At 44.1% G+C, this 72,089-nt stretch overlaps 2 protein-coding genes across 2 annotated transcripts; both read right to left on the bottom strand.

The window, feature by feature from the left end:
- Nucleotides 1-22,604: 22,604 nt before the first annotated feature.
- Nucleotides 22,605-25,521, bottom strand: LOC141123999 (ret finger protein-like 4A). Its single transcript, XM_073612085.1, has one exon. The coding sequence runs from the start codon at nt 25,510-25,512 to the stop codon at nt 24,478-24,480; it is 1,035 nt and encodes a 344-aa protein (XP_073468186.1). The 5' UTR covers nt 25,513-25,521; the 3' UTR covers nt 22,605-24,477.
- A 26,840-nt stretch (nt 25,522-52,361) lies between these two features.
- On the bottom strand, nt 52,362-55,637 carry LOC141123983 (E3 ubiquitin/ISG15 ligase TRIM25-like). The gene has a single exon (XM_073612084.1). The coding sequence runs from the start codon at nt 55,635-55,637 to the stop codon at nt 54,006-54,008; it is 1,632 nt and encodes a 543-aa protein (XP_073468185.1). The 3' UTR covers nt 52,362-54,005.
- Nucleotides 55,638-72,089: the final 16,452 nt, after the last annotated feature.

The raw sequence follows: 72,089 nt of genomic DNA, 5'->3' as shown, positions 1-72,089 counted from the left end.
CATTAGAAGTGTGGGGTGGTAGCTCCTATGCTTAGGCATATACTTTTTTTCTGGCAGAGATTTCTTTATCCACATCGATCAATGTGAATGGAAGAATCTGCCCTCAGGCTGAACAACAAAGGAACATTATATTTGTGCCCAACATTAGAAGAGTGGGTGGATGTGTGGTGGAAGCTTCTAATGTTGTGCATACACTTTTTCTGGCAGAGATTTCTTCATTCACACTGATCAATGTGAATGGAGGCGGTTAGTTTTTGTTTAAAAAAAAAAAAAAAAAAAAGATTATACAGTATACCCAAAATTAGAAGACTGGGTGTATGTCTGTTGTATGGTATGTTGGGCATACCATACACTTTTTCTGGCAGAGATTCCTTTATCCACATTGATCAATGTGAATAGAGGAACTTGTTAGGTCTCATGTACGCCCAACGTTAGGAGTATGACAGAAACTTCTAATGCTGGCCATTCATGTAATGTTAGAGGCCCCAAAATGCCAAGACAGTCGAAACACCTCCCAAATGATCCATTTTTGGAAAGTAGACAACCCAATGTATTTGCTGGGAGGCATATTGAGTCCAAAGAAGATTTTATTTTTTGCCCAAAAAATTATTATTATTTTTTTTTTTTTTTTACACAAAGTTGTCACTTTAATGAGATGTTTCTCACACATGCCGTGGGTATACATGGAACTGAACCCCAAAATACATTCTGCTGCTTCTCCTGAGTATGGGGATACCTCATGTATTAGACTTTTTCTGTTGCTACCACACCGTAGTGAACTGTTAGTCTAGAGGAGGGCTCTCAAAACTTTCTAAACAAAGGGACAATTTACTGTCCTCCAGAATTAAGGGGGGGATGGACTGTGGCCATTTGGAGTACAAAATGTCCCAGCATCGGTGGGAATAAACAAACCCCATCATTGGTGTCAGTGGGAGGAATTGGGCCCCATTGTTGGTGTTATTGGGAGGAATTGCGCATCATCATTGGTACTATTGGGTCCCATTGTTGGTGTCATTGGGAGGAATTGTGCCCCATCATTTGTGGTATTGGGCCCCATTTTTGGTGTTCTTGTCAGGAAAGGTTCCACTCGCTGATGACACTATCTGACATCTGGCACGCAGTACTAATGTCCACCAGCAGGTATCTCCTGGCAGTTTGGAACTGTCAGGGGAGATTTCCCCTGCTGGTGCTATGTGATCTTTGAGCTGCAGTACTGGCGTCCACCAGCAGGTGGTTCCTGGCAGTATGGAGCCAATATCACCTCCTGCAGTCAGGCATCACCTGAGCCTGATTGCAGGAAATGGTATAAGTACCCAGCAAGCTCACACACACCTTGCCTTGGTGTCGTCCTTGTGCCCTGACCTGAAAGCTCTGAACCTGATCCTGAACCTGTATTTTTACCTGTTCTGTATCCCTGTATCCTTGCCCTGCAGCCTGATCCCTTCCACCTTCTCCCTGTCAGTCTTACTCCTTGTCCCCCATCTGCTGATCTCCTGTTTATGACCCCGGCCTGGCTAAAGATTATGATTCTGGCATTCCCTTTTGCTGTATATACTTGTCTGATTATTGCTATTTGTGGGTCTTCTTTGATATTGATTTGTGCACTGTGTGATATTGGAGGTGGTTGGATTTATATATCGTTCACTTATCTTAATAAATTACTTACTTTTTAACCTACATACATTTGGTTCACTCTGTTACAGTCCACACAGCTCTGGTCACACCTGATATGTGACAGTCCTTGGGAGGAACTGTGCTCCATTGCTGATGTTACTGGTAGGAATTGTGCCCTTCATTGTTGTCAGTGAATAAAATAGCACCTCAAGGGCCACATAAAAACAAGCGAAGGGCCGCATCTGGCCCCCGGGCCACAGTTTGGAGACCACTGGTCTAGAGAATAGCACAGGACAGTCCTGGGTACAGTACACCACACAATTCTGTAAAAAAGGGTCTCTAAAGATGTCAGGCAGTTAGGAAACTGTCTCATATTTTAAGAGACCCTAAAATCAAAGGCTGGCAAGATCATTCTTCTGAAAAGGCAAGTTACACAAGAAGTAAAAAAAAAATTATATGTTATATCATTGCTCTGATATTGTTAGATGTTGTTGTTGTTTGCTTTGCAGAAATGCCAATCAGCTGCAGCACTGATCTGTGTATTCTGACAGCAGCAAGGTGATGCTCTCAAAATACATATGTCAGTGCCTGCAGCGCTGCAGATGAAGATTTATCCATCTGCAATAAAAAAAAAAAGGAATATCCAGCATCAGAAGTGTGGGGTTTTTCAGTGAGTGGTAGCTCCTATGCTTAGGCATATATTTTTCACTTTTTTCTGGCAGAAGTCTCTTTATCCACATCGATCTGGAGGAATCTGTTATGGTAAACAAAAAAAGATAACATTATATGTAAGCCCAACATTAGAAGAGGGGGTGGATGTGTGGCCGAAGTGTCTAATGTTGGGCATACACTTTTTCTGGTATAGATCGCTTTGTCCACATCAATGTGAATGGAGGAATCTTTTAGGTCTCATGCATGCCCAAAATTAGGAGCATTGCAGAAACTCCTAATGCTGGCCATACACATATTTTTAGTGGCCCTAAAATGCCAGGACAGTTGAAACACCTCCCAAATGACCCCTTTTTGGGTACATACCCCAAGGCATTTGTTGAGAGGCATGTTATGACAAAAAATAAAATCTTTTTTGGACTTGAGGGTTTTTGTCACTTTAAGATAATTCTTACACATGCCATGGATATACACCCCAATATACGGCCTCTTCTCCTGAGTATGGGATACCATACTCAGTGTGGGACTTTTTGGAAGACTAGCCATGTATGGGGACCCAAAATCCAATGAGGACCTTCAGGCTTTCAAAGAGCGGAACTTGCACTTTTAATTTCCTGACTATGACCGTTTTGGAGGCCCTAAAATGCCAGGATAGTACAAACACCCCCTAAATGACCCCTTTTTGGAAAGTGGACACTCTAAGGTATTTCCTAAGTGGCATGGTGAGCATTTTGCAGGTCTCATTTGTTGCCACAAGTTTTTGGAAAATAAAGAAAGAAAACGAAAATGTAAAAACGAAAATTATCCATGGACTCAGCATGCCTCTCAGAAAATACCTTGGGGTGTTAACTTTACAAAAAAGGGGTCATTTGGGGGATGTTTGTACTGTCCTGGCATTTTAGCAACAGAAGTAATGTGATAGGCAGTCAGAGCTGTGTAAGTTCCAGTATATATCCCGTAGTTTGTAGACACTATAACTTTCTCACAAACCAATTAGACATGTGCAATTTGTTTTGTTCCAAATTAGTTTAATTCATTTAGACAAATTTGTTAAATTCAGAAAAATATCTGAATTAATGAAAACCCATTTAGCTGATTCTTCCGAATATTTGAAAATTCGTAAAACCCAAAATAGGAACAAAAATTCTAAATCTGAAATAATAACTAATAATACCTTAACTATTAAATTAGAGGTATTGGAATTTCCCTTCAAATTTGGCTGTTATAGAATGTAAAGAATACAAATTTATCCAAAGTTACGAATTATTCAAAATAACGAATGCAGTATCTAAACAAATGGAACGTAACTAATTAATAATAATAAAAATTTATTATTATTAATTCATTACGTTCCATTTGTTTAGATGCGGCATTCGTTATTTAGGATAATTTGTAGCTTCAGATAAATGCGTATTTGTTCCATTGACTAACAGCCAAGTTTGAAAAGAAATTCCAATACCTATAATTTAATAGTTATTTCAAATTTTCTGATTTTCTTTCCTATATTCGAATTTCTGAAGTCATGATAACGAATGACCCGAAAAAAAAAAAAAAAAAATTTTTTTGCACATGTCTAAAACCAATTATACATTATTATTGGGATATTTTTTTTACCACGGACATGTAGCAGAATACATTTTGGACTAAATTTATGAATGAAATTTAATTTTATTGGATAGGTTTTATAATAGAAAGTAGATAATAGTGGCAGTGTTTTTCTAAAATTGTTGGTCTTTTTTAATTTGTATATTAAAAATTAAAAAACCCAGTGGTGATCAAATACCACCAAAAGAAAGCAATATCTGTGTAAAAAAAAAAAAAAAATCTACATTTCATTTATGTACAGTATTGCATGGCTGCGCAATTGCCAGTTAAAGTAGTGCAGTGCTGAATAGCAAAAAATGGCCTGGACCTGGGGGTCAAGTGGGTAAAGGAATTGGGCATTTTTAATTTGTTCCACTTTTAGCATTTAAAAAGTAAATAAATAAATTACTGCTCTTAGCCCAATGGAATTTTTTTAAAATGTTTGCATCGGTACGTGTTCCTCTGGGCAACCTCCGCCCCCTTGCCCAGAAAACGACAGATTTGGCTTATATTGATTTCAATAGGGTTTGGGTTCATCATCCAAACCAATTCACTGATCCCTACATGAACTAAACCCAGAGTAATTCGGCTCATCCCTATTATCCATTGGACCCTTGATGGATTCTGATTCAACAAAGGAAACATCTGCATACCTGGAATTTTACAACAAGGCCACATCTAGCTTTGAGCATTAAAACAACAAAAAAAAACTCTTCTTCCTCCTTAGTGAAAGAACTTTCTCTTCCAGGTTCTGATTTTTTTTTCTCTGGTTCCTTCTACTGATTGAGTATTAGCATACCTCCTAATAGACATGTGCAGAACGAAAACATTTCATTTAATTCGTTTTCCGGGATTCGTTTTGTTTATTCCAATTCAAATTTTCAGAATTCTAATAGTTTTTGAATAAATTTCCAATAGTTTTCAAATTCGAATCGTTTTTCAATTTACAAAGAGACTAAAATAGAATAGAAAATAAAAGGAATGGAATAGAACGTAATATAACAGAAAATAAAAGAATAGAATATAGTAGAGTAAAACAGAATAAAATAGAAAAGCAAATAAAAGAACAGAATAGAAACTAATAGAATTAAAAAAAGAATAAAATAGAATTCAATCATCTTCTGAAATTTGAAAAGAATAGAATAGAAAATAACAGAACAGTCTAGAAAAAAAACATTAGGATAGATAGAATATCATCCTATTCTGATCGATTCTTTTCTATTCAAAACCAATTGATTCTATTTACATTTTGGGAAATGATTATATTCTTTCCATACTATTCTATTGTTTTTTGTTTTTTTTTATTCTATTCTTTGTTTATTCTATTATTTTCTATTCTATCCCTTTCTATTCAAAAATCTAATTTTGGAAGATGGTTATTTCTTCTATTTCATTATATTGTTTTTTTTCTTCTATACTGTTATTTTCTATTCTATTCAAATTGGAATTTATTCTCTTTGAATTTTGGGAAATTTTTATAATCTTTATATACTATTCTATTGGTTTTTTTAAGTTTTAGTTTTTAAGTTTTTCTAGTCTTTGTTGTTCTATTCTTTTCTATCATTTTATTTTCTATTCTATTCTATCCCTTTCTATTCAAAATTTGAAAGATGGTTATATTTTTTTCTATTCTATTCTATTGTTTTTTTTCTATACTATTCTGTTATGTTCTATTCAAATTGGAATTGATTCTATTTGAATTTTGGGAAATGGTTATATTCTTTCTATTCTATTGTTTTTATATTATAGTCTATTCTATTATTATTTTTATTCTTTTCTTATGTTTTCGAATTCAAATTTATTCTAATTGAAATTCAAATTTCAGAAGATGGTTATATTCATTTTTATTTTATCCAATTTTTTTTTTATTCTGTTCTATTCTTTTATTTTCTATTTTCTTCTGTTTTACTTCATTATATTCTATTCATTTATTTTCTGTTATAATAGAAAATAATACATGTTTTTCTGTTCTATTCCTTTATTTTCTATCCTATTTTATTCTCTTTGGAAAACGATTCAAATCGATTCACATTGAAATTCTTTTTCGTTATTTCGGATTCACTGAAATTCGGTACTATTGTAATTTGGAAATTACATCCGAATTTCCAAAAACATAAAATTTGTCAGAATTTCAATTCAGAACGAAACAAACTGCACACGTCTACCTCCCAACTTTTTGAGATGGGAATGAGGGACACCGATTAGAAAAAGTAGGTAGGCCCAGGACACACCCCCTGCCACGCCCCTTAAAAGAGTTATACAAAAAAAATGATTATCTAAACCCACAAGTGTTTTATTATACACATCTGTACAGATCAGACCAAAATGAGGGGCAAACGAGGAGGAAAGAGGGACTTTGTTACAAATCAGGACAATTGGGAGCTATGAATAAGGTCCTTCAAGGATTGATGGGAAGACTCTCCTCTTTTAGTCTTGTAATCATGCAGGACTCTAAGGGCACAATGGAGATAAAAGTTTTGTCCAGTAGGGGTCCTGTTCACACCACAGCACTGGTGTCCTGGGCACACATGTTCCAATTTTTCTACACAGAAAACAAATGCACATGACGCCGGTATCGGGGTGTGAACAGGACACATGAAAAGAAATCGTTTTCTTTATGTCCATGCAGAGATCGTTATTAGACTGGGACAGAAAGATAACCGTCATTTAGACATGTGCAGAACCAAAAAATTGGTTTTGTTTTTTACATAAATTCATTTAGTTAAATTAGTTTCAATCGTTTGAGATTCAATTAGTTTTCGAATCAGTTTGAAAAGTTTTTGCATCAATTTCAAAAAGTTTTTGAATTTGAAAACTATTCAAATATCGTCCATATTTGGATTTGTTTAAATTCGGCACTATTCTAATTCGGATACATCCGAATTTCTGAATAACGAAAATTAGTCCGAATTTCATTTAAAGTTTAAATTCGGAACAAAACGAACCGCACATGTCTAAGGTCGATACACATGAATGTGACGGAACCCATAAAGTACACCCAAAGCAACACCGTGTCCAGAAATCCTTCAATAAAAGGGAGGAGGTAAGTGTTAGTGATGTCATCTCCACGGTGATCAGCGTTTTTAGCAGGATTGCGGCGGACAAATCGGACATCTGACATTTTTTTTGGAAACCAGTGACATTATTATAGTAGACATGAGCAATTTGTTTTGTTCCAAATTCGTTTAAGGAATTTTGAAAAATTCGTTCATTCGGAAATATCCGAATTAACGAAAACCCGTTTAACAATTTTTTCTGAATATTCATCGATTCGTAAATCTGAAATAACTAAAACTAATAATAAAACGTAACTTTTGCCTACCTCATGCCCTTTGCCCTCGTATAAGATATTTGGGATGATGGTACTTGTACTTGTTTATATGTCTTTTTGATGTAAAACGCTCCCTTTTCCCGTAACTTTTGCCAACTATTAAATTATAGATATTGGAATTTCCTTTCAAATTTGGATGTTAGTGAACGGAACGAATTTATCCGAAGTTATGAATTATCCGAAATGACGAATGCCGCATCTAAACGAATGGAACGTAACAAAAAAATAATAATAATAAATAGTAATAATAATAAAAACGCTATTAATAATATCATAATACAAAAATGTTTATTATTTATTAATAATTTGTTCCATTTGTTTAGATGCGGCATTTGTTATTTCGGATAATGCATAACTTCGGATAAATTCGTATTTGTTCATTACTTTCACTGACAGCCAAATTTGAAAGGAAATTCCAATATCTACAATTTAATAGTTAGTTATTATTAGTTAGCAATTTAGAATTTTTTTTAGAATTTTCGAATTGTGATCAGAACGAATGACCCAAAAAATGAAAAAAACAAAACAAAAAACAAACAAATTGTTTGGCAGTGCACATGTCTATTACAGTGCTAAAAAATATGCACTGTTACTATACCAACACTGGCAGGGAAGGGGTTAACATCAGGGGGTGATCAAAGGGTTAAATGTGTGCCTAGCCGGTGTTTGCTAACTGTGGGGGAGGTTCTCTGGCTGGGTGAAGACAGAGATCGGATTAGATTAGCAGGAACACAAATTATCTATCTTCTCCCCTGTCAGAACCACAATCTGCCTTGTTTACATAGGCAGATCACCATTTTGCCTCTACCGGGAACGATCGTGGGTGGCCGGCGGACCCACTGACTGGTACCCCCATGTCCAATCGGCACGTGATCACACCCCCCAGTGGCTATTGCATGAAATGACATACAGGTACGCGATTTTGTACAATAGTGCCGACCCGCCGCAGTAAATATGCGGTAGACAAGTGGGAAAAAAATAGTAAATAAAGAAAATAATAATCTAGTGTATACAATTACCACACAAGTCATATTGTACTTGAAGGCTATTAAAAAAATGACCTTTCCTTTTCAATCTGCAGCTCCGTCATTTTCTGTAAATACAATATGGCCACCTGGAGGGGTTCTGAACACAGAATGTGTAGAGAGCGCCCCCCAGAAACATCATTTCCTGCTCGTGTGATTGGCTCACTGATTTTCCCGGAAGTCTGCACTAAGATACGAGTCAGATTTCCGGCATCCCCTGCAGCAAAAATTTCATTTTTGGTCAGGTACTTTCATTAGGAAATGATGTCTAAAGGGATGCAGACCCTGCAGCTTTCCTCAGAGCCCTGCAGGTGCACAGCTGATTGATAATTATCAAACCACTCCCATTAGACTCACTTTCACACATGGACACAGAGAAACAAACAGGGATTTCTTCAGAATGAATAATAATAATAATAATAATAATAATAAGTAGGAATCTGTAAACAAAGGTTGTTCTAATCCTTGTAATGTCCATAGATCACCCCGAGGGGGAAGGTTTTTTTTTAACAAAAGTGAATTTACGCTTTTAAGGTCTTGTATATGTAAAGTTGCTCTGTCTGTGAAAAGTGAATTGATCATCACAGAGCAGGAATGGGGGATAGCCGACAGACATTCTGGAAGCGATACCGCCACCTCCCGAATGTTGTGGATTTTCATGGACAGTGGAAGAAATCTTCTCGGCGGGATCACGCCACAACGGTGAGCCTAATGTATGCCAGGCAGTTGCAGCACAGCTCTATTCTCTTGAATGGATCCCGTTCAGAGACAGTACTGCTCGCTGAATGCTATGGAGGGCGATCGTTTTTCCCCGTTCCACAAGGCACTATGGCAGGTTTGTGCCCCAATATGGCTGCCTTTGCAGCTTAAGTGGAGTGGTAAAAATGCTGCTCAACCACCTATTTTTAATGCCCCCCTCCCAACCACAGGTGTCCCGGTCTTGGAAATACTTCTAGGAATCTTCTAGAACAGCTTGTGGTGTTGTTGGTGTTCATACATCCCCGTTCAGGAAGTCCCATTGGTGACAATTGGGATGCAGTAGCTGCACGGACACAGCCGCTGCTCCCAGTCTGACACCCGTGTTGGTGAACGGCTCCAAACACAGACCATGTGAGTTTGGGAACATGCGCCCCCATCCACACCAATGTCACATTGGGAGCAGCCTGCATGTGTATGGACCACCTGTGCGGGTAAAACACAGACTTGATGGACTACACCGTATGCCCATACCTATGTGAACGAGGCCAAACTATTGTTTTTAACAATGTTATTTATATTATTTTATACTTTTTTTGTACAACCCTGTTGTGTGGCTTTGATTAGAGATCAGGTCCAAACAGACCCCCAAATATCTCAAGATGGAGAAATGGACCGAGGACATGGTTTTCTCCGCAGCCTCAGCTGCACTGAAGATGAACAAACAAATGGCGCTCTGTACAGAGGCTTCCTGTTCATTCACAAACAAGCATAGTAAGTAATGTTTACTATGCTTCAGTGATGAATGAACACAGTGAGGGATCAGTACTGATTGCTCCTCTGTACATTCAAGATAGGAAGGGGCTAGTAAACATGACAGGTTTACCAGAGCCCTGTTCTAAATCCTGAAACCAATCCCCTGCCATGTGCCCCAGCAGCAGCTGACAGTCGGCGGGGGAGGGTAAACCGGACAGCATAAGTGCAGATAAGTGCTTCAGGGAGGAGAGCTTTCCAGGACAAGGAGGGGGGCAGAGCAGCAGTTGGGAATTTTTTTTTTTTTTATTTTTTTTACAGAGTTCAGTCCCCCTGTGGATCCCCTGCAGCAGCTGAAGCTGGCGAGAGGGAGAGAAGCCGGGAGCAATGGGGACCCCAGGAGACCCGTGTTGTGGGGGGTTGTCTTATGAGTTTATGTGAAATCTCCATTAACCACTTCAGCCCCGGACCATTTCACTGGCCAAAGACCGGAGCACTTTTTGCGATTTGGCACTGCGTCGCTTTAACTCACAATTGTGCGGTCGTGCGACGTGGCTCCCAAACAAATTTGACGTCCTTTTTTCCCACAAATAGAGATTTCTTTTGGTGGTATTTGATCACCTCTGTGGTTTTTATTTTTTGAGCTATAAACAAAAAAAAGCAACAATTTTGAAAAAACGCATTTTTTACTTTTTGCTATAAATAAATATCCCCCAAAAATATATAAAAAAAAACATTTTTTTCCTCAGTTTAGGCCGACATGTATTCTTCTACATTTTTTTTTTTTTTTACAAAAATATCGCAATAAGCGTTTGATTGGTTTGCACAAAAGTTATCGAGTTTACAAAATATGGAATAGTTTTATGGCATTTTTGTTAATTTTTTTTTTTTTTTTTTTTTTTTTTTTTTTACTAGTAATGGTGGCGATCTGCGATTTTTATTGTGACTGCGACATTATTGCGGACACATCGGACAATTTAGACACATTTTTGGGACCATTGTCATTTTTACAGCGATCAGTGCTATAAAATTGCACTGATTACTGTAAAAATGACACTGGCAGTGAAGGGGTTAACCACTAGGGGGCTAGTAAAGGGATAAGTGTGTCCTAGGGAGTGATTCTAACTGTTAGGGGGCGTGGCTACGAGTAACACGTCACTGATCACCGCTCCCGATCACAGGGAGCAGAGATCAGTGTCACTAGGCAGAACGGGTAGATGCTCGTTTACATTAGCATCTCCCCGTTCTTCCTCTCCAAGAGACTATCGCGGGTATCCCCACAGACATAGAGTCCACGGGACCCGCGACCCGACTCACGGAGCTCCCAGAGGGTGCCCGCAAGCCGCAGCTTAAAGGGCAACGTACAGGTACATGATTCTGCCTGTATGTGCCCTTCTGCCACAGTATATCTGCATGAGGCGGTCAGGAAGCGGTTAAATAGCTGAAAGTGTGTGTGATATATATATATTACAATCGGGATAAGAAACAAGGATTGGTTTGTATGAAATATTGCTGGTAATGGATTAATAGTTATCTGTACACATGGGGCCGGCTTTAGTTTCAGAACCAAATCCATATAACAGTTTCCCTTTAGATCTGCAGGAATGTTGGGTGTGATATGGGAGATGCTCTGCTATTTACCCCTCGTATGCGAGCAAAAGACACCATCCGAGATCAATACTTTATCAGAGACCCGACGGGGCCGAAGTCATTAGCTAGATAAAGGCCTTGTTGTCCTTTTGTAAAAAAAAAAAATTACAAAAAGTTGTCAGTAAATGATATATTGCTCACACATGCCATGGTTATAAGTGGAATTGCACCCCAAAATACATTCTGCTGCTTCTCCTGAGTATGGGGATACCACATGTGTGGAACTTTTTGGGAGCCTAGCCATGTACAGGGCCCCGAAATCCAATTACCGCCTTCAGGATTTCTAAGGGCGTAAATTTTTGATTTCACTCCTCACTACCTATCACAGTTTTGAAGGCCATAAAATGCCAAGATAGCACAACCCCCCCCCCCCCCCCAAATGACCCCATTTTGGAAAGTAGACACCCCAAGTTATTTGCTGAGAGGCATGGTGAGTATTTTGCAGCTCTCATTTGTTATTGAAAATGAAGAAAGAAAAGAAAAAATTTATTTTTTTATTTTTTCAATTTTCAAAATTGTGTGACAAAAAGCGAGGTCTGAAAAAACTCACCATACCTCTCAGCAAATAGCTTGGGGTGTCTACTTTCCAAAATGGGGTCATTTGGGGGGTTTGAACTGTCCTGGCATTTTATGCACAACATTTAGAAGCTTATGTCACACATCACCCACTCTTCTAACCACTTGAAGACAAAGCCCTTTCTGACACTTTTTGTTTACATGAAAAAGTTATTTTTTTTTTTTGCAAGAAAATTACTTTGAACCCCCAAACATTATATTTTTTTTTTAAAGCAAATGCCCTACAGATTTAAATGGTGGGTGTTTCATTTTTTTTTTTTTTTTTTTTTTTTTACACATTATTTGCGCAGCGATTTTTCAAACTCATTTTTTTGGGAAAACACACACTTTTTTTAATTTTAATGCACTAAAACACACTAAATTGCCCAAATATTTGATGACATAAAAAAGATGATCTTAGGCCAAGTACATGGATATCAAACAAGACATGCTTTGAAATTGCGCACAAAATGTGCAGCAGCGACAAACTACATACATTTTTAAAAGCCTTTATTGGTTACCACTTTAGATTTACAGATGAAGTCTACTGCTAAAATGACTGCTCTCCACGGTGATAACTCAAATGCATGGTGCAATTGCTGTTTACATATGACACCAGAGCGACACTTGCATTCACCTTTGCGTGAGAGCAGGCGCGGGGGAGGGCGGGGGGGCATGGGTCCCCTTTCATTTTTTTTTTTTTTTTATCATTTTTATTGTTATCTCGGGGAATGTAAATATCCCCTATGATAGCAATAGGTAGTGACAGGTACTCTTTTTTGAGAAAATTGGGGTCTATTAGACCCTAGATCTCTCCTCTGCCCTCAAAGCATCTGACCACACCAAGATCGGTGCGATAAAATGCTTTCCCAATTTCTTAATGGTGCTGTTCACATCCGGCTAAGTCATGAAATGCTCGTAATTTCCGGTTTCTTAGGCCATAGAGATGATTGGAGCCATTCTGCTCTCTGATCAGCTCTATGGTCAGCTGGTGGAACCACCGGCTGCATTCTCAGGTTCCCTGTTAGGACAGGAGAGCCAGAGAAAAACATGGAAGATGGTGGGAGGGGGGAGGCATTCCCTCCCACTGCTTGTAAAAGCAGTCTAGAGGCTAATTAGCTGCTAGGATTGCTTTTACATGAAAGCTGACTGCTGGCTGAAAAGAATGATACCTAAACCCTCAGGCAATATTCTGGTATAACCACTAAACATCCAGCAACATACCAGTATGTTGCTGGTCCTTGTTGGGCATATATTGTAATCTTTTTTTTACCCATGCAGCCTGTGGGCTGAAAAAAAAAAAAAAATGGAAGGAAGAAAGAGATTGATCGGTGAGTATGCCCACCATTAGAATACCTCCCTTCATCTACCCACTTCTAAATGATGGGCATACATGCACCATTTTGTTTTTAACTGTGGTGGTGAAATCACCTCCTACAGCGCTGGAGTCACGGCTTTATGTATCGTGGGAGCAAACACTGTTGCTGTCAAGATAAATTAATCAGTGCTGCAGCTGAATGGCCTAAAAAAAATATAGGCCGAAGCATGGGGACATCCGCCCCAAAAGTTAGGAGCATAAATCGCTCCTCCACCCCTGCTGCCCCCATGCTTCGGCATATATGCTCTTTTAACTGTGGTGGTGAAATCACCTTCTACAGTGCTGGAGTCACGGCTTTATGTATCGTGGGAGCAAACGCTGTTGCTGTCAAGATAAATAAATCCATGCTGCAGCTGAATGGCGTACCTGAAAACAAAAAAAAGGTTAACAATAAATTCACAGTAAACAGCAAAGTATAAAAAAAAATGACATACCTGAAAAGCAAACATGATAAAACATAACAATAAAACATTGCAGAATAGAATACAGTAAAAAAGAGCAGAACAATAGAGAGTGCAGCAGCTGGGGCAGGGAAATTTGGCTGGTACAATCTGACATCGGTGTACCAAAAGCAGATTGCCCACAAGTACTTGGCTGTAGGGATGAGCCGAACACCCCCCTGTTCGGTTTGCACCAGAACATGCGAACAGGAAAAAAGTTTGTTCGAACACGCGAACACCGTTAAAGTCTATGGGACACGAACATGAATAATCCAAAGTGCTAATTTTAAAGGCCTATATGCAAGTTATTGTCATAAAAAGTGTTTGGGGACCTGGGTCCTGCCCCAGGGGACATGGATCAATGCAAAAAAAAGTTTTAAAAACGGCCGTTTTTTCGGGAGCAGTGATTTTAATAATGCTTAAAGTGAAACAATAAAAGTGTAATATTCCTTTAAATTTCGTACCTGGGGGGTGTCTATAGTATGCCTGAAAAGGGGTGCATGCTTCCCATCGGGTGACCCCATCCCAAGATGGCCGCCTCAACAGATTCAGCAATCCTGCCTCGTATCTCCCTCATGGATGGCCACCAGGAACACAGGCAAGTCATCTTTCCAGCCCACCTACACTTCCCCCCCGGGCCGCACGGACAATGCCAGCAGGATATGGTTCCCTCATACACATTTGGGGATCAAGCCTTCTCCCCCGCAGGGCCTTCAATAGCTCCATACACTGACTTTCCCTTCATGATGACCAGGTCAAAGACCATCCTTTTAATATAGAGGATCTCTACCTCAAATTTTCTGCTTTCCTGGATAGGGGGTTAGCATCCACAGCGGCTAAAAATCACTGGGGAGATTAAAGCAGACCTCCAGAACAGAGCTCCAGGATGGAAGCAAACTGTTGCAACCTCCCATCAGAATTCTGATCTCATTCACACCCTCCAAGATCAATTGGACACTGCTATGTCCCGCATCGCCGATTTAGAGAATAGATCCAGGAGGTACAACTTCAGGATCAGAGGCCTACCTGAATCCATTCTGGATGTCACCTCGGCGACACAGGATCTCATTGAATCACTGATCCCGAACATCCAGTCCCGCCGTCTGGAGTTGGATAGGGCCCATAGAGCACTTGGCCCCCCCCCAGGAAGGATGGCTCCCCCAGGGACATCATAGCCAAACCCCACTTTTACACAGTCAAGGAGGTGATAATGAAGCAGGAATGAGCCCTACCCCAGGTGACTTGCCAAGGTCACCCTGTGCAAATTTTTGCCGACCTTGCACCTTCCACTATCCAACGCAGAAGGACTGAAGCCACTCCTCCAAGCCCTTGCACAGAAAGACATTAAGTATAGATGGGCCTCTGTTCGCAGTTTAATTTACATTTAAGGGTCAGAACCACTCCTTCAACTTCACCATGGGCGAAAATCTTCTCCTCAGCCTGAGGATAATCTCCCAGGAGGCAGATATGGAAACTTCTGTGCCTTCCACAGGCTAAAACAAATGCCCGCCACCAGTGAGCCCTCAGAATCCCCTTTGGAATAAATCCAAGACCCGCAGAGCTACCCACACTGGCCCTCTGTGACTTTTGGCATGAAGCTGAATATTTATCCTGAATAAAGACAGCCCTCAAAGATTGACTGATCTACTGTCGGCCGAATTTGGCCCTCTCCCGTTCCCCAGGAAAGGCTTTATTTACAGCTATGATGCTCACTAAACTTCTTCTGTTTATTCTAGCAACGTAACTCCCGGAGACACCTCTTCATACCCGAGTGATAAGGACACACCAGCCTGAACTACACAGTGTCCCCTCTGGAATCGGACAGGGAGCCTATTGAGCTCCCACCCTTGTTCCTTCTAATGGAATGGGGGAGTGACCAGGGGGTATATATGGATCTGCTGAAGTCCCTTCGATTTCTCTGGGTCCCTCCCTGTTTTTGTTCATAAGTTGTCTTTAACCTGTTAGCCTCAACTCCATGCAATAGGGTTAATCGAATGTTTAGTGTTTTGTACATTTCTTCCCGTTCCAGGGTGCCCTGGTCTGGGGTGGCACACATGCGCCTCCTCCTATCCCTCTGAATCCTTTCAGTTTCTGGGGGATAGGATCTCCAGGCCTTGTTTGGCATGGAGCTTTTTGCTCTCAAAACCTCACTCACTCCTAAATGTGAGAGGTCCTCTAGGTTGCTTTTCTCCGCCCGGGGTGCCTACACACCCAGGGGGAGAAAACTCCCTCCTCCTCCACCCCCCTGTCTACTCTCTATCTTCTTCTTTAGAGCATCAACTAACCTTCCTCTATTTTTCAGTATGGACGATCGCCCGGCCTACTCACCCAGAGACACCTAATCGAAGCAGACCAGAAACCCCACTCATCTCCTCCGGCAGGAACAGACTTCCAGAGGTAAGTGGCGGTGGGCATGTTTGCACCCCTCCCCGATGGGCCCATTGCTGACCACTCCAATAAGGCTTTAAATATAGCTACCCACAATGTCCAGGGCATGAATTCCCCTCTTAAGAGGAGAAAGCTCTTTAACCTTTTTAAATCTTCCAGGCTGGACATTGTAATGCTTCAGGAAACTCACTTCCCAGTCCGGTATAACCCCAAATTCCTCCATTCTCACTTCCTCAACTTCTTTCTAGCGAGCGCGGAAACTTAACCACTTAAGGACCAGCCTCGTTTTGGATTTTAGGTGTTTACACATTTAAAACAGGTTTTTTTTGCTGGAAAATTACTTAGAACCCCCAAACATTATATATGTTTTTTTTTCTAATACCCTAGAGAATAAAATGTAAAAGTTAGTCCAATTTTTTTTATATTGTGAAATATAATGTTAAAGTAAATTGATACACAACATGTCACACTTCAAAATTGCTCCCGCTCGTGGAATGGCGTCAAACTTTTACCCTCAAAAATCTCCACAGGCGACGTTTACAAAAATTCTACAGGCTGCATATTTTGCGTTACAGAGGAGGTCTAGGGCTAGAATTATTGCTCTCGCTCTACTGGTCGCGGCGATACCTCACACGTGTGGTTTGACCACCGTTTTCATATGCGGGCGCTACTCGCGTATGCGTTCGCTTCTGCGCGTGAGCTCGTCGGGACAGGGTTTTTTTTATTTTTATTATTTATTTTACATTTTTTTTTTTTAAATGTGTAAAAATAAATAATGTGTCACTTTTATTCCTATTACAAGGAATGTAAACATCCCTTGTAATAGAAAAAAAGCATGACAGGACCTCTTAAACCCTTCCCGCCAAGCGTACGCAGATGTGCGTACTCAGCTTTCCGGGGTTATACCGGGATGATGCCCGCAGCTGCAGGCATCATCCCAGTACCGTTGTTTACAGCGGGCAATCGGCTATCCAGATATAACAACCGATGCGGCTAAAAGCCGCTCTTACCGGGCCTCCAGTGCCATCGGGAGGCCCGTTGACCAATCGGGTGCCTCCGGCGGCTGACACGAAGCTGTGGGCGGCTTTGTTTTAGCCTTCTAATTGTAAACGCGGAAGCGACGTCATGACGTCACTATGCGTTTACTCGGCTGCCAATGGCGCCGGTTTTAAAAAGATACACAGTATTCAGAATTGCCGTTTTCGGCGATCTGAATACTGTGAAGTGCAAAGGACCCCGATCTCTCCATAAAGAGTACCTGTCACCAAATATTACTGTCACAAGGGATGTTTACATTCTTTGTGACAGCAATAAAAAGTGATCAAACAATATATTTTTTTTTTAAACACAATTTATAAAAATAAATAAAATAAATAATAAAAAAAAAAAAATTTAAAGCGCCCCCGTCCCCGCGAGCTCGCACAGCAAAGAAAACGCATACGGAAGTCATGCCCGCATAAGTAAACGGTGTTCAAATCACACATGTGAGGTATCGCCATGATCGTCAGAGCGAGAGCAATAATTCTAGCACTAGACCTCCTCTGTAACTCTAACCTGGTAACCGTAAAAAAAAAAAAAAATTTAAAAGCATCGCCTATGGAAATTCTTAGGTACTGTAGTTTGTCGCCATTCCACGAATGCGTGCAATTATAAAGCGTGACATGTTTGGTATCTATTTACTTGGCGTAACATCATCTTTCACATTATACAAAAAAATTGAGGTAACTTTACTGTTTGGATTTTTTAAAATTCATGAAAGTGTCCCTTTTCCCAAAAATTTGCATTTAAAACACCGCTGCACAAATACCGTGTGACATAAAATATTGCAACAATCGCCATTTTATTTCCTAGATTCTCTGCTAAAAAAATATATATAATGTTTGGGGGTTCTAAGTAATTTTCTAGCAAAAAATACAGATTTTAACTTGTAAACACCAAATTTCAAAAATAGGCTTATGCCCTGTACACACGGTCGGATTTTCTGACGGAAAATGTGTGATGGGACCTTGTTGTCGGAAATTCCGACCGTGTGTGGGCTCCATCACACATAGTTTGAGAGCAGGCTATAAAATTTTCTGACAACAAAATCCGTTGTCGGAATTTCCGATCGTGTGTACACAAATCCAACGGACAAAGTGCCACGCATGCTCAGAATAAATAAAGTGTTGAAAGCTATTGGCTACTGCCCCATTTATAGTCCCGACGTACGCGTTTTACGCCACCGCGTTCAGAATGATCGGATTTTCTGACAACTTTGTGTGACTGTGTGTATGCAAGACAAGTTTGAGCCAACATCCGTCGGAAAAAAATCCTAGGATTTTGTTGTCGGAATGTCCGATCAATGTCCGACCGTGTGTATGGGGCTTTAGTCATGAAAGGGTTAAATATGAGATCTGGGGTCAAAAAGACCTCAGATCTCATATTTTACACTAAAATGCAATAAAAAAAAAAAAAAAAAGTAATTTAAAAAAAAAAAGATATTGAAAAAAAATATGCCTTTAAGAGGCGTGGGCGGAAGTGACATTTTGACGTCGCTTCCGCCAACAGTGTCATGGAGACGAGTGGGTACCATCTTAGCCTCACTCGTCTCCAGGCACTGAAGGGAGACAGACACGATCGCTTCCGCCGCTACCGACGGCTCCGGTAAGCGGCGGAGGGCACCGGATCGCGGCGAGGGGGGGCCCTCTTCTGCCACCGATAAAAGTGATCTTGCGGCGAATCCGCCGCAGGGACCACTTCTATCAGAAAGCCAGCCGCCGCGCGAAAACGGGGATACTGGGGTTATGGCAGCTAGTTGCTGCCATAACAACGATATCCACCGGCAAAATTTGGACTACATTGGCGTGCGGCGGTCCGGAAGTGGTTAAACTAGAGGGACCATCATTGTTGCAAAATCCTGCAATTTTCACTGGATCTTGGATGCAAAGCACCCAGAGGGCAGATATATCATAGTTAAAGGAACGATCGAAGGTCATCTTTATTCACTTGTTTCTTACTACGCCCCTAACAAGGGTCAAGCTGCCTTTTTTAAGCGCCTATTTGAGTCCCTATCCCCCATGCTGGAAGGTACAGTTATTTTCAGAGGGGACTCCAATTCTGCCTTCGATCAGGGACTAGATAGATCTAGACCTCCTGCCTCCCAATTGACTCGCCCCACCAAAGAGAGCCTTAAGATTGCCAAGCTCATTCCTGCCTATGGCATGGCTGATGTTTGGAGAGAATTAGATCCCACTAAACAGGACTTTTCCCACTTCTCCAGCCCTCACAATTTATACGCCAGAATTGATCACCTAGTCCAGTCTCACACCATCCCTCTCATCACCAATTCATACATCCAAACCATGGTATTGTCAGACCACTCCTTAGTCACCATGTCCCTACCTCTGCGACTTTCGAGACCAGGTCAGGGTCACTGGAGATTGAACGAATCTCTTCCCTCAGACCCAGTGAGAGTCACCATGCTTGATAAATCCCTGAAGGAATACTTCACGCTTAATGTAGCTGAGCACACCCCACAGCAGAAATCTTGTGGGCAGCCCACAAAAACGCACATCAGAAGGGAAATCATCAAGATGTCCACACAAATTAAACGCGAGAGGACAGCCGACCTAAAGAGGTTAGAAGAGGAATACACATCATTACGTTCCCAGCACAAACACCTATCTCCCTCGTTACTGGCTCAACTTGACAAGGCCAGGCTGGAGCACAACCTTGCCCTCACGGCTAAAGCCGAAAAACAAATATGCTGGGGCAGAAATAAATTTTATACCCAGGGGGAACAGATTGGGTTCCATGCTCAAAACCATCTTCCAGATTCCGATCCTTCATAATGCCCAAGATTAGAATCCCTGGACAGGGCACCTCAGCCAATCCCGCAAAAATCCTTGAGGCCTTCCATGACTTCTATACCAACCTCTAAAGCCAAAGATAACGCTATCATCTATGACCATCTAGACAGTCTTCCCATCCCTTCTCTAGCCACTGAACACAGAGAAATATTGGAAGCCCCCCTTCTCAGAAGAAGAGGTTCAGGCAGTAATCAAAGCCCTTAAAGCAGGATCAGCCCCTTCCCCAGATGGTCTCCCTAATCCCTACTACAAGACATTTATTAATACCCTGACCCCCATTTGACAAAATTCCTTAACACAAAGACACAGGGAACCCCACTTGATCCTCACCTCAACACTGCCTATATAGCAGTTATCCCTAAACCGGAAAAAAACCCAGAAGAGGTTAGTAACTACAGACCCATCTCCCTCATCAATTGCGACTTAAAAATCCTCACCAAAATTCTGGCAAATCTTCTAGCTTCATTTAATAATTCCTATATACAGAAGTATCAGGAGGGGTTCATCCCGGGACGGCAAGGTCCCGATCAGATTAGGAGGGCCATAGATATAGTTTCAGTTCTCCAAACAAACTGGGCAGGGCTTAAAACAATCAGGCATGCTTCTCTCACTTGTCCTCCAAAAGGCCTTTGATTCAGTCTCCTGGCCATACATTTTTGCAATCCTTGAACGCTGGTGTTTTGGCAACAGATTCCTGGGCCTGATGCATGCTCTTTACTCAAATCCTAAAGCTTACATCAAACTCCAGGGACACTACTCCAAGCCTATAACTATAGCTAAAGGCACTAGGTAAGGCTGTCCACCATCTCCGCTTGTTTTCACAATAGCAATTGAGACACTCGCTATTGCCAAAACCATAGCACACAAGGAGTTACTTGTGGTTCTCAGAACCATAAATGTGGCCTCTTTGCAGATGACATTCTCCTATTCCTCACCTCCCCCATAATCTCCCTCCCCAATTTGTGCCACACCTTAGATGAATTTGCCAAGATCTCGGGTCTCCAGGTAAATTACTCCAAATCTCAAGCCCTTAACATCTCCCTTCCGACTGATACCATTGCCCTCTTGCAAAAAAAGCTTTAAATTTTAATGAAGTAATTCCTCGATTAGATACCTGGGAATTAATATCATGGCAAAAACCGAGGCTCTCTATGATTGTAACTATCCCCCCCATGTACCGAAAGCTGGAGTCAGATCTCACATTGTGGGCACAACACAACCTATCATGGCTTGGGAGAGTCAATTCTGTAAAAATAAAATCATTTAAAAATAAAATCCATACCAGACAGGTCTGGTATGGATTTTGAGGGGGACCCCCACGCCATTTTTTTTCTTTTTTTTTTAATTTTGGCGCGGGGTTCGCCTTACTATCCATACCAGACCTGAAGGGCCTGGTATGGAATTTAGGGGGACCCCCACACCATTTTTTTTAAATTTTGGTGCAGGGTTCCCCTTAAATTCCATACCAGGCCCTTCAGGTCTGGTATGGATATTCGGGGACCCTCACGCATTTTTTTTTTGTTTTTTATTTTGGTTCGGGGTTCCCCCGTGGGGAAATCACATGTCATTTCTATCAATGAACTTTTATGTGTATTGTCGGACCGACAATTCATTAATAGCCGCGAGTAGTTTTAAATGACTTTTTTTCCTTTTGAAATGTAATTTTGCTCTCGGACTGTTTTAAACACGGGAAACATGCGCCACTTTACAGGCATACTATAGACACCCCCCAGGTACAAAATTTAAAGGGATATTACACTTTTATTGTTTTACTTTAAGCATTATTAAAATCACTGCTTGGGCGATCAGGGGGTTAAACCTTTATTGGGTACCAAATGGCGGGTATAAAAGACAAACTAACCAGCATCACCCATAACACTTATATGGTGATCACTGGTGAAAGGGTTAACTAGAGGGCAATCAGGGGATTAAAACCTTTATTAGGTAGTATATGGGGGTACCTGATGCTACAAAAAGCTGACGGTGAACCTAAATACCTACCTGGCTAACCAACGTCACCTGTGACACTAATACATTGATCAGAAAAAAGATTGCTTAGTGACACTGGCGACAGGGGATGAAAGGGTTAACTGGGGAGTGATCAAGGGGTTAAACCTTTATTGGGGGGTATCCTAGACCTAAAGGGGCCTACCACTAACTGCCCTAACACTTATAACAGTCACAAATGCAGTGATCAGTAAAAAAAAAAAAAAAAAAAAAACTGCTATTGGTGTCACTGTGACAGGGGGTGCAGGGGTGGGGGGGTGAGTTTTATCTGCCTATGTGTACTAGTGTTAGTGCAAACTCACATTGATGTCTTCTCTCCTCGGGCGCAGGAACAAAAAGGATCCACGAGGATCCTCTGCTTCTGTTTACAGTTCAGAAGCAGAGGAAGCTTCTTATTCGTCAGGAACGATCGCGAGGTGGTGGCCATGAATCAGTGGCCTCCCCTCACCACGGATTGCTCCGTGGTGAGGGGAGCAAGTGGTTAAAGAATGAACATAAATAAGTAGAACTCTAAAGTCTCCTAAAAAAGCAATTTAACATGAAAAAGTATTTCACATATAATAAATATGTAGAAGTAAATGTTTCAATACATGTAACGTTACAGAATAGCGGACATTACTCTGTAATACTCATTCAAGACAAGAAAAAAAAAACGAGGAACAATAATTGTAATAGAAATAAATATCTGTGTGCTTTAATTTTAGATTTAAAGTAACATGAACACCGATCATACCAAGCAAAGGAGATCTATTTGTTCCATTCTGTGATGTGTTTGTGTCTTCTATATATATATATAGGAAAATGTAACATTGTAAAACAATCCTGACCATAGGAAGCCTTGTGTGTCCCAAATGATGGATGTGTTCCATCGGGATTACAACGTTCATGTGGAATGTGATGAGGAAATAACCTCTGATCCCGGTGAAGGTTCTGAAAGTTTATTTAGAAGAAGAGTTACAAAGTAAAAGTAAAGATTAGAAAATAGAGAGATGAAGATGTGCGGAGATCCTTAGACATGGCAGGTGGACCAAGGATCTGACCTCTTCATCATACGGGAGGCTTTTACCCTCCAATCCTGGACAGTTGTCATGGAGGATCGTCCCACACATCAACATTTTACAGATGGAATCATTCATTGAAGAATTTGTACAAGCAGCACATCATTACAAGAGACATTCATTTCTGTTATCTCTGAACACCTTATCAGCTTGTCCCACCTCCAGACTCCCAAATCCCTCATTGTAGAAGGAGACCAACTGTCTCTATGTTCCCCAACAAGACCTTCCAAGGATCCGGAGAACAATTTGTTATAACAACATCTTTCTGTAAAGTCCTTCTAGACAGAGAACCTGTTATTATATAAAGAACCTAACATTAGCATATAAGCACTTAGTCATGTCATTTCATCATTAGTAAATCATATGATAATTATTTCTTTTTATCAGATGAATAGGGCCATAGAGGAAATGGAACAATTGCTCGGCTCCATAAGGATCATAGAGGTGCCGGGAAGGGGTTAATGGTGATTGTAGTCATCGTCTAAACCCTCCCATCATTCTATCTATATCCAATCATTGATCAATATTCCCATATACAGAGCTGAGGATTTCCACTTCCTGAGACTGTATACCCCCTGTCACCTGTCCACAATCCCCGCCCCCACTACATCATAACCAATAGGAACAAGACTAGCACTGGCTTTATTCATAGTGATAATAAATCACAGTGAGGGGGAGGAGCAATCACAGATCCATGAATTGGTCATGTAAAGGAAGCTGTGAGGACAGGAATGTAGGAATTCTCATTGTGGATATTAAAGTGTGTGTCTAGACAAATCATATTGTTCTAGATTTGGATGGAGTGGGGGAGGATTAGAACCCCTGTCCGGTTATTACTGCTATCCGGGGTTCCATTAGAGAGATGTCCCCTCACTTCCTGTCCTGGTGACAACGTTTTATCAGACAAGAAATTAAAGAAAACCTACAACAGGGACACAGACAGAAATAAAAACCTGATGGGTTCTGATCTTTCCCCTAATCTACTAAAGAAAGGAATTCTATATCTGTCTCTGTTGCTGAGTTCCCCTCACTTCCTGTCTGGTGAAATGTTGTCAAAGGGACAGGAAGTGAGGGGGGGGAAAAAAAAAATTGCTCTAATGTAGCACTGGATAGCAGTAAATACCTGACAAGGGTCCTAAACAATCCCCACACATACAAAACAAACAATTTTTTTACCTATAGATACACTTTAATGGAGTGCCTCCAGGGCTGTCACCGAAATTTTGGCTACACTATGTAGTGTGTCACTGACCCAGAACAAGCATGCAGCCAGTGAAGGCTGAACAATCTGACCTCCTGCATGCTTGTTCCTGGTCAGTGACACACTAGGTAGTGAAGTGAGGTTTAGGATGAAGATGACGGCCCTGGAACCTGTAGCTTTATAAATAAATCACTCATGTTTCCTGTCCTCTGCTTCCTCCTATTTGATGAGTATTACACCAATCAGATAATCCACCTTGTGATGTCTCTGGGCAGATCTCTCACTTCTGATTCCCCCCACATATCTTTATACAACCTCCCCCTACCCATACCCCAGCATGGAGGGGCTCAGTGAAGGTGGTGGTGAAGGTGTGGAGATGTCGGATCGGGTCACACAGATCATAAAAGGAGATCCACCCGGCCTCATAATCCAGATCTATCCTGACTCTCCTACTGGAGACACCGCTGGGTAATGGGGTCTTATTACTGTCATGTATCACCGAGTACTGATTATCCCACTCCCACCACCCCCTCTCCAAACACCAGGACTTCTCATTATATCCAATCCCTGACTGATATCCTCTCCTGTCTATACTGGGGTAACACATCCCGACTCTCCAGTAATCTGCCCCCCCGACAGCCACTTCCCAGTAATGTCTCCCTGAGGAGAACCTCTGACTGCTCATCACCTGAGGACCCTGAAACTTCTCTGGTGTTTTTGGGCGATTCTGATGTGATGATGACCAGGATGCAGTTTTCCTGTCATCTGATATATATAGAAGATGACCAGCTGTCCTCACATCCAGTAAAATGTCTGTAACCCCCAACATCCTCGATGTTTGCTGTACAGCCCCAATATTTGGTCCTCCAGCCTGGAGGTGTGAGTGTTGGACGGACCATTTCCTGTTCTCCAGGGAAGTGGTGGGGTCACATAAGATGTGTTCTGGTGACTTGCTGTGGACTATCAGGTGATTGTCACACAGTGAAGCTTCACACATCAGACAGGATATCACAGCAGGTACAGGAGTGTGAATACAGTAAGTACAGAAGACCCCGGACTTCTTCTGATCTGGCTGAGCAGACAGGAAATTCTCCACTATGTTACGTAGCGTTATGTTCCTGTGCAGTGCAGGCCGATCCTGGAACTCTTCTCTACATTCAGGACAGGAATAACCTCCAGACCTCTCCTGTGTATCCAACACACGACCAATACAGTCCCGGCAGTAGTTATGTCCACATTTCAGGGTTACAGGATCTGTATAAATGTTCAGACAGACGTAACATTCCAGCTCCTTCCTCAGATCAGCAGACGCCATCACTGAGAGCAGAAGAGAAAATGACAGTGAAAGTATCTGACACTCATTAACCAGCTCTGTACATTCCTACGCAGGGCGAGGTGACCAGCTCTGTACATTCCTACGCAGGGCGAGGTGACCAGCTCTGTACATTCCTACACAGGGCGAGGTGACCAGCTCTGTACATTCCTACACAGGGCGAGGTGACCAGCTCTGTACATTCCTACACAGGGCAAGGTGACCAGCTCTGTACATTCCTACACAGGGCAAGGTGACCAGCTCTGTACATTCCTACACAGGGCAAGGTGACCAGCTCTGTACATTCCTACACAGGGCAAGGTGACCAGCTCTGTACATTCCTACACAGGGCAAGGTGACCAGCTCTGTACATTCCTACACAGGGCAAGGTGACCAGCTCTGTACATTCCTACACAGGGCAAGGTGACCAGCTCTGTACATTCCTACACAGGGCAAGGTGACCAGCTCTGTACATTCCTACACAGGGCAAGGTGACCAGCTCTGTACATTCCTACACAGGGCAAGGTGACCAGCTCTGTACATTCCTACACAGGGCAAGGTGACCAGCTCTGTACATTCCTACACAGGGCAAGGTGACCAGCTCTGTACATTCCTACGCAGGGCAAGGTGACCAGCTCTGTACATTCCTACGCAGGGCAAGGTGACCAGCTCTGTACATTCCTACACAGGGCAAGGTGACCAGCTCTGTACATTCCTACACAGGGCAAGGTGACCAGCTCTGTACATTCCTACACAGGGCAAGGTGACCAGCTCTGTACATTCCTACGCAGGGCAAGGTGACCAGCTCTGTACATTCCTACGCAGGGCGAGGTGACCAGCTCTGTACATTCCTACGCAGGGCGAGGTGACCAGCTCTGTACATTCCTACGCAGGGCGAGGTGACCAGCTCTGTACATTCCTACGCAGGGCGAGGTGACCAGCTCTGTACATTCCTACGCAGGGCGAGGTGACCAGCTCTGTACATTCCTACGCAGGGCGAGGTGACCAGCTCTGTACATTCCTACACAGGGTGAGGTGACCAGCTCTGTACATTCCTACGCAGGGCGAGGTGACCAGCTCTGTACATTCCTACGCAGGGCGAGGTGACCAGCTCTGTACATTCCTACGCAGGGCGAGGTGACCAGCTCTGTACATTCCTACACAGGGTGAGGTGACAAGTTCTGTACATTCCTACACACATAGGTGTACGCAAGGGGTGTGCCTGGGCACACCCTAATGTGTCCCTGGAGATCTGTTGTAAAAAGCTGCAAGAGACTGTATAGGGAGCTGCCTGTGAGACAGTTGCCATTGAGCAGTCAGGGAGGCATGCAAGAGCCGCTCTGTGTGCGAAACTAACGTAATGTCACTGCTTGCAGAGGGGAGCTGTCAAAACTCAGTGCTGATGTAGGGGGTGGGTGGGACCAAACAGCTAGCCTATCAAACACAAGCCAATGGGATAGGGGGCTGGGCAGGCTGCAACGTGTATGTGGCTCCACCCCCTTTCTATCAGCATTCATACAGCAGTCATTGATTGGACTGCTTAAGAAAGGGGGCAGAGCCAAATACACAGAGCGGCCTGCCCAGTCCCTATCCCGTTGGCTTGTGTTTGATAGGCTTGCTGTTCGGTCCTGCCCACCCCCGACATCAGCACCAAGCTTTGACAGCTTCTCTCTGCAAGCAGTGACATTACATTACAGTTTTACGCATGGAGCGGCTCTTACATGCCTCCCTGACTGCTTAATGGGAAACTCCCCCTCTCCTAGATCAGTGCCGGCTATCAATGCGACCCATTAGTGCTGCCAACCAGTGCAACCTGTCAGGCAACACTGATTGTCACTGATGGTGCACATCATTGCTGCCAATTAGTGCTTCCAATCAGTGCAGGGATGGAGAGTTGAACTCAGCAGCCGGGCACATTGTCCAGGGAGGGGGGGGTGGCGGCCTGGTGGGGCACAACTGAAGTCCATCTGTTTATTAATGCCACGTGCCGATCTTTAGTATAATAGGTAATCACCACACTACTATTTACACTAAACTACTGGAGGTAAAATTAAAAAAAAAAAAAAAAAAAAGGCAGTAAAAGGTCTGCCGCTAAGCACTGTTATGTGTTCCCACACCAAAAAAAAAAAAAAAAAAAAAGGGTGCAGCGCTAACTTACTGATCAATAACTTAATGGTGGAATCCTCTAATGCCTCCTATAGATATTTGCCATACAGATTAAACTTCAAATTGCAATAATTCCAGTGATATGCGATTTCACATGTAATACACATCAGGAGGACAATAAGACCTTTTTTTAAACTTAGCAGGGATGGTGGAAAACTCTCTACAGATAATTGCAATACAAATTAACTTCAAGTGCAACAACTTTTTAGTTGGGAGGTTCCCACCGTTATAGCACTTTGGAATTTTTATTTTTTAGATTGTTACACTTAGTTTTATATATTTAACTACTATTAGAATGTGAATTTTTGCACTTGAAGTTAATTTTCCACCACCCTTGCCAAGTCAATGTCTTTATGGACCTTGCTTTGTGCACTGGTGGGCAGTCATGTTGGAACAGGAAGGGGCCGTCCCCAAACTGTTCCCACAAAGTTGGGAGCATGAAATTGTCCAAAATGTCTGGGTATGCGGACGCCTTAAGAGTTTCCTTCACTGGATCTAAGGGGCCAAGCCCAACCCCTGAATAACAACCCCAGACCATAATCCCCCCCCCCCAAACCATAACCCCCCTCCACCAAATGATTTGGACCAGTGCACAAAGCAAGGTCTATAAAGACATGGATGAGCGAGTTTGGGGTAGAGGAGCTTGATGGGCCTGCACAATAAAGTGGAGACTGCAAGCCAAGCCTTCTCATCCAACATCAGTGCCTGACCTCACAAATGTGCTTCTGGAAGAATGGTCAAACATTCTTATAGACACCCTCCTAAACCTTGTGGACGGCCTTTCCAGAAGAGTTGAAGCTGTTATAACTGCAAAGGGTGGGCCAACTCAATATTGAACCCTACAGACTAAGACTGGGATGTCATTAAAGTTCATGTGTGTGTGTAAAGGCAGGCGTCCCAATACTTCTGTTAATTTAGTAATATACACACACACGTGTGTGTGTACACCCTAATGCAATAGGCTGTGCATGCCTACACAGGGCGAGGTGACCAGTTCTGGACACTCCTACACAGGGCGAGGGGGAACAGTTCCGGACACTCCTACACAGGGCGAGGGGGACCAGTTCCGGACACTCCTACACAGGGCGAGGGGGACCAGTTCCGGACACTCCTACACAGGGCGAGGGGGACCAGTTCCGGACACTCCTACACAGGGCGAGGGGGACCAGTTCCGGACACTCCTACACAGGGCGAGGGGGACCAGTTCCGGACACTCCTACACAGGGCGAGGGGGACCAGTTCCGGACACTCCTACACAGGGCGAGGGGGACCAGTTCCGGACACTCCTACACAGGGCGAGGGGGACCAGTTCCGGACACTCCTACACAGGGCGAGGGGGACCAGTTCCGGACACTCCTACACAGGGCGAGGGGGACCAGTTCCGGACACTCCTACACAGGGCGAGGGGGACCAGTTCCGGACACTCCTACACAGGGCGAGGGGGACCAGTTCCGGACACTCCTACACAGGGCGAGGGGGACCAGTTCCGGACACTCCTACACAGGGCGAGGGGGACCAGTTCCGGACACTCCTACACAGGGCGAGGGGGACCAGTTCCGGACACTCCTACACAGGGCGAGGGGGACCAGTTCCGGACACTCCTACACAGGGCGAGGGGGACCAGTTCCGGACACTCCTACACAGGAAGGGGCTGAGACTCATACTCATAGAAATCCACATACAGAAGAACACAGATCAGATTCCTGACAATCTCCCTGTCTGAGGGAAAATAAAGGAGGTTTATTAAGTTGTGGAAACATTGGGGTTCATCTAGTATAGGGGTTGCCAGACATCCACGGATTTGTCCCCAGATTGCAGTGGCATGGAGGGGGGGAATCTGGTATTCTCACCCCGGGTGCAACATTTGACGGGGGTGCAAAATGATGTGCCCCCCCCCCCCAGTGTGCTGTGTTGCCCCTCCGACCAGGAACTCCTGTAGTCCAGCCTGTCCCCCCCCCCATGATCCCTCTGGTGTGGGTGGCCTGTGTGTGAGAACAGCGGAGGGGAGGGGCGGTGTAGAGTGTATAGCGGCTATTGGAGAAGCTCTTGGCAGGGAATACTGGGGAGCGGCTGGGTGTCGGGAACAGTACCTGGTGCTGGCGAGAGCCCTTCTCTGATAGATTATCATGGGGGCCATTGAGAGGTGAGCAAAATCAACCAATATACACGGTTAATGTAGGAAGGGGGGGTGTAGTGTAGAAATCAGGCAGGTCAGTGTAGAAATCAGGCAGGTCAGTGTAGAAAAGTGCAGTGGTCAGTGTAGTGTCAGTGCAGAAATCAGGTAGGTCAGTGTAGGAAAGTGCAGTGGTCAGGTATGTCAATACTACTATCCTAGTGGAAGGGACTCGGAGTGCTAAAATTCTGGTAGGGGGGGGTTGAACTTTCTTGCCTTGTCCCGGGCACTGACAACCCACACTACACCAGTTTGAGGAAAGTATGCAGATAAAATAGTTTATCATTTACCAATAAAAAGAAATATGTCCCCAGATTTCATTTAAAAAAATCTGGTCACCTTATTCTAGTAAGAATAAGAAGAAGCAAAATATGGTGGACTCCTAATTGAAACAACTACGACTTCAATGTGGAGAACAGAGAAGCACCATCAATTAGGTGATCATCTACCGAGTTTCCCCAAAAATAACACCGGGTCTTCTATTAATTTTGGATACAAAAAACACATTAGGGCTCATTTTCAGGGGATGTCTTATTTATGTACAACAATCTACAAATATATTCCCCCCCCCCCCCCCAGGAATAAAACAGAGAAAATATATATATATATATATATATATATATATATATATATATATATATATATATATATATATATATATATATATATATATATATATATATATATATATATATATATATATATATATATATATATATATATATATATATACCCTCTGGCAGTAGTCGCAATCTACACAATTTAGTCTCCATTCCTCTTCTTTCCAACGCCAGCTTCCCTCTCTCCTGTGCCCTCTGGAACGCCCGCTCTGTCTGCAACAAACTCACTGCTGTTCATGACCTCTTTGTCACTAATTCCTTTAAAGCTCTCACCGAAACCTGGCTCCACGAATATGACACACCTTCTCCTGCTTCCCTCTCCCAGGGTGGCCTTCACTGGACTCACTCCCCTAGGCCTAATGGATGCAAGGGAGGTGGAGTGGGATTCCTCCTATCCCCCCAGAGCACCTTCCAGGTTATTCACCCTCCTCCCTCTTTTTCCCCTCATCATTCGAAGCCTACTGTATACGTCTATTCTCTCCTACTTCCCTAAGAATTGCTGTGATCTACCGGCCCCCTGGACCATTAACGACTTTCCTTGATGAGTTTTCTGCCTGGCTACCCTACTTTCTCTCTTCGGATATTCCCACAATCCTTCTGGGTGATTTCAACATCCCTGCTAATACAAACACTCCTGCTACTTCTAAACTTCTTAGTCTAACCTCTTCATTTGACCTGAAGCAATGGGTACAGGCTTCTACTCACTCTGATGGCAACACCCTTGACCTTGTATTCTCCTACCTATGCACTCCGTGCAACTTCTCAAACAATCCTTTTCCTCTCTCCGACCACCACCTTATTAGTTTCTCTCTCCCCCTGTCTTCCACCACCTTTCCCTCCAATCGCCTAACCATCACCCGTAGAAGCTTTCGCAACTTCAACTCCTGTCTCCTCTATTCTGCTACTGACCACCTCTATGACAAAATCTCTCCCCTGTCCTGCCCCATCCAAGCCATGTCCATCTACAATAAATCTCTGTCCTCCACCCTGGACAAGCTCGCTCCCCTCACTACACGCAGAATCAGGCCTCAACCCCTACAACCCTGGCAAACAGATGACACTAAAATTCTCAAAAAACGTAGTCGCGCTCTTGAGCGTCTGTGGCACAAGACTAAGTCTCTCAAAGACTTCAACCAATACAAATCTGCCCTCCAAATATACTATTCTTTCCTCCACATTGCCAAGCAAACCTATTTTACAACTCTTAAAACTTTCTCATCCAATCCCCGTAAACTCTTCTCTACCTTCAACTCTCTACTTTGTCCTCCACTGCCTCCCCCCACTGACTTACTCACTGCCCAGGAAATCGCTAATCACTTCAAAAACAAGATTGATACAATCCGTGATGAAATCTCCATTCTACAGGTATCTCCCCCAGCTAAGACCCCATGTCAACAGGTACAACTGACACTCCCCCTATTCAAATCTACTACTACAGATGAAGTTGCTAAACTCCTTTCTATCACCCACCTAACCACCTGTCCCCTGGACCCTATTCCCTCTCAAATGCTACGGTCACCCTCTGACCCCATCCTACACTCTCTAACCCACATCTTCAATCTCTCCCTCACCCCTGGCATCTTCCCCGATGCTCTAAAACATGCACTGGTCACCCCCATACTCAAAAAGCAGTCCTTGGACCCCACCAATCTTAACAACCTACGCCCAATCTCCTTGCTCCCCTTTTCCTCTAAACTCCTTGAACGCCTGGTTTACAACCAACTGAGTGACCACCTCATTAAAAACAACCATCTTGATCCCCTTCAATCTGGATTTCGCCCACAACACTCCACAGAAACTGCCCTTTTAAAACTCACAAATGACCTACTAACTGCAAAAACCAACGGACACTATTCTGTACTCCTACTTCTGGATCTTTCAGCTGTCTTTGACACGCTTGACCACCCCCTCCTCAAAAAAACTTTACTCCCTCGGTCTCCGTGACTGTGCTCTCCAGTGGCTCTCATCCTACCTATCCCAACGCACCTTCAGTGTCACTTACAATTCTACTTCCTCCACTCCTCTTCCCTTCTCTGTCGGGGTCCCCCAAGGTTCTGTTCTTGGACCTCTTTTATTTTCAATCTACACCTCTTCCCTGGGTCAGCTGATAGCCTCTCATGGCTTTCAATATCATTTCTATGCTGATGACACGCAAATCTATCTCTCCACCCCTCAACTCACTCCATCAGTCTCCTCCTCCCAAATCTATCTCTCCACCCCTCAACTCACTCCATCAGTCTCCTCACGCATCACTAACTTACTAACCAACATATCTGTATGGATGTCACACCACTTCCTCAAACTCAACTTGTCCAAAACCGAGCTTATAATATTTCCTCCCCCACGTTCCTCTTCCCCCGACTTCTCTGTCAAGAGCAATGGCAAAACCATCCATCCGTCCCCACATGTCAGGGTACTAGGTGTTATCCTGGATTCTGAACTCTCCTTTCAGCCCCACATCCAATCACTTTCCAAAGCTTGCCGCCTCAACATCTCTAAACTACGTCCCTTTCTAACCAATGAAACCACAAAGCTCCTGATTCACTCCCTGGTTATCTCTCGCCTTGACTACTGCAACTCACTCCTCATTGGCTTACCTTTAAACAGACTATCCCCCCTTCAGTCCATCATGAATGCTGCTGCCAGACTCATCCACCTTACAAACCGCTCAGTGTCTGCTACGCCTCTCTGCCAATCCCTCCATTGGCTACCACTCGCCCAACAAATTAAATTCAAAATACTAACAATAAGTTACAAAGCCATCCATAACTCTGCCCCCAGCTACATCACTAACCTAGTCTGAAAATACCAACCTAATCGCCATCTCCGTTCCTCCCAAGACCTCCTGCTCTCTAGCTCCCTCATCACCTCCTCCCATATCCGCCTCCAGGACTTCTCCCGAGCCTTGCCCATCCTCTGGAATTCCCTACCCCAATCTGTCAGACTGTCTCCAACTTTATCCACTTTTAGGCAATCCCTGAAAACTTTCCTCTTCAGAGAAGCCTATCCTGCTTCCATCTAACAACTGCACTATTTTCTCCATTAGCTCATCCCCCACAGCTATTACCCTTTGTATAACTTGACCCTCCCTCCTAGATTGTAAGCTCTAACGAGCAGGGCCCTCTGATTCCTCCTGTATTGAATTGTATTGTACTTGTACTGTCTGCCCTAATGTTGTAAAGCGCTGCGTAAACTGTCGGCGCTATATAAATCCTGTATAATAATAATAATAATAATAATAATAATAATTAATAATAATATTATACACACACACATTCCTGTATCCCCCGCCTTCTCTCCTCCTCCTTCCCTGTCATCTCAGGATCAACATCTCTGTAATACCCAAAATAAACCCGAGTTAAAGTCCTTGTAAAATCTTGTAATCCGCTGTGTGAAAGGATTATATAAAAATGTCCAGTGTGTGTCTTTATAGAACATTGTAGAAAATACTTTATTTACAGCACCGCTGGCCTTTCACCTGACCCATCGGAGCTCTTCTTCCCCGCTCCGAGCACTGCAGAGGGAGGGGCCCGAGATCCCAGCACTGCGGCGGGAGGGGCCCGAGATCCCAGCTGACGCCAGCACTGCGGCGGGAGGGGCCCCGAGATCCCAGCTGACGCCAGCACTGCGGCGGGAGGGGCCCCGAGATCCCAGCTGACGCCAGCACTGCGGCGGGAGGGGCCCCGAGATCCCAGCACTGTGGAGGAGAGGGAGCCAAGATCCCAGCACCACAGAGGGAGGGGCCTGAGATCCCAGCTGATGCCAGCACTACGGCCGGAGGGGCCCCAAGATCCCAGCTGACAACAGCACTGCAGAGGAGAGGGAGCTGAGATCCCAGCACCACAGAGGGAGGGGCCTGAGATCCCAGCCCACGCCAGCACTGCAGAGGGAGGGGCCTGAGATCCCGGCTGATATAATCCTTTTACAGCGTGGATTAGATGATTTTACGACAACTTGAACTAGGGCTTATTTTTAGGGTAGCGCTCACTGCAGCTATCCTAGAAAATTGAGATAAGATATATCCTGAAAATGAGGCCTATTTTCAGGGAAACACGGTATTAGTAAATGTCAAGTCAGGATAGTCACTTTTCATTACAGAAATTGCTAATCGTGGTCCCTATAGGGCGTAGAACTGCAGGATTTAGCCAAGATCCCATTTGTGTGTAAAAAGAAACAATTAGCAAATGTGGGTGATCGTAAAGAGATTTATTTTCTTTCCTGTTTGTAGTGTTTTTTTACATGTTCTGCACACTAATGCATTTTTAATGAATGTTACAGAGCAATGCATACTTTTTTTCTAATGTTAAATATATTTTAACTAGGCATGAGCTTTATGTTCAGGTAGAACATAAGTTCGACTCGAACATTGGGTGTTCGCCCGTTCATAGAAAAACGAACATTGTGGGGCATTTGCGCCAAATTTGAGCGCCGCGTAACTCCCCATAAATGCACTGGCGTTGCTGTATGATGATGATTGGCCCAAGCATGCACCATGACCTGCATGCTTTGACCACTCATGGCTCAGGGGGACTAACTCGACGCCCCACACCATATAAGGCTGCCTGCACGTCGGCCCCGTGTAGTGTGTTGCTGGAGTGGACAGAGAGTGTCTGTCTGTCTGTATATAACTGCATCCAGTGTAGCCAAGCCTATATCCGACTGCAGGCCGTTCCTGGTGTACTTTTTCTAATATACTTCAGACGGTGTACACAGTACCGTGCACCCAAACAGAATTTACAGCATGTCCGGAAGGCCAACAAGGAGAGGCAGACAGTCACAAGCCACTAAAAGAGGGCAAGCAGGCTCTCTGTCTACAGTCAACAGTGCTGGTCGTGCATTCTCAGCACGTGGCCATGGGGCACGCTTGTCCTTTTTTCCTGCAGCTGGCCGTGTTATTGAGCCACAACATGCAGAAGAGTTGGTGGAATGGATAACAAAGCCGTCCTCATCCTCTGTCACCCAGGCTCAGAGTAGTTTGCCTGCCAATGCAGCTGCCAAAGCAGCCTATTCTATCAGCTCCATGTCAACAGTCACTCCTTCCCTAGCCCCATCATGCACGGAGGAGTCCCCCGAACTATTCAACCACAGTGTCAGGTACATGCTGCAGGAGGATGCGCAGCAATTTGAAGGCTCCGATTATGGTACCCAGGTTGAGGAAGGGAGTGGTCGACGCCATGCCAGCTTCACCCAGGAATAGTTGTATGCGACAATGGCACCAACCTCCTCTCTGCCCTCCAACAGGGACACTTGACCCATGTTCCCTGTTTGGCTCACATCCTGAATTTGGTGGTGCAGCAGTTCTTGAACAGGTACCCAGGCTTACAGGATCTCCTGGGGCAGGCCAGGAAAGTCTGTGGTCATTTCCGCCGGTCATATAATGCCAGTGCTCGGCTAGCCGACGCCCAAAGGGAATGCAACCTGCCCAAGAAGAGCCTCATTTGTGACATGCCCACCAGGTGGAACTCAACGTTGGCAATGCTGCAGCGGCTGCACATGCAGCAAAGGGCCATCAATGAGTACCAGTGCGAGTATGGCACCAGGACAGGGGAGCTTGGCTTTTTTTCGCCACGCCAGTGGCTACCGATCAAAGATGCATGCACTGTCCTGTCACCATTTGAGGAGGCCAAGAGGATGGTGAGCAGTGACAGTGCATGCATCAGTGATACTGTCCCTCCTCTTCCTGTTGGAGCAAACGCTTCGTAGAATAATGGACAGGGCACTTGAGGCAGAACAGGACTTCCAGGAGGACGAGGACTGTGTTAGCATGGAGGTGGAGGATAACACTCAGCATCAGCAGCAGTCTTCAAGGGATCATTTTCAGTCCCCAGAAACCCATGGAGTTGTACGTGGCTGGGAGGAGGTGGTTAAGGATCATGTGATCCTTAGTGACACAGAGGACTCAGGATCGAATGCCTCTGCAAACCTACACTGCATGGCCTCCCTGATCCTGCAAAGCCTGCAAAAGGTCCCTAGGATTTGTGGTATCAAGGAGAGGGATCATTACTGGCTGCGAACCCTTCTTGATCCACGTTACAAGGGTAAGGTTGCAGAACTCCTCTACTCCCTCTGCAAAGGCTGGATGATGAAACTTCTTCGGGAGGCCTTGTAGAAAGGTTTGTGCAATGCATTTCCAGAGCCTGGGAGGTTACAACTTCCTGGTGCTGGACAACGTGTTGCGGAGGCTTCGTTCAGTCACAGAAAGAGCAGTGGAGAAGGTGGCCAGCTGACCAATGCCTTCAGACAATTCTTCAGTCCTCAGCGCCAAGGTCTGATCTGTTCCAGAAACCAATCGCCAGAGTCTGAATTACATGGCGCAGGAATATCTAGGGGCAAGATCAGACTTGGAGACCTTTCCAACAGAACATCTACTGGGTTACTGGGTCTCGAGGATGGACCACTGGCCAGAGCTTGCTCAATATGCAATTGAGCTACTGGCCTGTCCTGCATCCAGCGTTCTTTCTGAGCGCACATTCAGTGCTGCTGGAGGCTTTGTAACTAGTCACAGAGTGCACCTGTCCACAGACTCTGTTGATCAGCTCACATTCATAAAAATGAATCAGTCTTGGATCACCAGCTACCAAGCACCTGATGCTGATGTAACCGATTGATTTTTCTATGAATGTGGGATCCCTTGAAGGCTGCATATGCTGAGTGACTATCCTATTCTTCCTCAATCTTCATGATGATAGCTTCTAAGAATAGTTTTGGTTCAGGGCACCATCACCACTGCCTAAAGCCCAATTTTTATGCCCCTCAAAATATTTAACAGCAGGGCTTGTTCCTTCGCTCAACAAGATTATTTGTGAGGCTTTACAGTGTTGTGCCACCATCACCTAAGGCCCAATTTTTCTGCCCCTGTTTAACAGTGGCATGTAATTACAATTCTTGATATAATATTTTACAGCAGGGCCCATTCCAGCACCCACCAAGAGTAACTGTGGGCTTACAGTGTTCTGGTATCACCAACACCTAAGGCCCAATTTTCCGCAGTGTATAGGGTAGGTCGTATAGTATATACAGGTGGTCCCCCATTTTCAAACACCCGACTTACAAATGACTCCTACTTAAACGGAGGGAGACAACAGGAAGTGAGAGGAAATCTACCCCTAGGAAGGAAAATGGTGTCTCACTCTCCACTGATGCTTTAACACCAATCCTTGTTTCCATAATAACCCACAATTTTCAAAATCCAATTGTCATTGGGACAGAAAGTGAGGTGAAAGCTTCTGAACAAGGGCACAGACAGCAAAACAAAATGTTACAGGGTTGATAACCCTTCCCTATGTTATCCAAAAAGCTTAAAAATAGATTTTTGGGCTGGAGCTACACTTAAAAAATGGACCTGTTTCAAATTACAAACAGATTCTACATAAGAACAAACCTACAGTCCCTAACTTGTTTGTAACCCCAGGGACTGCCTGTATACTGCTGTTCAGAGTATATAGGGCCTGGGGGCCCCACACCTTGTAATTTGGGTGCGGGGTTCACCTTAATATCCATACCAGACCCAAAGGGCCTGGTAATGGGGTGGGGGGGGGGGGAGAGAGGAAGAAGAGGATTACCCATGCCGTTTTTCTCAATGATTTTCATCTATTTTGCCAGGACCCAACAATACATTACAGCCGCAAGCAGTTTTAAAAGATTTTTATTCCTTTAGAAAATGTTTGTGCAGGGACTGTTCTAAACATGGGGAAAATGTGCCACTTTTCAGGCATACTATAGTCCCCCCAGGCATGATTTTTAAAGGAATATTTCACTTTAAGCATTATTAAAATCACTGCTCCCGAAAAAACGTCCGTTTTTAAAACTTTTTTTTGCGTTGATCCATGCCCCCTGGGGCAGGACCCGGGTCCCCAAACCCTTTTAATGACAATAACATGCATATAAGCCTTTAAAAATTAGCATGTTCGCATGAATTTTTTGTTTGTTCCCATGTCCCGTCAAAGTAAGAAAAGTTGCGCTACAATAAATATTTCTTATGCAAGAAATAGTGTGAACCAATACCATACAGAAAACCAGGACACACCCGAATCAAGAGTGCATCCTAAACTCCCTTAGGTGATGTATACATAAATGAATTGTGAAATAAACAAAATAGAGGCAGCTGAAAAAAATCATGTGCACATAAATCAATAAATGAAAAAACAACGTCCATAAGACCATTAGTGTCCATATACAAATAAAATAAAATGAGCAGCGTTTTCTTTAGATGTAATAGAAAAAAATAATCCACAGCATGTATCAAGGTCCAGATATTCAGCCTTAAAATGTCCACAAATAAAAGACAGCTCGATGTAAACTCTGTATGTGATAACCCTTACCGGAACCTGTGGACCCCCTAAAGAGCGGGGTCATACGAGCAGACAGATATAGCCCTCTGCGGGGACACTTGAATCCTCTGGTATCTCGAGTCCTTTGGTTGCCTTGAGCGGTCCGCGAGGATTTCGCCAGATAGCAGTAAATGCTTAGCAGCTGGATGTCCCCAATCTGAAAAGAGAAGCACACTCGGGCTCCCAGCCACGAGTGAGCAGACAGAAAGGGACTCCAGTCATGTAGCAAGTTAAAATTCAAAACTTTAATGTTAATTAGATAAGCAAAAGCTCATAAGACAACATGTACAGAGGTAATGTACAGGGATATTGCACAGAAAAAAAAAATTGTATAAAAAAGGTGCATTAATAGATAAAAAGCCGGCTAGCTAAAACAATAAAAAGCACCCGTGTACCGGGTCACATGTGGCGTGATTGCGTTAGCACAACGCACAGCCCTACATGTTTCGCAATACCTTGCGTCTTCCAGCCCCCAGGAAGATGCTGTCTTTTATTTGTGGACATTTTAAGGCTGAATATCTGGACCTGGATACCTGCTGTGGATTAGAACTCACATATTTTTTCTATTACATCTAAAGAAAACGCTGCTCATTTTATTGTATTTGTATATGGACACTAATGGTCTTATGGACATTGTTTTTTCATTTATTGATTGATGTGCACATGATTTTTTTCAGCTGTCGCTATTTTGTTTATTTCACAATTCATTTATGTATACATCACCTGAAGGAGTTTAGGATGCTCAGGATGTACTCTTGATTTGGGTGTGTCTTGGTTTTCTGTATGGTATTGGTTCACATCATTTCTTGCATAAGAAATATTTAATGTAGCGCAACTTTTCTTACTTTGACATTTATTAGCACCATTAGGTATTAGATGGTTTATTGTTGCTGCTTTTTTTGCTGATTTTGTTTTTGTCTTAGCACGGTATTTACACTTTATTTAACTGTTCGCATGTTCTGCCGTGAACCAAACAGGGGGGTGTTCGGCTCATCCCTAATTGTAATGGACCTCCGTCCTCAACAGGAGTATGTCTGCCGTAAATGCTTCCTTTGTCCAGAACCAGCTCTATCCAAGACCCCTTAGCTCACCCAGTCACTATCCATAAGTCAATGTAGGGTGAAAACAGACTATTTATTCAAACACATGTAACAGATATACAACTCATGGACATTCCCTCCCCCCTCCCTTGGATTCAGGGCGGGGTAAACTGTCCAATAACAATAGACACACAGGTCAGGTGTATTCAAGCTTCTCATCAGTAAACAGTCTCATCATCAGGGAGGGGCTGCTGGAGGTTCCCCCCCACCGAGACATACATCCCATAATATACTTTTCTTCCAAGGCCGACAGACACAATAAAAACAATGGAATACAACCACACCTCAAACGACCCAAAGAGTCCACAACAGTATGAGACAATATACTGTACAATATATACAATATTCTAGTGTGGCTGTACAGGGAGTCCGACTAGCACAGATCAGACTGGGGTTCTCGGGCACCCTACCCAAAGTGACTCCTGTGACGGGAGTCACTAATAGGGGCACAGGGTGAATGAGAACCCCACTATGATCTGTGCTAGTCAGAGTCTCAATGCTGTATATAAGTGTATATATAATGTGTACTGTTTGCTGTGCTAGTTTGGGGTGGGGCTGTATTTTGAGGTTCTATTGTATTTGTCTGCCTTGGATCACAGGATGTGTATTGCTGTGAGGAAAGAGGGAGGGGGGATTCCTCCAGCAGCCCCCGTTAAGACTGGTTTACTGATGAGAAGTTAAGCACACCTGACCTGTGTGTCCATTGTTATTGGACAGTTTAACCCGCCCTGTTTTCCAAGGGTGGGGGGGGGGGTGTTTTGAAGTGGGACCTGTATAACATGTGTTTTTGAATAAAGATTCATTCCTATTTGAAACCTGAAGACAGCCTTGTCTCGTTTTTTTGGGTGGATTATTTGTATGGGTTCCTTGTTCGGCTGATTGGAGTGTTCGGTAGCTGCCTTTGTGTTTGGGTATGAAATGTCCTAAACTACTTTAACCCCTTTCATACTCAGGGTGTCGTTACACTGGTGGCAAGCAGCGGGATGATTCCCACAGCCCAGAAGGACAGCTACAAGAGGACACAGGCCAATGGAAGCACAGTATGAACGGCTAAAGCGCTCTACCCTCAAAGACTTACTGGAGAACCGGGGCAGACCGGCCAACAACTGTAAGAAGGAGGGACATTATCGCAGAACTAGATGAAATGGATAGAGCCGAAAGACCCAACATAGCCAAAAGACCCAGCATAACAGACAGGACACCCTAAGAGGCAAGTTTTGATCGGGCTGTTAACATAAGACTGGCACATTATTGCCCTAACCCTACAGCGGAGATCATAGACCGAGTTATAGCAGCTGTGGAGGCAAATAGGCTACAGCAAAGAGGTGCTGCAGCAGCGGGAGTCACAGCAGCACCAACTGAAAGGAGAAAGCTACATTTTGCTGCTTTTAAAAATTTCAATGAAGCAGAAGGGGAGATTGATGGGTACCTTGCAGATTTTTAATGGCAATGTGCCCTACACTGGGTGCCCACAGAGGAATGGGTTACCATTTTGTCTGGGAAATTGTCTGGCCGGGCCAGTGAAGCTTTCAGGGCCATCCCAGATGAGGATATGATGAACTATGGGCTTGTAAAAGAAGCACTTTTGGCCAGGTATGCCGTCACACCAGAAGCGGTTCCAAGAGACGAGCAAGCAGACTGGAGACTCATATGCCAAGTGGGCATGCCACCCACACCGCACGGCATCCCACTGGGTCGCTGGATGCCAAGCAGTATCCGGGGAAGAGGTGCTGCAGCTGTTCCTGCTGGAGCACTTCTTTGACAAGCTGTCCCCAGAAGTCAGAGAGTGGGTCCGGGACCGAAAACCTTTCACCTTGCCTGAAGCAGGTCGCCTGGCAGACGAATACACAGACTCCCGCAAACTGGATAACCCTGTGGTCAAAACAGCTCGGGTGGATTATCGATCAGCGGTGCCCCCTCCAGCTGGCGCCTACCAACCACAGTCGTACCGCCCTACAGCACCACCTCCAGCGGCCACTTATTCTCAGAAGCCCAGGTTCAACTCCCAGAACTACTCACAACCCCGGTGTTTCGGGTGTAAACAGCTAGGGCACAAAAAGCCAGACTGTCCGTTGAATCCAGCCAGGCAGTCCCAGTCGTGGAGAAAGCCAGCAGGGGGGAATCCCCGCACATCCATACCTGCGGCTCACTGCGTTGAGGAGGAAGAACATTGGGGCGTCCTGCACAAGGCTGATCCAGTACAAGCAGCTAACCAGGACAACAGGCAGCAACACAAGCAGACCGTCCGGGTTAATGGAAAGGTAGCTAATGGCCTATGTGATACTGGCGCCACCATGACCCTACTACGGAAGAACCTCATCCCAGAGAGCCAACACACCGGGGACACTGTAGCCGTAAGAGTAGCAGGAGGCACTATTTTCCGGCTACTCGTTGCCCGTGTTCACCTGGACTGGGGGGGTTGGCTCGGGACATGTGAATGTGGGGGTGATGAAGGATTTGCCAGTGGATGTACTACTGGGGAATGATTTGGCCCCCCTCTTTTCTGCTTATGCCCCGATGGGCCCCGCTGAAGCCAACCCAGTGACTACCCGTTCCCAGACCCGTGCTGTTGGAACCGGCCCGCTTGCTGCTGAGACCCAGGTAAGACAATCTTCCCTAACATGTACCTTAGATTAGGCTCCCCTAGGTTGGGATTACCCCAGAAGCATTCGGGAGGGAAACCCGGGAGGACCAGACCTTACACAAGTATAGGGCTAAGGCAGATACTCAGGAAAAGGGAATAGATGGGGAGCTTTATGAATGGGTGGGGGATAGACTGTATAGGATCCCTAAGCCATCCCCGGGAAATAAAGTGCCTTTGCAGAAACGACAGCTGGTGGTACCTAAGAAATACCAGCTGGAGATTCTGCGAATTGGGCATGATGTACCACTAGCAGGACATCTAGGGTCCCGCCGCACAGCCCATAGAATTACACAGAATTTCTTCTGGCCCACTTTTAACCAGGATGTGCGACAGTACTGCAAAACGTGTGACACATGTCAATGGGTAGGTAAGCGGAGGGACCACCCTAAGGCCAGACTTATGTCCATGCCTATTATTGGGGAGCCATTTTACCGCATAGCCGTTGACATTGTGGGTCCCTTGGCCAGGCCTAGTGCATCCGGGAAGAAGTATATTCTCACCATGGTGGACTACGCCACCCGTTACCCAGAGGCAGTAGCTATGTCCAACATTGAAGCAGAGACAGTAGCTGATGCCCTGGTTAAAATATTTGCTAGAGTGGGTTTCCCTAAGGAGATTCTCTCTGACCAGGGAACCCAGTTTACTGCTGTGCTCACCCAGCAGTTATGGAAGGTATGCAATATTAAGCCCTTGCTGAGCTCACCCTACCATCCCCAGACGAATAGTCTCTGCGAGCGCTTTAACGGGACCCTCAAGCAAATGCTGAGGACCTTTTCGGACGCTTGCAGAGACTGGGAGAAATTCCTGCCTCACCTGTTATTTGCGTACAGAGAGGTACCCCAGGAATCTACTGGGTTCTCTCCCTTTCGAGTTACTCTATGGGAGAAGAGTCCGCGGACCCCTCGATCTCATTAGGGGACACTGGGAGGGAGAGACAGAGCGGGAGGGGACCCCCATAGTGCCCTATGTTCTGGAACTCAGGGGCCGCATGACGCAACTGTCTCTGATGGTAAGGGAGAATATCCAGGCGGCCCAGGGGAGACAGAAGAGACGGTACAATCGGGGGGCCCAACAGCGTATCTTCCAGGTTGGGCAGAAGGTCTTAGTGCTCAAGCCTGTGAAGACCGACAAGATGCAGGCATCTTGGCAGGGCCCATATAAAGTAGTAGCCCAGGTATGTGATACTAGCTATGTTATTGCCAGCTGTGCAGATGAAAGAATCCAGCGAACCTTTCATGTGAACATGCTGAAGGAGTATCAGGAACAGCAGGAGGATGTGGCTGCAGTATGTGCCCCTGCTGCGGACGACTCTGAAAGTTTACCCCTCCCTGACTTACTAGAGAGAGACCCCCAGACTGACCTCATTAGCCTTGTACAGCTAGGGGACCGGTTAAGCCTCACAAAGAAGGAACAGGCTAAGCGGCTTCTGTGGGAGAAACAGGCGACTTTCTCCCAAAAACCAGGCTACACGACCCTGGCTGTGCATAAGGTAGAGACCCCTGGACAATCACCCCTTCATCAGCCCCCCTACCATATCCCTGAAGCAGTCAGAGAAGGAGTGCGGAAGGAGATACAGGAGATGATTCAGTTAGGAGTCATTGAGCCCTCTGACAGCCCTTGGGCCTCGCCTGTAGTCCTGGTGCCTAAGAAAGACAGAACTACCCGGTTCTGCGTGGACTACAGGCGACTCAATGAGAAGACCACCACTGATGCCTACCCAATGCCCAGGGTAGACGAACTGCTAGATCGTATAGCCAGGGGACGTTATTTAACTACAATAGACCTGTGTAAGGGCTATTGGCAGATTCCCCTGGCCGAGGATGCTATCCCCAAGTTGGCATTTGTTACACAGTTTGGCCTGTACCAGTCTAAGGTCATGCCATTCGGGATGAAAAATGCCCCGGCTACCATCCAACGTATGGTGGATCGGCACCTCAATGGCTTTCAGGATTTTGCATGTGCATACCTGGATGACATTGTGATCTACAGTGGGTCTTGGGAGGAGCACCTGGTACACGTAGGGGTGGTTCTGGACAAGATTCGGGGCGCAGGCCTGACCTTGAAACCAGACAAGTGCCATCTAGGTATGTCGGAGGTGCAGTACCTGGGACACCGGAGTAGGGTGTGGGAACCAGAGACCAGAGCCAGCCAAGGTAGAGGCAGTAGCTAACTGGCCCACACCCCGTACTAGTACCCAGGTATTAGCCTTCTTGGGGACTGCCGGCATTTTGTCCCCGATTACAGTGCTATTGCCAAGCCCCTGACTGACCTGACGAAAAAGAATTTACCTAGGCAGGTCCTGTGGTCTCCAGCTTGTGAAGCCGCGTTTCTAGCCCTCAAGCAAGCACTTGTAAATGCCCCTGTCTTGGCTGCCCCAGTACCTAACAAACATTTCCTTGTCCACACAGATGCTTCCATGTTTGGACTGGGGGGCTGTGCTGAGCCAAATCGGGGAGGATGGAAGAGAACACCCTGTCGCATATCTGAGCAGAAAACTATTACCCCGGCAAGTGAGCTATGCAGCAGTGGAGAAAGAGTGCTTGGCCCTGGTTTGGGCCCTTAAAAAGTTGAACCCTTATTTGTACGGACCGGAATTTTCATTAGTCACTGATCACAACCTATTGGTCTGGCTTAACCGGGTCTCAGGAGACAATGGCAGGTTGCTGCGGTGGAGCTTAGCCCTGCAACCTTACAATTTCACCATCAGCTACCGACCCGGTAAGCAAAATGGCAATGCTGATGGGTTGTCCCGGCAAGCTGACGTCACTCCGGCCTCCTAGTTCTGGACATCCCCAAATATATACTTGGGGATGTCCAGAACTTACAATTTCACCATCAGCTACCGACCCGGTAAGCAAAATGGCAATGCTGATGGGTTGTCCCAGCAAGCTGACGTCACTCCGGCCTCCTAGTTCTGGACATCCCCAAATATATACTTGGGGATGTCCAGAACTAGGAGGCCGGAGTGACGTCAGCTTGCCGGGACAACCCATCAGCATTGCCATTTTGCTTACCGGGTCGGTAGCTGATGGTGAAATTGTAAGGTTGCAGGGCTAAGCTCCACCGCAGCAACCTGCCATTGTCTCCTGAGACCCGGTTAAGCCAGACCAATAGGTTGTGATCAGTGACTAATGAAAATTCCTGTCCGTACAAATAAGGGTTCAACTTTTTAAGGGCCCAAACCAGGGCCAAGCACTCTTTCTCCACTGCTGCGTAGCTCACTTCCAGTACATATATAATGTGTACTGTTTGCTGTGCTAGTTTGGGGTGGGGCTGTATTCCGAGGTTCTATTGTTTGTCTGCCTTGGATCACAGGATGTGTATTGCTGTGAGGAAAGGGGGAATTCCTCCAACAGCCACCCGTTAAGACTGTTTACTGATGAGATGTTAAGCTGACCTGACCTGTGTGTCCATTGTTATTGGACAGTTTAACCCGCCCTGTTTTCCAAGGGTGGGGGGGAAATGTTTTGAAGTGGGACCTGTATAACATGTGTTTTTGAATAAAGATTCATTCCTGTTTGAAACCTGAAGATGGAGCCATCGTTTTTGGGGTGGATTATTTGTATGGGGTTCCTTGTTCGGCTGATTGGAGTGTTCGGTAGCTGCCTTTGTGTTTGGGTATGAAATGTCCTAAACGACTTTAACCCCTTTCATACTCGGGGTGTCGTTACAACGACCATCACATATATCTATAAAATAACAGTTATCTCTCTAGTACAGAGGTTCTCAACTCCAGTCCTCAGGACCCACCAACAGGCCAGGTTTGCAAGATAACTGAAATACATCACAGGTGATATCACTTGCTGCTCAGTGATTGCAGTATTCTAGTCTGCAACTCCCCAAGGTAATACTTAAAATCTGACCTGTTGGTGGGTCCCGAGGACTGGAGTTGAGAACCACTGCTCTAGTATATGACATTTTATGTCAAATTCAAATTTTATTAGAATATCTAATCTTATAGAGCTTAGTTCTTGAATCATGATATTACTACTATATATTCTAGGTAATACTATGGGTAGTACAGTGGCTTAGTGGTTAGCACTTCTGCCTCATGTCACTATGGTCATGGGTTCAAATCCCCATGACATCAGAGTCCTGTGTGTTTTCCAGACATGCACATGGTGCAAAAAGCTGTGGCTGGTGTAGTTGGGCTATAAGATGTCTCTCACTGTAACAGACATTTCCCCTCCCTCACTTCATTTGCCCAGCCTGTCTCTTGTGTGTGCATTTAGTTTATTAATTGTCACACTGAACGTGGCTTTGAAATCGAGTGACTTCATGTGAACTCACACCATTTCAAAGCAGAATTTCAGTCAAACTTTGGGGAGGGGGGGTGACTTGAAAGACATCTGTGCGGCTTCATGCACAGATGATGTCTATTTAAAATTGCTCCCGAAGTCACCAAAAGTAGTGCAGGAGCTACTTTTGGGAATTGGTGTGGCGTCGCACCGATTGGGACGCTCCTATTGCTGGCAATAGGCTGCGATTTGAAATTGCACATCACATGCAGTCCAGTGCGTTTTTTTCTGCATCAAAAACGTATTGGAAAAGTAGGTTATATGGGGGGGCATCTCTCTCATACTGACCAACAGGTGACAACAAGTGAGAGTTACTTATTCCATCCCACCCAACCCCCCCAAATCACCGCCCCTGAACCCCCCCCATCACTGCCACTGATCTCATCTGCCTAATGAAGGATTTCAGGTCCCAGCATGAATCCCTGAGATCTAAGGGGTTACATCCTTAGATCTCAGGGATTCATGCTGGGATTTGTGGTCCTTTACTTTTGGGGGGGATGTGACCCCCAAAAGTGAAGGGCTACAGGTCCCAGCATGGGCCCCTAGGAACTGAGGATGTGACCCCCCAACTAGTTAAGGACTGCAGGTCCCAGTATGAACCCGTGAGATCTAAGGATCTGACCCCCCAAAAATGAAGGGCTGCAGGTCCCAGCATGAGCCCGTGATATATGGATGTGACCCCCCAAAAGAAAAGAAAAAAAAAATTAATATGAAGGACTGCAGGTCCCAGCACGAGCCCCTCAGAGATCATGACACCCCCCCTCCCCCAGCTAGTCAACTAGTGATGGACTACAGGTCCCAGCATGAACTGAAGAGACCTCAGGGATTCATGCTGGGACTTGTAGTCCTTCAATTTGAGGGAGTCACATCTATTAAACAGGAAGGGGTGGGGAAAACTTACATGGGGGATTTTGGTGTTGCCTAGGACAGCAGATTACAGTCACTGCTGCTAAGCACTGACCACCAAAGGTGGAAAAAAAATTACCTTTTTTCATAGTTTGTTATAAAAGTTTGCAACCCCCCCTTCAAAATGTTCGGTTTCTTTTTGTTTGTTTAAAGGGGGGGAGGGGAGTGCCCGGTATTGAAGGGGTTAAATCTACTTGGGTACAAAATCATTTTATTTTGCACACATGGAAGTCATTAAATAGAGAAATAAGTGTAAATCCAAAACTCACAAAAGAAAAACAAATAATCTATCAGCTCCGATGCAGATTTTCGGGCCCCAATGATTGGTGGGGGGATGGTCTCGGTAATCTATTGAACATTTCATAGGAAGTATTAGTTTTCTCTAATCACCAGTTCCCATCCCATGAACACCATTTAGTGAAATAATCATAGTGATGACTGGTGAGAAGATGTAGAGAATGGGAATTTCCCGCACATAGATGGTCACAATAGCGCACAGAACTGTTGCTCGGGCTGCTTGTAGTTGTCAGTGAGATGACTTTCTTCTCATGAGGAGATGTTCCTGATTTGGAAGGTAAGTGTGGGAGATGTCTTCATGTTCCCGGGGTTTGATGTGTGAAATGTTGTGTTTAGTGATCCTCAGCACACACATCACTTCCGGTTTCTATACACAGGAGACTTCCTGGATTTCTACATCTTCCTGTATATACAGTGTGGGAAGTGTATATATTATATATACATTTTATCCAGAGCTCCACAAACTGTTGTGTAAAATAAAATCCTGTATAGTCCTAATGACCTCTCCGCACGTCACCCAGCAATCCTCACCCCTCCCCCCCATACATACTTGTCTGGTTTTTGGTGGCCTCATCCTGGTGGGGTTCACATGTCACCCCATCAAAAGTTCTCCATTCACAGAAAATGTCACCGATGAGTCCTCTCTGGTCACATTTGTAACCGTTTTCCCTGACAGATGAGTGTCTCCATATGTCACCATTAAAGGCCAAATCCCCTCCCCCCCTATGTACTAATATACCATTAATGTACTTCTGCTGCAAAATCTACACAATTTCTGTACCTGAGAGAAGAAGACCTTCCCTGCGTGTTTCCTAGATTTCCTATAACACCTCATCTCTTGCTGGTCTGTAGATATCAGACTGAGAAGCCAATAAGACACAGGAAGGAAGTCAGCTGACCTCATTAGTATACACCTGTGTCTCCCCTCCCCCTCCCCCAGATCACACCCCTCCCCCCAGCAGATCACACCCCTCCCCCCAGCAGATCACACCCCTCCCCCCCAGCAGATCACACCCCTCCCCCCAGCAGATCACACCCCTCCCCCCAGCAGATCACACCCCTCCCCCCCAGCAGATCACACCCCTCCTCCCAGCAGATCACACCCCTCCCCCCAGCAGATCACACCCCTCCCCCCAGCAGATCACACCCCTCCCCCCCAGCAGATCACACCCCTCCCCCCAGCAGATCACACCCCTCCCCCCAGCAGATCACACCCCTCCCCCCCAGCAGATCACACCCCTCCTCCCAGCAGATCACACCCCTCCCCCCCAGCAGATCACACCCCTCCCCCCTCCCAGCAGATCACACCCCTCCCCCCAGGTGCACACTTACAATACAATTGATCGGTGATCACCGATTCTCAGTAAATACAGAGATTTGATTCCTTCATTCCATCTTGCATAGATCTGTTGATCTGTAGAGTGGAGGAGATGAGAGATCAGAGAGCAGTCTATGTGGATAGAGATGTAGTATTGGAATCAGGAGAAACGTGTCCTGAGTTCTGTAAAGCTCAGCATACACTATACAATCTGATTGTACAATCTCCATCAATGATGTAGTACAAGGGCCTGCCTGATTGGATACACAGGGATCGGAGAGCTGGTGTGTCTTCCCATTATATAAGTTTTGGTAAATCTGAAGGAGATTGTACAATCAGATTGTATAGTGTATGGACACCTAAAATGAACTATTTGCTAACGACTCCCAATCCTTGTTTGCTTCATGTTAGGAAATACAACAACATTTTCTAAATACAAACCCACTTCAGTAAGATTTAGGCCTCATACACACAATCCAGATTTATGTCCATAATTGTCTGACGGACGTGTTGGGTGGGATAATCTGACCGTGTGTATGCTCCATCAGACAATTATTGGCTGAATTAACAACAACAAAAGTTGGCTCTTCATGCTCACCAATTGTTGGGCAATAAATCTGTTACGTCGGTTTATCCGTTCGTGTGTTCGCAAGTTGGTCCAACTAAAATCCGATGTACAAACACGCATGCTCAGAACCAATGTTAAACATCAGCCAACAATAGCAGAAGTTGCCCAAAGGGTGGCGGTAAAGAGCTGAAAAACCACGTGGTTTGGTGAATGTTGGCTGAAAATGTTGTGCCGTGTGTATGGAGAACAAGTTCACGGCCAACGCCCTTCAGACCAAAATACATGGAAAAGTTGGTTGGAAGTCGGATCGTGTGTACGAGGCTTATGGAAGTTAGGAGTTGTGCTGCCTGCCGCAAGGGAGGGTAACAACACAAATCTGATTGGTAAATAAAATCAATGTGGGCCCCACCCCCAATCCAGGCCACACCCCTAGGTCTCTATTATACCATCAATCTTTTTAATGTGTAAATAGAATTTATTTAGAATGTTGTCTTCTAGTTATAGATGTCGCTCCTTTCATCACAGTCCTCCTATATATTCTTCTTCTAGATCTGATCAGCACAGTGGCTGAGTGGTCAGCACTCCAGACTAGCAGCACTCAGGTCACGGGTTCAAACCAACCACAACACCACCTACCTGGAGATTGTCTGGTGGATGGAAATGTGCCATCCAATAGGCAAACACCTAAGGCAGTTCACACATGTCCAATATGAATGGAGCATTTCCTAAGCAGTGGTTCAGATACAAACCTTTGGAGCCGGCGGCCTCCAGCATCTTTAACATTGCCAGCAATAAAAAAAATCTTGAAAGTAAAAACAAAAAAAGGCGGGGGTACACCCCAATCCATACCAGGCCCTTTTGTGTCTGTTATGCATTTTAAGGGGAACCCCCACACCAACATTTTTTTTACCAACAACGCTGGTACCCCCTCAAATCCATACCAGACCCTATAGGCCTCTTTCAAACTTGTACGACCTGAAAGTAGTGCGACTTTGATGCGACTTGACGTGCCTGTGTAATCTTGAGGTCTATGGACATCAAAGTAATACAAGGACTACTTTGAAGTCGCACAGATATGAACGGTATTCATTGGAAATCATGGGGTACAATTTGTCATGTGACTTTGCAGTCTCAAGTCGCAGGACAAGTCACATACGTGTGAAAGGGGCCTTCTCCAAACATGCAGCCTGACAGGCCAGGGGGGGCGAGCAAGCTCCTCCTCCTGAATCTTACCAGGCCACATGCCCTCAACATGGGGGTGGTTTTGGGCAATCGTTCACCAAAAAATCTAATAATAATAATATAATTGCCATTTATTGAACATTTACAGTTACATCTCTATTATATTTCATATGTTTTAATGTTTAATTAGTATTTTATGAGAATATTGAGTTATATACATATATTCTTTAATCATGGTACAAATGTATATTCCATGTAGAATTGTACTCTGCACAGTGGCTTAGTGGTCTGCACTCCTCGCTGGCAACAGTTAGGTGATGGGTTCATTTTAGGAGAACATAGAGTTCTCTATAATCTATGTTCAGTCGGTAATCATGGTACTACTGTATATTCTCAGTATAAATCTGCTCAGCTCAGTGGCTAGCTGGTAACACTCAGACCATGGGTTCAAATCCCAAACATGATATTGCCTGCTTGAAGCTTAAATAGTAAGCAGAAGAGAATGCTGAAAATAGGTGAATGCCTAATTGCCACATCTGCATGGTGGTTTCCATCATTTGAATGGCTCAGAATGTATGTAATGTTATTTAGAAACAATATTATTATTGAGTGGAATGAAAAGAATCAAACACTAGTAAACACACAGAGTATTGGTTTACATTTGGGTGTTTGCTTATACACTTGAAAAGTCACAACCTTAGGCAAAGGGTAGCATGGTTGGGATTTGAACCCCTGACCTGAGTGCTTTGTTCACTGAGTGCAGACCACTAAGCCATTGCACTGAATACGATTAGACCTCCATAATACTTGAGTATAATTAAAGAATGAACATGAATAAGTAGAACGCTAAAGTCTCATAAAAAAGGAATTTAATATGAAAAATTATTCCCCATATAATAGATATGTAAGTGTAAATGTTCAATACATGAAATGTTACACAATAGCGAACATTACTAGGTAATACTCATTCAGAACAAGAAAACAAACGAGGAATAATAATTGTAATAGAAATAAATATCTGTGTGCTTTAGTTTTAGCTTTACAGTAACATGAACACCGGTCATACCAAGCAAAGGAGATATATTTGTTCCATTCTGTGATGTGTTTGTGTCTTCTATATATAGGAAAATGTAACATTGTAAGACAATCCTGACCATAGGAAGCCTTGTGTGTTCCATTAAAATGATGGATGTGTTCCATCGGGATTACAATGTTCTTGTGGAATGTGATGAGGAAATAACAACCTCTGATCCCGGAAAAGGTTCTGGAAATTTATTTAGAAGAGAAGAGTTACAAAGTAAAAGTAAAGATTAGAAAGTAGAGAGATGAAGATGTGTGGAAATCCTTAGACATGGCAGGTGGACCAAGGATCTGACCTCTTCATCCAAACGGGAGGCTTTTACCACCCAATCCTGGACAGTTGTCAAGGAGGACCATCCCAAACATCAACATTTTACAGATGGAATCATTCACTGAAGAATTTGTACAAGCAGCACATCATTCATTACAAGAGACATTCATTTCTGTTATCTCTGAACACCTTATCAGCTTGTCCCACCTCCAGACTCCCAAATCCCTCATTGTAGAAGAAGGAGACCAACTGTCTCTATGTTCTCCAACAAGACCTTCCAAGGATCCAGAGAACAACAATTTGTTCTAATAACATCTTTGTGTAAAGTCATTATAGACAGAGAACCTGTTATTATATAAAGAACCTAACATTAGCATATAAGCACTTAGTCATGTTATTTCATCATTAGTAAATCGTATTAGAATTATTTCTCTTTATCAGATGAATAGGGCCATAGAGGAAATGGAACAATAGCTCAGCTCCATAAGGATCATAGAGGTGCCGGGACTGAAGGGGTTAATGGTGATTGTAGTCATCGTCCAATCCCTCTCATCATTCTATCTATATCCAATCATTGATCAATATTCCCATATACAGAACTGAGGATTTCCACTTCCTGAGACTGTATACCCCTCCCCCGTCACCTGCCCACAATCCCCGCCCCCTCTACATCATAACCAATAGGAACAAGGCTAGCACTGGCTGCATTCATAGTGATAATCATCACAGCCAATCACAGTGAGGGGGAGGAGCAATCACAGATCCATGGATTGGTCATGTAAAGGAACCTGTGAGGACAGAAATGTAGGAATTCTCATTGTGGATATTAAAGTGTGTGTCTAGACAAATCCTATTGTTCTAGATTTGGATGGAGTGGGGGAGGATTAGAATCCCTGTCAGGTTTTTACTGCTATCCAGGGCTACATTAGAGAGATTTCCCCTCACTTCCTGTCCTGGTGACAACGTTTTATCAGACAGGAAATGAGGGAAAATCTACAACAGGGACACAGACAGGAATAAAGATCTGACAGAGGTTCTAATCCTTCCCTTACTATACTAAAGAAAATTATTTTTATTTCTGTGTTGCTGTTGGAGGGTTCCACTCACTTCCTGTCTGGGGAAATGTTGTCACAGGAACAGGAAGTGAGGGGAAATCTCTCTAATGGAGCCCCAGATAGCAGAAAAAAAATCTGACAGAGGTTCTAATCCTTCCCCACTGCATCCAAAGCTGAAAATACCCCTTTCTTTTATAGATACACAGTGATGGTGGAGACCCCAGGGCCATCATCCTGATCCTGGCTACACTATGTAGTGTGTCACTGACCCAGAACAAGCATGCAGCCAGTGAAGGCTGAACAATCTGACCTCCTGCATGCTTGTTCCTGATCAGTGACATACTAGGTAGTGAAGTGAGGTTTAGGATGAAGATGACGGCCCCGGAACCTGCAGCTTTATAAATAAATCACTCATGTTTCCTGTCCTCTGCTTCCTCCTATTGGATGAGTATTCCACCAATCACCAGATAATCTACCTTGCAGATCTCTCACTTCTGATGCCTCCCACATATCTTTATACGATCTTTCAATCCCCCTATATATACCCCAGCATGGAGGGGCTCAGTGAAGGTGGTGGTGAAGGTGTGGAGATGTCGGATCGGGTCACACAGATCATAAAAGGAGATCCGCCCGGCCTCATAATCCAGATCTATCCTGACTCTCCTACTGGAGACATCGCCGGGTAATGGGGTCTTATTACTGTCATGTATCACTGAGAGCGGATTATACAACCCCCTCTCCAAACTCCAGGACTTCTTATTATATCCAATCACTGACTGATCTCCTCTCCTCTCTATACTGGGGTAACACATCCCGACTCTCCACCATCCTGACTCCCTGACATCCACTTCCCAGTAATGTCTCCCTGAGGAGAACCTCTGACTGCTCATCACCTGAGAATACTGAAACCTCTCTGGTGTTTCTGGGTGATTCTGATGTAATGATTTGGATGCAGTTTTCCTGTCATCTGATATATGTAGATCATTACCAGCTGTCCTCACATCCAGTAATATGTCTGTAACCCCCCTCTCTACATTTACCCCAGACATGATATCAGATAAACCTGTGCGTAATGTGTGTGAGATCCCCCCCACATCCAGATCCCCCCCATCATGGAGGAGTTTATCATGTCTCTCTCTGTCCTCATCATCTCCATCCTCAGTATCACACAAGTCACCTGTGTCTGATTCCTGTAGGACAGTCAGTGGATCCGTCATGTTACACAGCTCCTCAATGTCCCCCATCTTCCTGGACAGCTCCTCCTTCTTTATTTCCAGATCCTGGACCAGATCATTGATTATCCCGGAGATCCGCTCTGCCTGCCCGGAGATTTCCCTCAGGACTCTATTCTCCAGATCTTCCAGACGTCTCCTGAGGTCTCTGAACAGGACAGTGACTCTCTCTGTTTCATCATCTGCTTCTCCTTGTACTTTCCTCCTGTGTTCCTGCAGACTCTGGACTCTTTTCTCCATCTCCTCTCTCTCTGTCATCAGTTTCTGCAGAACATTCCTCAGTTTCTTCTTCTTCATCTCAGAGGCCTCATCCAGAGTCTCCACCTGGTGTCCCCGATGTTCTCCATCCAGCCTGCAGGAAATACAGATACAGGAGGAGTCCTCAGTGCAGTAATACTTCAGTAGTTCCTTATGGACGGAGCATTTCCTGTTCTCCAGGGAAGTGGTGGGGTCACATAAGACGTGTTCTGGTGACTTGCTGTGGACTCTCAGGTGATTGTCACACAGAGAAGCTTCACAATGCAGACAGGATATCACAGCAGGTACAGGAGTGTGAATACAGTAAGTACAGAAGACCCCGGACTCTTCCCGATCTGGATGGGTGGACAGGAAATTCTCCACTATGTTCCGTAGTGTTATGTTCCTGTGCAGTGCAGGCCGATCCTGGAACTTTTCTCTACATTCAGGACAGGAATAACCTCCAGACCCCTCCAGTGTATCCCACACACGACCAATACAGTCCCGGCAGAAGTTATGTCCACATTTCAGGGTTACAGGATCTGTATAAATGTTCAGACAGACGGAACATTCCAGCTCCTTCCTCAGATCAGCAGACGCCATCGCTGAGAGCAGAAGAGAGAAATGACACTGAAAGTATCTGACACTCATTATTACCAGTTCTGTACATTCCTACACAGGGAGGGGCTGAGACTGAGACACGTAGTCATAGGAACTTTTATACAGAACAACACAGATAATACAATATCTCACAAAAGTAAGTACACCCCTTACGTTTGTGTAAATCTTTTCTTCCATCTTTTCATGTGACAACACTGAAGAAATGACACTTTGCTACAATGTAAAGTAGTGAGTGTACAGCTTGTATAACAGTGTAAATTTGCTGTCCCCTCAAAATAACTCAACACACAGCCATTAATGTCTAAACCACTGGCAACAAAAGTGAGTACACTCCTAAGTGAAAATGTCCAAATTTGGCCCAATTAGCTATTTTCCCTCCCCGGTGTCATGTGACTCGTTAGTGTTACAAGGTCTCAGGTGTGAATGAGGAGCAGGTGTGTTACATTTGGTGTTATCGCTCTCACTCCCTCATACTGATCACTGGAAGTTCAACATGGCACCTCATGGCAAAGAACTCTCTGGGGATCTGAAATAAAGAATTGTTGCTCTACATAAAGATGGCCTAGGCTATAAGAAGATTGCCAGGACCCTGAAACTGAGCTGCAGCATGGTGGCCAAGACCATACAGCGGTTTACCAGGACAGGTTCCTCTCAGAACAGGCCTCGCCATGGTCGACCAAAGAGGTTGTGTGGACGTGCTCAACGTCATATCCAGAGGTTGTCTTTGGGAAATAGACGTATGAGTGCTGCCAGCATTGCTGCAGAGGTTGTCGGGGTGGGGGGTCAGCCTGTCAGTGCTCAGACCATACGCTGCACACTGCATCAAATTGGTCTGCATGGCTGTTGTCCTAGAAGGAAGCCTCTTCTAAAGATGATGCACAAGAAACCCGCAAACAGTTTGCTGAAGACAAGCAGACTAAGGACACGGATTACTGGAACCATGTCCTGTGGTCTGATGAGACCAAGATAAACGTATTTGGTTCAGATGGTGACAAGCGTGTGTGGGGGCAACCAGGTGAGGAGTACAAAGACAAGTGTGTCTTGTCTACAGTCAAGCATGGTGGTGGGAGTGTCAAGGTCTTGGGCTGCATAAGTGCTGCCGGAACTGGGGAGCTACAGTTCATTGAGGGAACCATGAATGCCAACATGTACTGTGACATACTGAAGCAGAGCGTGATCCCCTCCCTTCAGAGACTGGGCCGCAGGGCAGTATTCCAACATGATAACGACCCCAAACACACCTCCAAGACCACCACTGTCCTGCTAAAGAAGCTGAGGGTAAAGGTGATGGACTGGTAAAGCATGTCTCCAGACCTAAACCCTATTGATCATCTGTGGCTCATCCTCAAATGGAAGGTGGAGGAGTGCAAGGTCTCCAACATCCACCAGCTCTGTGATGTCATCATGGAGGAGTGGAAGAGGACTCCAGTGGCCATCTGTGAAGCTCTGGTGACCTCCATGCCCAAGAGGGTTAAAGCAGTGCTGGAAAATAATGGTGGCCACACAAAATATTGACACTTTGGGCCCAATTTGGACATTTTCACTTAGGGGTGTACTGACTTATGTTTCCAGCGGTTTAGACATTAATGGCTGTGTGTTGAGTTATTTTGAGGGGGCAGCAAATTTACACTGTTATACAAGCTGTACACTCACTACTTTACATTGTAGCAAAGTGTAATTTCTTCAGTGTTGTCACATGAAAAGATAGAAGAAAAGATTTACAAAAATGTGACCGAGGGGTGTACTTACTTTTGTGAGATACTGTATATATGGACACGTATATTGTTTATATACTAGTATCAGTATTAATTAACTCTCCCCACTAGATGGCAGCATCTACAAGGCACATAAAAGGCTGTTCACAGCTTGACAAAGGAGGGTGCACTGTGTACATTTCCCCAGTGCGCATGCTCCGAAATGCATTGCGAGAACGCCAGTGACAACATCACGCCCATCGCTGTGGTCCAGCCCTCTCCATCGAACCTCAGCTGCACTCCAACCCTCGGTTTGGATCCCGCTTAAGCCCCACAGTATCCTGCTGGCCAGGACTTCCAACAACACCATCTGGATATGGGAGGCGAGGGTCAAACACACAGCCTGGACGGACGTTAGCATGGTTCATTGGATCCATATGTACCTGATTACATAGGCGCCTGTGTCTTCTCTCTCTTTTTCTGCATGCCTGGAGTCTTCTTCCACTTCCCCTGCAAGGCTGGCCCTGATACAGTGGACTGTTCTGTTCCTTTACACAGAGCTGATTAGATCAAAGGACTTTTAGATGGACTTTTGTTTTATTTAAAAACACCTAATAGGCTGCGCCACTACCCATGTGTGTGTTATTATATAAAGACAAAGTCTCTGAATGAGGCCGTGGTCTCAGAAGGGATACATGTCCCTTTACTTCTTATATCTTTCAGATTTGTCTACAAGAAAAGTTGATATACATTATACTCTATGGACATTTCATTCTTTCATTCCTTAGAAAACAATTATTATCCAATTCCTCTCCATTTTGAAGATCCTCACTGACTATGGAGAGGATGTCGGGTGAGGATGTATTGGGTACGGTGAATGGTTCTGACTCCGGGTCACATCTTCCCATTATACTCTATGGACATTCCTTTCTATCATTTATCTGTCATTCCATAGAAAACTATAATAATCCCAAATAATCCCAATCTTATAATCCGCTCCTCTACTTGGGGAACACCTGTGGCAAAGGATAAAATGCTGAGCGTCTCAGATTTGTCTGCAAATGAGTATTTTGCATCCCATTATAGTCTATGGACATTCCCTTCTGTCCTTCATCCTCATCATTCCATAGAAAACAATAATAATCCCAAATAATCTCAATATTAAAGATCACCAGTGAATATGGAGAGGATGTCATGTATGGATATATTTGGTAGGACTAAGGCCCCTTTCACACTCGTACGACCTGTATGGAAGTGGTTCTCAACCTCAGTCCTCAAGTCCCCCCAACAGGACATCATGTTTTGGGAATTTCTCTTAGATAAAATATCTCTCCAAAATACCAAACCATTCACTCTGATTTAAAGCACCTGTGCAAGATAAAGGAAAACCTGCAAACATGGCCTGTTGGGGGTACTTGAGGACAGGGTTGAGAAGCACTGATCTAGGTCATCTCCTGTCCTCAGGACCCACTAACAGGTCAGATTTTAGGTATTACCTTGGGGGAAATGCAGACTAGAATACTGCAATCACTGAGCAGCAAATGATATCACCTGTGATGTGTTTCAGTTATCTTGCAGACCTGGCCTGTTGGTGGGTCCTGAGGACAGGAGATGAGAACCTCTGATGTAAGTCACATGACTTGAACCAATGCCTGTGTAATGTTGGGTCTATGGACCTCCAGTCACATCAAAGTCTGACCAAAGTAGTGCAGGGACTAATCTGAAGTCGCACAGATATGAGCGGTGCTCATTGGAGATCATGGGGTACCACTTGTCATGTGACTTTGCACTAGGGTTGTCACCTCATCCCTTTAAACCTGAACACATAATAATAATCTGTTTTGATAGTACAGACAGCTATCAAAGTGCAGGTAATTCCAGTCCTCTAGTCAGAAGCTTCATTCTCCCTACCTGTTTCTTCCCATCTAGGAGGCCAATTTAACACTAATAAAGATTATATTTGTCCAGGAAACAGCCTGAAAATTCCTGATAACTCATTTTTTTAGGATGTCCAGCTTGGCGCGCATAGCTAATTGCAATTCTGCACTCAGGAGCTTCATCCTCCCTATCTGCTTCTTACCATCTAGGAAGACAGTTTTACACTCACAAGAACTATTTTTTCCAGGAAATAGACTGAAAATATTCATTAACTAATTTTTTATAGGCTGTCCAGCTTGGTGTGCATAGCTAATGACTCTTCTGCAGTCAGGAGCTTCATCCTCCCTATCTGCTTCTTCCCATCTAGAAAGACAGTTTCACACTCACATGGACTATTTTTGTCCAGGAAACAGCCTAAAAATTTCCCGTAATTTTTTTTTATAGAGTGTCCAGCTTGGTGCGCATAGTTAATTGTAGTCCTTTAGTCAGGAGCTTCATCCTCCATATCTGCTTCTTCCCATCTAGGAAGCCAGTTTCACACTCACAAGGAATATTTTTGTTCATGAAACAGCCTGAAAATTTCCCTTAACTCTTTTTGGATAGTATGGCTGGCTTGGCACAAATAGATAATTGCAGTCCTGTAGTCAGGAGCTTCTTTTCCCACAATCACTTTCCATCTGAGTAAGAATGCTTCATGTTTTTATTACTGGGGCATCGAGCTAACAATGGACAGCTACTCCCACTCCTCCAATGAGAAGATACAGCCTGCTTCCCATCAAAGGAGGCAGCTTGGCACCCACAAGGCCTCACCTTTCTCCATGATGGAGCCCTTACAATTTCCCTTAACTCTTTTTTGAAAGCACCTCCAGTTTGGCATGCGCAGTTATTTGAGGTCCTTCAGTCAGAGACTTCATCCAATGAGAAACTTCATCCTCCCTGTCTGCTTCCCATCTAGGGAGGCAGCTTCAGCCTCACAAGACCACACCTTGTGCCCCAGAAGTCACAGAGGTTTTTATGTTCCACACTGACAGCTGTATAGCGTTCTATTTTCTCACTAGCAGCTTGGAGACAAGTGTGTAAGTGAGCGTGTTGTGGGAGGATGACTGGGCGCTGCACGAGTGTGACGGGAGTGACCCCGATACAGCTCTTGGCTCGCAGAGTCATTGTCCTGCACCGCGGGTGTCACCGTTCATGGAATGTGGTGCTCAGCTGGAAAAAGAGAAAACCACATCCATGTTCTATAGACAAGCGATTAACTCTGTAGGATCCATCCGCTTGTCTGCTGAACTATGTAGTCCTCTAAGGTGACCCTTCTCTGAGCATGACCAAATGTCCAATTCCCTCTTTCACAGAGCGAGTGCATATTGTTTTTATCCCTTTACTTTCCAACATTTACACTGTACAGGACGCCAAGGATGGGTCCTGAACGGGGTGCTATGTGGCACCAGTGTTTAAGTTAGGATCCCTTTAAGGGAAGAGTGTGGGTACTCGGGGGGTCACCATAGGTGGGTGAGGAATTTCTGGTTTAGCCATGTTAAGGAGAGAACTGACTCGCAGTCCCCTCTGTATTAATAGAGAGGTATTTGGGACCAGAGGTTTTGAGCCCCTAAAGTGACATTTCGGTGAGAAATAAATAAATTGGTTGGATAATGCACTAGGCCAGTGCACCCCATTTTCTTTTTCTATTCTCACAAAAGGGCCTCCACCCCTGACTACAGGGACTCCAGTCTCCAAAGGTCTAGGAGGCTCTGGGAAGCAGCACTTAAACCAGAAAGTAGTATTCGGTGTGGTGGTGTGAGAAGGAGTTGGGGAGAGACACCTGTTTGGAGTAATAGGCAGACTGGGGCTGTGCTGAGCCCGGGGTAAAGTCCCATCTATGAACCGGGTTTCATTATATTTTGTACTTTTGTAGACAAGCAGACTTTTTGTGTGTTGCACTTTGTTTTGCTGCTGGAAGCATTTCTTTGTGTTTGCCTTCAGAAAAAGTAAACAGCTTTTAGTTTGAAGTTAAATGGCTTTGTACATGGCGCTGTGGAGCTACAACCCCCAAACTTTACAATGCTTAGATGGTGGGGCAGTTTTGTGTTTTCACAGCACGAGATCCACAGGAGATGGACCAGGTGTGACGAGCCACAATGCCCATAACTCTCTCAGACATTATTAGACAACCCTTGTGTTGGGAAGCTTTACCATTTTTGGTGACATTGTGCAACCAACCAGCCGGATCCACTTGGCCAGGGCAGCTGTTAGGCTGAATGGGTCCCCTTGATGTCTATCTGGCAGGACCCCCTCCCTCTAGCCCAAAGCAGACAGTCATGAAGAAGGTGGTGGCATGGACTGTGTGCAATGAAGAACGATCTGTATTATCATCTTCTTCTATATTTGATTTCATATCATCTGTTTATATTTACATTTCTATTTTATGTGTGTTAGATGGTCAGCCTGGCTTTTGCTTTTTGATTAGTTTGTTATTTGTGTGATTTATTATCTATTCCATAATAGTTGGTTTTATGTACTTGTCTGGGGACCATCCATAAGCTGGACCACATTTCATTTTGTAGTTGCAAGAAGCCCACAATTGTCTGTAGAATCACAAGCTCTTACAAACTGATATGAATGATTCTGAGTATGTTCTCTAGATCAGCCGTTTTCCCCCAGAGTGCCCTGGCAAAATATTTACCACAAATGTATACAGGCCAGCAGGTGGAACAAGCCTGCCTTATAGTGAAATAAAGCCACAGGTTTTCATTGTGCACCATTACCACCTTCTAGCCACCGGAGTCCTAACAACCAATCATCCTCCCTTTGCCCCTCTCTGTAAGCGCTGGGGTTACATTAGATTAGCGATGGAGAAAAACTGAGGGAGAAGAGAAACTTTGGAATACTAGTCAGTACCAGTGTGTAAAAGTATAGTGGATTTGGAAAAATACATCACACCCAACGTTGGGTGTCCTTCGTGTGTGAATGACGATGTGTTATGTAAAACTATTAGAATAATGTTTTACATTTTAGAATGGGGTGCCCCGAGACTGTTCATAATTTTAGGGGGTGCCTTGACTAAAAAAGAGGTTGAGAAGCAATGCTCTAGAACAGGGGTCTCCAAACTGCGGCCCGGGGGCCAGATGTGGCCCTTTGCTTGCTTTTATCAGGCCCTTGGGGCACTATGTCATCCACTGATACCAATAATGAGGCATAATACCCCCTCCCCCACACTGAGACCAGTGAAGGGGCACACTTCCTTCCAATTATACCAACGATGGGACACAATTCCTCCCAAAGACACCAACAACTGGGCAAAATGACACCAATGATGGGGCACAATTCCTCCAACTGACACCAAAGATGACGCCATTGTTTATTCCCACTGACGTTGGGACCTTTTCTACTCCCAATGACCACAGTCCTCCCCTCCCCCTCCAAAGTCCGAGGAACAGTAAACTGGCCCCCTGTTTAGAAAGTTTGGAGACCCCTGCTCTAGAAGATCACCATTACTGTGAATATAGTTTATATGAGATTGTTGTTGCTTAGAAAGGCCACAAGATGTCCCCATTGTCTGCAGGATGAGCTCTTGTGAGTTGAACAAAACCTCCTATGAACTTGTCTGCCCATTGTCTTAGGTTGATATTATTATGAATATACAGTTTATTTGATTTTGTAGTTGAAAACTGATGACAAAAAAAGTCCACATTGTCTGCAGAATAATGAGATCTTACAAAGTCATACAAATGCATTTGAGCATGTTCTCTAGATTAACATCACTGTAAATGGAGTTTATCTGAACTTGTTGTTCCTTAGAATGGCCACAAGATGTCCCCATAGTCTACAGGATCAGCTCTTGTAAGTAAACCATCTCATGTGACCTCCTCTGAGCATGCTCCAGCTTGTCATTACTATGAATACACCTTTTTATATGATATTGTAGTGTAAAAACAATGACAAATGAAGCCCACATTGTCTGCAGATTAATGAGCTCTTACAGACTCCTATGAATGCTTCTGAGCATGCTCTCTAGATTACTATTACTGTGAATGTAGATGACATGAGGTTGTTGTTGCTTAGAAAGGCCACAAGATGTCCCCATTGTCTGCAGGATGATCAAAAACAAATCTAATGAGAACTGGTGTGATCATTACTATGAATACACAACTGTTTATTTGATTTTGTAGTTGCAAACAAAATACAAAAAAAAGTGCATTGTCTGCAGATCAATGAGCGCTTACAAACTCCTATGAATACATCTAAGCATGCGCTGTAGAATGATTACCATTTATAAGAACTTGTTGTTACTTAGAAAGGCCACAAGATGTCCCCATTGTCTGCAGGATCAGCTCTTCTAAGCAAACCAACTCCTATGAACTTTCCTGAGCATGCTTTCCATTGTCATTACCACATTATATGTCACATTTCCGGGAATTTTGAAGCTCGGAAAAAAAAAAGTTTTTTTGGGGGGGTAAAAAAACAGAAATTTTCGGAAAAATTGAAAAAAATGCTACATTAGCACTTTGTCTTTTTAAGATTGAAAGTCATTCTGTTACTTTAGGAACATAAAATATGACTATGGACAATTTGACTTGGCATAAAATGATCACAACTAGCATATTAAATATATAGTGTAGCCAAACAATTATCACAAACAGAATTTACTTTTTTATAATATTTATTTGTAACAAAGGGAGCGACAATCTCCTGAACTGATTACTAGTTTATGTGGAACAGCCAAAAATCCTCCACAAAACAATTTTCAAAACCAAAAGTAACAATTTGTCATATTTCCTCTCCACAGTATTAAATAAAAATAAAACCCCCATTCTCATAAAAAGAACTGAAGATGGGGGAAGTGTTAAGAAGAGAGTTGGGACTAAAGTTTCAATGGACATTTAATCAGAATCATTTTCTGAAATTCTCATTATCCGTCTCTCTGCTTCTGCAGATTCTCTTTTCTGTCCGTCATCACAATTAGGAACTTCTAAAAACTTAAGGTGAACACCCTGTCTTCAAATATTTTATTCCTCATGTTAAAATAAAATATTCCACAATATTTTTCACTTTTTTCAATTTTCCCAATTTTTTGGAAAAAAACAAAAAAAGTCTTCAGGAAAAAAAAAAGTTTTTCCGAATTTTTCAGTTTTTTTTCCGGGCCTTCACCTCTCTAGCCATTACTATGAATACAGTTCCATTTTGTAGTTGCCAACAGAAGCCTCACTGTCTGCAGAATAATGAAATACTCCTGAAAAGTAGCAAACAAATAAAATCATATGAGTGTGATGCTGTATTCCATTACAATGTATAAAGAGTTTGTACAATGTTGTTATCACAGAGAAATGTCACATGATGATATTTCCATTGTATTTAGAATGTGAGCTATTAAAAAAAGGTATTTGTGTATTCACAGTAATGTCTTATGCCGGCCATACACGGTTCAAATTTCATAAGAATTTTCTTTTGAAAATCGTATGAAAGAATTTTCGTATGAATTTTGCACCATTAGTGGGCTGCAACAACGGCCGATTTTCGTGTGGCAATCAAATTTGAGGAATCGGACATGTTGGAAATTTTTTGAAAAACGAACGATTTTCTAATCAATGATGGGAGAATCGTGCGAGAAATGTAATAAGAAAAGAAAATTTACATAGCAACATGCGGAGAAATTGAAGGCTTGGTTGGCCGAATTTTGAAAATCAATGGTGGCTTCATCGGATCACAAAAAAACAAACTTTCTGATTTTGAAAAGAAAGTTCGTTCGAAATTCTACCATGTATGGCCTGCTTTAGTGGATTCCCCGCAGAAGTGTAACATTTCTGGTTCAAATTTCCATCTTGACTTTTATCCCTCAAATATTTCACGCCTGTGTAGCGGTGCTGACAGCTCTGGGTGAAGTGTGCATACTGGCAATTACCTGCCTGTTTGATTGATTGCTTGATATTTATTTATTTGATGTACGTATTTTTATTGAAGGGGGGTTCTCTGTCTGTCTTTGTGCAAGGGGTTTGAATCAATAAACAGGATTACGCTATGTGCACCTCTCTTTCTGTTTTTTGGTTTACTATGAGCCCTGCAAACCTGTGACCCTTTGTTTAGTGATGATGGCAACAAAATACTACGTCTAAAGAGTGCTGGCTCTGAAGGCGTTATTACTCTCCTCTCTGGTGAGTTTAACCCCCTAGGGGGGAGAGTGTGTGTCACCGGGTGGATTACACAAGTGATCGGTGGAAGGTGCACGTGGAGATCTGTGTTTTTTTCAAGATCACCTGTAGATTATCTGGCTAAACACCCTGAACTTTTCATCACTTCCCTTTATAAGGGTTTTCTTTTAAAAGGACTATTTTTTTGCTATAAGACTGTCCATGTTTGTGTTGTTGGCCACAAGTTTCAAATGCTCAACATTAGCGCTGTCTAGTGTGTTAATTTAGTCTAAATGTTGATTATTTTATAACACTTTTTTTAAGATTAACAAAAATACGTTTTATCTTTTAATTTATTTAAATGTATAACCAAAACTTTTTTTTACAAATATATACTTTTTTTAAAATAGAAATATTTTATATATACAGTCCTCCTCTGTAGTCCGATCAATTAAATGAAAAGTGCTGACAAAACAAAACACAACAACATTCCTAAAATGGTAGAAAAATGTGAAAACGTACGTCTGGGGTCACACTGCCGTATGGATCGGATCACATCAGGGGTCCGGTGCTCCCCTCTTCACTGTTTCGGGTTCGATTTTTGGTCAGAAGTTTTGGTTGAATTCAAACCTGAAAGCAGACCAGAAGACGCTCAGGACTCCGGTGTAATTCACTCCGAAGATGTGTGAACTTATAACAATGGCACAAAACAGAATTCAACAATAAAAATGGTTTTCCCCAACAAGCTAGAGGGGGATGGGAAAATGCCTTAAACTGTCCAGAGAGAGAAAAAGCAAAGTCATTGGTCTTTTCCAATCTTGGTAAATAAAAACCTCGGATCACAAAAGTAGTACTTTGATTCCAAGTTTTTCTTTGCACATCTGTAGATCTTGGGAAAGGTGTTCATTTTTTTTCAATAATCCTGTGGGATGAGAAAAAAAGTTAAATACTTTTCCAACTATGCCAGTCCTCAAGGTGCCCCAACAGGTCAGGTTTTCAGGATTTCCCCTCATATGAAAACGGCTGTGGTAATTACTAAGGCAGTGAAAGTGATGAAATCACCTGTGCAAAACAATGGAGAGCCTGAAAACATGACCTGTTGGGGTCCCTTGAGGAATGGAGATGAAAACACTGGCTTAGTGAGTGTCAGGAACATCTAGCGCTCCTACTCTTCATTCCGGCATCCTGGTTTTGGCTATGGCATTCTCCTTGTTTGTCTGTCCACCTGTAAGGTGGTTAATGTGGCCAGTCTCTGGGTGGAAACCAAGCCTGTTAAAAGCCAGAAAAATCCTCAGTTGCATGCTTGTGATATAGTGTGTTTAATTCCTGATCAAGCTCCCTGTCTGTCTGCCCTGCTAGTTTTGATTTTCCTGTGTATGACCTCGGACCGGATATCGGACTATTATCGGAACTCTGCCTGCCTTTTACCCGGACTGTCATAGAACCACTCTACCTGTCTGCCAACTGCAAGTACCTGTTTGCTTTGCTCAGTTTGCACTTGCCCTGGCATGATGGTCAGGCACTATAGCATTGTGTATAAGACCTGGGGGCAACCGAGTACCGGTAGGCCTGCTTGCCTTATGGGAAAAGGGGGCTGCTATAGGTGAAGAACACAGTAGTGATCTATAGTGTCTGACCACCTCTGTTTGGGGTAAGTGTGACAGCGAGGCTTTACTCAACTCTGTCCTAGAGATTTTAATCACAGGGATAAGAAATGAGAAATGGTAATGTATGCAAACGATGGAGCAGTAAGGAATGTTTAACTGGACAGACTGAGGAGACACGGCCCAAGAGAATGATAAACACACAGGTTCCAACTCTTTGGCCAACACTTTATACAATTTTAGCTTGTATATAAAAACAGTTACAATGGGTTTACTCCACCATTCATTTAAGGACATTGTTCTTCTATAAACTTACAAGGGATATTCTGCCTAGTGGCTCTACTGTGGTCCTCCCAGGTCCCAGGGTCAGCCGGGAGAAAGATCAGAATTACTCTGAATTATTATTTGTTGAGAGGCTCACTAGAGAACCTCCTGTCCTGATAGTTCTATGTAGGGCACTTGCTTCAGATCTACTAGAAGCCTCGCATTATTTTGATATGCATTTTCCACCAACTCACTTCAGGAAAACATTCTGGATTTTTAGATGGCCTTTCCTTTAAGCCATTACAGCGAGTAGATTGGTAATCAGTTTATATTCTATACAGCAGTCCTAGACCTAAACATGTACTTCTCTGAATATTGCTGCAAGCCTAACCTGTACGGGACATGGCAATTTACAACTATCTACAAAGTGGTGACTGCCTAAGGCCTCAGCAAGTTCCTATGGAGGGAACATGTTGGCTGGGTGGTTTATAGAGAATATGATTAAAAAAAAATGAATATATAATATATTAGAGTCAGCCTGGGTTAGGGTCAATAGTAGACGGCAAGTACTTCCCTTTCAGGCCTGTTTATGAAGCAGCTGGTCAGTGAAGCTGGTTGGTGGCTGTTTTGCTATCAGTGGTAACATGCCTGGATCCTGGCTGGAAGACTCTTTTTTTCTGACTTGAACCTGTTGGGTGAGCTGGCCTGTAAAATAGACCACCAGGGATGCCCACAACAGATGGATGACCAGGGATGCCACCCTAGACCACCAGGGATGCCAGTAAGTGCCCAAATAATGCCAGTGCCAACACATCTTGCCAGTCAGTGCCTGCCAGATGTCTCCTCATCAGTGATGCCCAGCAGTACCACCCATCAGTGTCCACCTATCAGTGCCCATCAGTGCTGCATACCAGTGCCAACTATCAGTGCCCATCAGTGCCACTTCATCAGTGCCCATCAGTGAAGGAGAAAACATATTTAATTTACAAAATTTTATAACAGAAACAAAGAAAATGATTTTTTTTTCAAAATGTTAGCTCTTTTATTATTAGTTGCGCAAAAAATAAAAATGCCAGCAGTGATCAAATACCACCAAAAGAAATCTCTATTTGTGGGAACAAAATGATAAAAAACAATGTTTGTGTACAGTGTTGTATGACCGTGTAATTGTCATTCAAAGTGTGACAGCGCTGAAAGATAAAAATTGGCCTGGGCAGGAAGGGGGGAAGTGCCCCCCGGTATTGAAGGGGTTAAAGAGTTTATATATCTGAACCCCAATTTTTACTGTCTGATGTTGGTGGCCATTTACCATCACTTTCTGTACCGGTTGATCAGGACACTGAGGGAGCATTCCCTAAGAAGGGCACATCTTAAAGCCGAGTTCCACCCAAAAATGGAACTTCCACTTTAAGGGAGGTGACCCCCTGACATGTCACATTTGGCATGTCATTTTTTTTTGGGGGGGGGTACCCTCCTTTTTAGATCCCCTTTTTAGAGGGTCCCAGCTCCCACTTCTGGCGCACTGGAAGGGAGATCACCCCTCCCCCCTCTCGGCAATCATCTGGGACACGTCACAGGTCCCAGATGATTGCCCAGTTAGTCGCGGTACAACTCGTGCATGCGCAGTGAAGCCACAGCCGGGCGCCCACATTTATAATGCAGAGAAGAGGGGTGAGAGGGGCGGGGCTTCATTCCCCCACATCGCTGGACCCCGGGACAGGTAAGTGTCCAATTATTAAAAGTCAGCAGCTCCAGTATTTGTATCTCCTGACTTGTAATTATTTTTTTACCAGAACTCGGCTTTAAGTCGATATTTTCACTCAGTTTCTGGAATGTCTTCATAGCAGGAAAAGAATGGGGAACCCCCCGAACCCCAATGGGGCCTTAGACAAGTATAAAAATGCCAAAAGCACAAATCCTTCTCTTTTCTAACCAGAACAATGAAAGTGATTTTCTCTCTTGCAGTACATAGGGGGGGCATCCAAAAATATTTTATGTGATTGTAAAGTCCAACAATGGCGTCTGTATGTACATAGACCACCTATTACTGCTAGAAATCTTGTCATCTGATAATAATCAGACAGAACTTCATCCACAGCTCTTTGAACAAACACCTCCGCCTCTATGAAGGAGATCTAGAGGTCATCTAAAGTGGGGGGTCACCAACCTGTAGATCACAAGACAGGTTACTAGTAGATCATGGTCTGGGCTTGCTGGACCTCCCCCCATCCCAGACCATCAAACCCAGTGCAATGCAGAGGGACTACTTGTAAAGTTGGAGCAAGAGCCGCATAAGCTGCTCCTTCCTCTGTAGTGCCGGATCCTGTCCCATGTGGAGTGACAACAACTGGACTCCACCTCTTATCCCCCCCACTAGTGACCTCCAGAGTGGTGCCAACAGCAGGAAAGAAGAGATCTCCATGTCAGTGTGAAGGAATACAGCGAGTATAATAGTAGAAGACGCCTTTCACACTCATGTGCTGTGCTTTACCCCACACCGCCGCTCCAGTACAGGGGACCTGCACCTTTCCTGCCCTTACCCATACACTTCTATTATGTGGATTAGGAGCACTTTCTGAAAGAACATTTCATCTACTGAATGCCGGAGATTTGATGAGCTTTCAAAAAGTGCAACTCACCCGCAGGATATAATAGTAGTCTATGGCAAAGTGCAGATCACCAAGGAAAGTTGTAGATACACCTGGGGTTCAGGTAATCTGCAGCACATCGGTGTGAAAGCAGCCTTATAGGGTTCTCAGAACAATAAGGGGTCATTTACATTTGTAGTTTGGGGGGGGGGTAAAACCTTAAGCTGTGTTTTTATCACCCCTGCCCTAACCACACTCCTTTAGTTGCGGTGTCCAGGGGTGTACACATGTTGTAGTCACAGCAGGACTTGTATGCCCCGTCATGGTTGGTGGGTGTAGCACCTACCAAACATGACCCATTCAAGTGAATGTGACCGCTCTGCAAGTGTCCTGCAACTCTGTGCAGTACAGCAAACCAGGGGTTAAGGCCGGCAGCATTGTTTTGTGTTCTCAACACCTGATTTAACCCCTTGCACCCTGCAGGTGTGGCACCCCTTGCGGTGGCCCATTTATTTGAATGGGTAGCAATTGTCAGGCGGAAGCCCCCACCAAAACCAACAGGGGGTGTAATTCCTGCTGCGGCATGTCTACACCTTTATGGCTGCTGCCTCAGCAGATAAAGAGAGTCGGGATTGGGGGGCAGTAAAATCATGTCACAACCGCATGGGTTTCCCCCCCCCCCCCAACTTTATATGTGAACAAGTTCTACGGGGGCAACTAAGAGCTCAATAACAAGTGCAGCAGGCATTGCTGCTCCTCTGAAAAGCGATCCCAGTGTGTGTGACAGGTGGTGAGGAGGTCACCCCCTCCCCCTCTGATATAAACCCATGATAGCCGTGTAATGCCCGTGATGGGCACACAGTAGTGCGGCAATGAGAGGTGTGAATTGGGTGTGAGGAGGTGACGCTGTGCCCGGTGATCTTCTGACTTCTCCCATGTTCTTCAGGTAGATCACCACCTCTATAGGGTTCCCTTCCCCCGCTCTAAAGTCATAAAACATTTCCTGTGCTAGGATGGCATTGCTGCCTAATCCAGTAAGGTGAGTGTTCCCAACCTCGGGTAGATGTGATCTCCAGGGGGCATCGCTGGCTGAAAACAACATGAAGAAAAAGATGGCAGCCGCCACATGTGAAAAGTGGTGATGACAATATATACACCATATGATTGGAGATTATATCCCCTTTATCCCGGGTCACACGGCTGCAGGATGGAAATGGTACCAGTTCAGCCAAAACTCCATAAATAGTGACCTGATTGAAGAATATGAAGCCCCCCCGGTGTGGAAGCCGCCCAGCGCAGTGTCCGAGGAGCTGAAGGAAGCAGAAGAGGGAAGTGAAATGACATTAGATAGAGGAATACAGGAGACGCCGCTATATTATGTATTGATACATCCAACGTTTATCAGCTCCATGTCATCAGTGCCATTTATTGATTCTTTTCTATACAGCACTATGGATACAATGTTTGTGGATGGAGTGATAAGGATCCAGGATTTGGGGACATCCACTATCAGGATTTTGGGAGAGGGAATTCCCTGATCTGGGTGAGATGGATGTTGTGATGGTTTCTCCGGGTGAGGAGATCACATAGTCACTCTGGATGTACAAAGTCTGTTTGGAGGAAGAATTCTTCTTCACACCTCTAATATATCTTCATCCCTCATGTGTGTCTTCTCAATCCCTCTCTATTACAATTGGCACTTTGCTGAAGATTCAATCATTTCTAGACATTTCTTTCACCATTCCTAACATTCTCTTCATCTCACTGGAAGGTTTATCTCATTTTTCACTCATTTCTCTTTTCATTCATTTCTACTTTGTTTGTGGATTTCACCATTTTATACTTTTTGGACTATTTCATATAATATTTGGTACTTGTGTATGTTATTTGTCATTTATAGAGTTCATATTCTTCAATCAGGTCACTATTTATGGAACATCCAACCAAAAAAAAAAAGTTTTCACATTTTATATTGGGACTCTGCTTTAGTTTTCCCTTTTCATTATCTCAGGTTTTTTTCACCACTTCTGAATATTTGACACAAACTTCAAATTTTTGTGTTTTTTTCACATTGTTATTAGCGCTGCACCCCCCCTATGTTTTCACAGATTTGAGTTTGTATATAGAACTTTTTGGTGCTGGCAGCTTTATTTATTTCATTCATTTCAATTTTTTTCCTTTTTTTCTTTTTCACATATCGTTTTCCAGCACAACGTTCACCATCTGGTTCTTTTTCTAGTGGGAATATTCTTGTATTGTCCGTGTCTCACATATTCTACGGATTGTGTGGCTCCTTATATTTGGTAGCTGAAACCTAAAGTGAAGAATGAAT

The sequence above is a fragment of the Aquarana catesbeiana genome, linkage group LG01, assembly GCF_042186555.1.
Source record: "Aquarana catesbeiana isolate 2022-GZ linkage group LG01, ASM4218655v1, whole genome shotgun sequence".
In the NCBI taxonomy this organism is placed as follows: Eukaryota; Metazoa; Chordata; class Amphibia; order Anura; family Ranidae; genus Aquarana; species Aquarana catesbeiana.
Note: the sequence above shows the minus strand (reverse complement) of the source record. Positions and strands in the feature narration are given on the sequence as shown.

Excerpts from the sequence above, each read along its gene's own strand:
- LOC141123983 (XM_073612084.1), bottom strand. The coding sequence starts at position 55,637 with ATGAGTGTCAGATACTTTCAGTGTCATTTCTCTCTTCTGCTCTCAGCG.
- LOC141123999 (XM_073612085.1), bottom strand. The coding sequence starts at position 25,512 with ATGGCGTCTGCTGATCTGAGGAAGGAGCTGGAATGTTACGTCTGTCTG.